We start from the raw sequence: 71,749 nt of genomic DNA on the forward strand, positions 1-71,749 counted from the left end.
CGTCGAGAATAGCGATCAGAAACGTGGGAGCAGTCTGAACAATTGCTCAAAAATATTTGTAAAGATAATTTAGGCATTGACTTGCAGTCAGTGGAAAGAGCGCACCGTATAGGTCGTTATGACGAAATGAAGAAGCGGCCGATACGAAAAATCTAACGTTCTTTCTAATGCTAAGAAGTTCAAAGGTACTTCATACAGCATCGACCAAGATTACTTACCTGAAACGAGAAATATTCGTAAACGGCTTTGGGAGTATGCGAAGGATATAAAGTGGATGGGAAAACTTGAGTCAAACTATATAAGCATTGATAAAGTGGTTGTTAACGGCAAGACGTTTAGGTAGGACAAAGAAAAGGAAGTCGTTGAAATTGTGAAAAATAAATGACCCAAACATGGAAAAAAAGGGCGCGAAAATTTTGATCTGGCCACAGTAACAGTGAATTGCACAAGCGTCGTTAATAAAGTTGACGACCTTGCTGCTCTTATCGACTCAGTGAAGGCAGATATAGTCTTTGGGACTGAATCGTGGCTGGACCCTTCCATTAGCGATAGCGAAGTGTTTCCCGATGACTTCATTGCGTATCTTAAAGGCAGATCCCGTGTGGATGGCGGCGTTTTTCTTCTAGTTCGCCGCTTTTAAACTTAGGTGCACTATATATAGGTCATTACGCTGTGGAATCAGTATGGTGCAAGATTACCTTGCCAGAGAGTTCTTCATTTGCAGCCGGCGCCTTTTATCGGCCACCAAACCCGACCGTCGACATGCTTCAGATTTTGCATAATATCGTTTCCGAGGCCTCTTTTGATACTTTTTTTAGTGGCAGGTGACTTTAACTTGCCTGACCTAAAGTGGCGCGACGGCACCTGTGAGCACAAAGCTGGCGGAAGCTTAAAGCTGGAGATGAAAAGTATTACTGATTCTTTTGGACTAACGCAGTATGTCGTTGATCCAACTCGTGAAACTAACATATTAGATTTGACTTTATGTAACTCGCCAAATTTTGTCACTTTTGTACGTGTCATTCTGGGAATAAGCGACGATGAAGCTGTCGTCGAAGTATTAAAGCAAGAAGTAGTAGGCAAAGGAAAAAAGAAACCAGAAAAATGTACCTATATGAGCGACGGGGCTATGCCAGCATACGACTGAAAACAGCGCGAAAGAAGCAGCCCCAAGGCGAAACGAAGAAGGGACAGGAAAGAGCGCTTCTTCGTTTCGCCTTCGGGCTTCTTCTTTCGCGCTGTCTTCACTCGTATCACAATGAACCAACTAGCCCCAGCAAAAAGTTCTGCTTGACTATGCCAGCATACCAACGGAACTTTCTGTGCATGTGCTAGTTTTTGAATGCCTTTCTGATGACAGTGACGTTCAGGAATTGCGAAATAACTTTAAAGAAAAACTGAAGGAACACAACAATGCCTACAATCTAGCATCGAGCACAGTAAACTTAAAAAGCGTAACAAACCATGGATGAGAGCGCGTATCTCAAAAATAGTTCGGAAAAGAAGGCATATAATTTTAATATGCAAGAAAAGTAAGAGTAATTGTCACTTTGGTAATCTGCGTGCTATACACGCCACTTCAAGCAATATATACAGGAAGCTAAGGGGCGCTATTTTGAAAAACTTGGCAGTAAAATAAAAAATTTGCGGACGATTACGTTACTTCCTAATGCGAAATTTGAGCGCAGCTCATCAGCTGGTTAAGCTTTTCGGTAGATTGAGGCAAACAACTTGAGCAAGACATGTTTGTACAATTAGAGACAACTTGTTATTTTTCACACATATTCCTTGTTCAAGAAACACTCCACCAACAGTTCTCGATATTCATGAAGGAAGCTTTGTGGACGGAGATATAGATGGATATATGCTCGACTCGCTGCACCAATGCCTGGTTCTCAAAGACGGGGTCTGCGCAAGTATTTCGCGAGGTTTTCAAAGCTGTGGGAGCCGTTACGAGCGAGAGGAATGGGATGCTCTCCCGCGCAAGTGGTAACAAATTCCAGCTTGTCTTTTTATCTGCATTAAAGTCCCACCCACCCTGCCACCCTAGCAGGTGGGAGCGTTTCTGGCACAACGTTGTCAATGCCAAAGCATACAGCGCACATGTGTCACTGCCGCCACGTAGCTTAAAACACGATTGAGGTGTCCACTGTTCGAAGAGGGCACTTATGTGCCTTCCCTCTGGTTCAGGTGTCCACTGAGATGTGTGAGACAGATACTGCACATATCCTTTCCTCAAAAACCAATTTACAAATTGTACCCTCTGCTTTCCAAGCACCCGCTCTATAGGTTTCGCAGCGGTGTGCGACAGATACTGGGCATTTCCTTTCCTAAAAAAAATACCGAAGACACTTTGTGAATTCAAAAGTGTGCTTGGCGAAAGCCTTGTGGTCAATCCGCTGCCGCTTCCCCGAACCGCGTGGCGCGGAATCACTGGGTCGCTTCGGAGCCATGCGCCTCATTCACTCGACTGCAACGAGACGCCTGGCGAAGGAGCGGCGGTGTAGCCAAGGCGGATGTGCGATGGGGGCGAAGGCTGGGCCCAAAAATTACGAGCAACTTTAGCGGCTAAAGTGGTGAAAGGCGGAAGCCTGAGTGCTGTATTCTGCTACACGTTTGTTCACTTCACATTTTGTTGGTGCATTAATTAACTGCCAATTAATGACGCTTAAGCTTCGCCTTTAGGAGTGGAACGCGACAGCGTGTTGTAGCGCTGCCAGGGAGTCCACGGAATGCCACCACCCGTTCGGCGCGATGCGTTGCCCTTTTTGAGGAAAGGAAATGGGGCTGTAATTCTCTGTCGTTTCGGTGGACACCTGAGCCGCACGGTACAGGAAGGGAGGAAGTGTGAGTGAAAGAAGAAAGAGGGGCCGTAGTGAAGAAAATGAGAATTGTATTTGAGGAAAGGAAATTACGCATTAACTGTCTCACATGTCTCAGTGGACACTAGTCGAAAATTGTACTTGAGGAAAGGAAGTTGCGCAGTAACTGTCTCACATATTTCGGTGGACACCCGTCAAAATTCGCGCGTGGTGACGTCACGACAATTTGGACCAATCTGAAACGCGGACAAATACGCCTTGCTCGTCGGTAAATTGGTTTTTGAGGAAAGGAAATGTATCTGTCTCTCATATCTCAGTGGACACCTAAACCTCGCCGTAACGGTAAGGGAGGAAGATGGGAGTGAACGAAGACACCGTATTCACTAGACGCACCTTTGTTCATTCCAAACCATCGAGCTGGCATGGCGTAGTGGTAGCGTGCTTGACTCGCACTCCGGACACCGGGGTTCGATTCCCAAGCTCGGCGAATTTCTTACTCGGTTTTATTTATTTATCTGGTCTGACTAGAAAGGTTCATTGGTCTAATTGGTTAAGTAAGCAATTAACTAAACTCAGTCAAACTTAATTGGAGCATCACTATACGATCCCTTTAATTGGTTGCATGGTTAGTAGACTAAGTACAATTGGCCCCGTTCGAAATTTGCGCACTCCGACGTCACGACCGTTTCGACCAACTGAAAAGCGTGACATTTCTGTCGACAACTGCTGCTTACAACGATGAGGCATTAAAGGCTTCCGCCTTAAAAACGGTTTAGTGCGACTGTAGCACAGCCAGATACTGGGGGGCAAAACACCCATATAAACAAATATATAGGTGTAAATTAAAATGTTATGCAAAAAAATAAATATTTTAATGCCGTTTATAAAATAGGTAAATCATTTTAGCAAAACATTATGTCTTGTTTCAAAATTTTTTGAAACGCTCTTGTTGCGTCGCCTGTTTATGAGTGTGTGGTGTGTCTGGAGCGCGATTTGGCAGGCCTTGTTTCGGTTTGCGGCAGCGGCGGAGCTTACGAAGCGATTCTTTATCGCCAGCTGTCTGCAACGGCATGTCTGGGAAAGCATGTAAATGAAGCTCGCCGGTCTCAAAATGGCCCCTTTGAGAAGTCCTTGCTCGTCGCTTCTCTCTCGCTTCACTGCGAGGGTCGGAGCCGAGCATCGCGCGTGCCGCGACCGAATGACGTCACGAAAAGGAAACGACGCCTGTCTCTCATGTTTCGGAGGACACCCGAACCGCGCCGTAAGGGAAGGCAAATGAAATGAAAATTGGTTATTAAGGAAAGGAAATGCCTGTCTCCTATACCTTGGTCCACACCCGAAAGGAATGCACACTACAGTACGTCTCTAAAGCACCCTTTTAAGAAAGAACCGTGTTCACTAGAAGCGCCTTTTTAACCGCGCTGATTTCCGTCTCCTCCTCCGCCTCCGTGCAGGCAGTGTGTGGACAGCCGAACACATCCACCGTTCTCGTGGTGCTCCCAGTGCATTGGGCGCGAACTGCGACAGCCATGACGTCAAACCAAGCGTAATTGAAGCTTTTCGCTTGTATATCCAGGCTTAAACAGAGGTAAGCCACTCCCTATTTTTTTTTGTGCGTTGTATCAGTGAATAGTATCGCCTTTCAGGTCAGTAAGTGTGCTGTGTGAATGAGGTGTTTTTTTTTCGTTGTTGTAACCCCCCTGCTGTAGCGCTTTCGGCATAAGCGGGGTAAAAATTGAATAAAAAAAATATAAAGAACACTTTCTAACAGAAAAGGCCGAATAAAAAGAAAAGATAAAATGTAATACACAGCTAAATAACTTGGACACATGAAAAACAACAGTGATTAACATAACAACAGGGAAGAAGGATGGATAGCTGGGCGAGTTTGTAATAATACATTGTAACAGAGCAACGAGCATTGGTCTAGCGGAATCTTGATTCCGCTAGACCAATGCTCGTTGCTCTGTTTGTTCACGTGATTATGATGTATATATGTTTCACTTTTTTCAATAAAAAATTCAGTTTCGAGTCAGCGCTCGTCTTTGTGTCCTCTTGCTTCGTCTGTCGTCTTGTTCGCGCTGTTCCCTCCCACGACAACAGGGAAATAAGAAAAACACATACGCAGTGAATGTTAAAGCACAACAACAAAATAGTGCGAAATGTTCGTAGCTCATGTTATCAGCGCGTAATCAAACACTAGTAGCACTAGTAACCGCTGTAACCGACACTAATTATGCACGCAGTTGTTCAATGTGATTTCTTTCTGCTGTATTCTCCTTAAAAGTGTATAGTTAGTTCCTTCTAAAGCAGTGCACATGTGTATTGTGCATCCTATATGTTAACAATGCACTTACCAGTAAATTGTATGGCTTCACTGATTTGTTTTTCTTTCCTTTTTTCAAACCTTGTTTATTCTATACATCCCGCAACTCCTGTCTTGGCCCAGGCTGAGAGTATGAATAAGTAAAAAAAGTAAATAGATACAGTGGTATGCCATTGCCTAAACAAGCGAAACATTGATACAAATCGAAACAAAGGGGGCTAGTTGGTTGGACACCAGCGACGCAGCGCCGAGGACCAGACGAGCACACGGACACAGCGCTGTGTCGGTGTGCTCGTCTGGTCCTCGTGTTTCGCGCTGCGCGGATAATTCAAATCCAACTGCGTGTTACAGAAGCATCTAGCGCACATATTGGAAGTCATCGTCTTTACGCCTTTCACTAAAAGATGCCAGTCGCGTCCCCACTTATGCATTGGAGCAGCTCATCTCAAGAGACTTCATTGCAAGGACAGCTTAGTTTTCCATCGCCTTTGTTTAAGCCTGACCTGCTGCACTTTGTTCCTCACAGTGTGACCAGTGTAATTCTTCACGCGCGAAAAACGACCACAGCACAACGGACACTGACACCGCCGCCAACAAGCATGTTATCGGGTTTACTCGAACACAGCAGCTCGAAATTGAGATCTTATTGTCCACACATGCCTAGATAACTGGCGAGCAGTGGCAAAGTTCAACTGGCAGGCTGACAATCTCAACTTGCTGAAATTTGTGGACGATATAGCGATGTATTTTGTCTTCATCATTCGGTAAAAAATGACCACCCATCTAGGATCTTCGCCGCGGACGCTGTGCATCGGAGTGATGCAGTTGTGTGGAGCGACCATAACCTTCTGATGGCGGTCCACCGTGACGCAGTGGCTGCATCCGATAACAGGCCAATATTTTTAACACGGTTTAGCTAATGGAAAGGAAGCAAGTATTTCCCAACCACCGATGGACGCTAACGTTCCTTTGAAATATTCCCCGGGGAAGCAAACCTCGGAAACCAGCACCACAAGCGGCGCCAGGACAGCAGGGAGAATAATGCCGCTTAGCTTTTGAAGAGGTTCTTTCACGGCTAACTAAAGCGGAGCCTTTGTTAAAGTTCGTATATATTGTCACGTTATAGTGACGGCCGTCCAGCGGTCAGGAAGACACCAACAAGTCTTGTAAACGAAGCTCTTTATTTGCGCTGACTTGCGCCCTCAAAATAACTGAATCACTCGGTGGCGGCGTAAGCAACAAACGTGCTCGTCGGTCGTTGATCTACGAATGTCCGCCGCTCGCGGCATCGCTCAATTTAAAGGCGGCAAGGAAACTTCCAGATAACAGGACAAGATCATCTACAGTAATCTAGAAAAACCTAGATGCAGCCCTTCATGGCTGCGATCAATCGAGATTAGCTAGTCTGGTCGCTTCTCGCGCCACGAACAAAAGTGATAACAACCCTTTCCTGCAGCCTTGAGCGTGAACGAACAAACACTACAATGATACGTGGCATTACCCCCCTTCCAAAGAAGCATCGTCTCGATGCTTTAAAATGAAAATAAACACGGAGAATGAAACTTCGAGTCCTTCAGCGTTCATAATATGGCTTCAGGCGTACGACATGTACGACTTCCGGGCGTGGGCGGCGTCGCTGAGATGCTGTCGTGCCGTCGGGGATGACTTCATAGTCGAGGTCACCGATGCGACGGAGAACCCTGTACGGGCCAAAGTAGCGTCGCAGCAACTTTTCGCTCAATCCGCGGCGGCGAACTGGCGTCCATATCCAAACCCGATCACCTGGCTTGTAATGCGTGTCTCGTCGGCGCAGATTGTAGCGTCGGGGGTCGGTGTGCTGCTGGTCTTGAATGCGAAGCCGTGCAAGTCTTCGGGCTTCCTCGGCGCGATGAAGGTAGGCGGCGACGTCGAGGCTGTCTTCGTCGGAAACGTGCGGGAGCATTGCGTCGAGTGTTGTCGTGGGCTTCCTGCCGTATACCAGCTGGAATGGAGTAAACCTGGTTGTCTCCTGGGTGGCAGTATTATAGGCGAAGATCACGTAGGGCAGAATAGAGTCCCATGTCTTGTGTTCGGCGTCGATGTACATGGAGAGCATGTCTGCGATGGTCTTGTTCAGACGCTCTGTGAGTCCGTTGGTTTGCGGATGATAGGCAGTTGTCCTCCGATGGCTTGTCTGGCTGTACTTTAAAATGGCTTGCGTCAGTTCCGCTGTAAATGCTGTTCCTCTGTCTGTGATGAGTACTTCGGGTGCGCCGTGTCGGAGGAGAATTTGTTCGACAAAAAATTTTGCAACTTCTGTTGCGGTACCACTAGGCAACGCTTTTGCTTCGGCGTAGCGGGTCATGTAGTCGGTGGCCACGATGATCCACTTGTTACCTGATGATGAAGTAGGAAAGGGGCCGAGTAGGTCCATCCCGATTTGCTGAAAGGGCTTAGTTGGCGGTGGTATGGGGTTCAGGAGTCCGGCTGGCCTAGTTGGAGGCGTTTTGCGTCGTTGACACTCACGGCACGTTTTCACGCAATGGGAAACGTCGGTAGCTAGCCGCGGCCAATAGTACTTCTCCTGGATGCGGTGCAACGTGCGAGCAATCCCGAGATGCCCTGCAGTCGGCTCATCATGACATGCCTGCATAATTTCTTGCCTGAGATTTTTGGGCACGACAAGAAGATGCACTGTCCTGTTGGGCGCGAAGTTCTTCTTCAGAAGGACATTATTGTGAAGGACGAAGGACGACAGTTGGCGATTGAACCCTCGGGGAGGCGATGCGGTCTTGCCTTGCAGATAATCAACCAGGCTTTGCAACTCAGGATCCGAGCGCTGCTGCTGCGCGAAACTGCTCGCGCTTACCGGTCCTAAGAAAGCGTCGTCGTCTTCCTCTTCCGGTGCTGCGTCGACGGGGGCTCGCGACAAGCAGTCTGCGTCGGAATGCTTGCGGCCAGATTTGTAGACTACAGTTATGTCGAATTCTTGAAGGCGCAGGCTCCAACGAGCAAGGCGGCCGGAGGGATCTTTCAAATTGGCTAGCCAGCACAGAGCATGGTGATCGCTCACAACCTTGAATGGTCGTCCGTACAGGTAGGGGCGAAATTTCGACGTGGCCCAAATAATGGCGAGACATTCTTTCTCGGTGGTCGAGTAGTTGGCCTCGGCTTTCGACAGTGAACGGCTAGCGTACGCGATAACCTTCTCCTGTCTGCCATTTTTCTGAACGAGGACCGCTCCTAAGCCCACACTGCTTGCATCGGTATGAACGTCGGTTTCGGCGTTTTCATCAAAGTGCCCGAGCACAGGAGGGGACTGTAAGCGGCGCTTCAGTTCGTTGAAAGCTTCCTCTTGCGGCCTTTCCCATTTAAAAGGCACGTCAGCCTTGGTAAGTTGGGTCAAAGGTTCAGCGATGCGCGAAAAGGTCTTGACGAATCGCCGGTAATAAGCGCATAATCCAAGGAATCTGCGTATAGCCTTCTTGTCATTAGGCTGTGGAAACTCTGCGATCGCAGCCGTCTTCTTGGGGTCTGGGCGAACTCCATCCTTGCTTACGACGTGACCAAGGAACAGCAGCTCCTCGTAAGCGAAGTGGCACTTCTCTCGTTTCAGTGTCAGGCCTGAAGACTTGATCGTTTCCAGCACTATCAGAAGCCTTCTGAGGTGGTCTTCAAAGCTTGAGGAGAAGACAACAACGTCATCTAAGTAGACTAGGCAAATCTGCCATTTCAAGCCTGCGAGCACCGTATCCATTACTCGCTGGAACGTCGCTGGGGCAGAGCAGAGGCCGAATGGCATCACCTTGAACTCGAAGAGTCCGTCTGGCGTGATGAACGCAGTCTTCTCGCGATCTCTTTCGTCGACTTCAATTTGCCAGTAGCCGCTCTTCAGGTCCATCGATGAGAAGTACTTAGCGTTGCACAGCCGGTCCAGTGTATCGTCGATGCGGGGGAGGGGGTAGACATCCTTCTTCGTAATGTTGTTCAGGCGGCGGTAATCGACGCAAAAGCGAAGGGTGCCGTCTTTCTTTTTCACTAGGACGACCGGTGCTGCCCTGGGGCTCCTCGATGGCTGGATGACGTCGTCACGAAGCATTTCCTCAACTTGCTTGCGGATAGCTTGGCGTTCTAACGGCGATACGCGGTAGGGGCTCTGTCGCAGTGGTCGTGCGTGTTTGTCTGTGACAATACGGTGCTTGGCAAGCCGGGTTCGTCGCACATTCGATGCTGATGAGAAGCAATCGGTGTACCTTTGAAGAAGACTGTGTATTTGGTCTTGTCTGCTCCGGGGTAATGCCGGGTTGATGTCGAACGTGGGTTGATGGCCTTGTTCAGATAGTTCTGCAGGTTGGTCGGGTAGGGCAAATACGTCTCTGATGTCTGCCAGCTCGTCGAGGAAAGCGATCGCCGTACCTTTGTTTAGATGCCGGTATTCTTCGGTGAAGTTGGTTAGCAACACCTGGGCTCGGCCATTTCGGATTTCGGCGACTCCCCTCGCGACGCCCAATCCTCGATCCAGGAGTAACTGGGTGTTCCCCTCGATAACACCTTCGGCATTTTCGATGTCTCCAGTACCTATGCCGACGAGAACACTTGATCGGGGCGGCATGCGCAATGCTTCATCGAGGACGTTTAAGGCAACGTGATGAGTCGCGCTCGTCGCAACAGGTATGGCTTTTTCCGTGGAAAGCTTGATCGACTTAGATCGAAGGTCGATGATCGCCCGATGTTCGTTCAGGAAGTCCATTCCCAAAATCACGTCTCTCGAGCATTTCTGTAGGATCAGGAAGGTTGTCGCATAGGTTCTCCCATTTACAGTAACTCGCGGTGCAGCGTCCTGGCGGCGTAATCAGGTTGCCACCTGCGGTGCGGATCAGCGGGCCATCCCAGGTTGTTGTCACCTTCCTGAGTCGGACAGCGAGTGGCCCACTCTTGACGGAGTAGTCAGCTCCGGTGTCCACCAAGGCAGTAACCGCGTGATCGTCGATCATAACTTCAAGGTCACTTGTTCGCGTTTTCGCATTGCACGTTGTCTTCGGTGTACGATCTCGGCTTCGTCGAGTAGTGAGGCTGCGGTGGGCGTACTGTGACGTTACTTCACTGGGCAACGGTAAAAGCTTCAAGTATGGCCGCGTCGTCGTCGTCGGAGCTGTCGTCGTCGGTGTTGTCGTCGTCGGTGTTGTCGTCGTCGGTGTTGTCGTCGTCGGTGTTGTCGTCGTCTGTGTTGTCGTCGTCGGTGTTGTCGTCGGTGTTGTCGTCGTCGGTGTTGTCGTCATCGGTGTTGTCGTCGTAGTTGAGGCATGGTCTTGAGTACTCGTCGATGGAGGATCTTTATCATTGCGCTTAGAAGCAACCTCACCTCCAGAGGCTGCTTTATTTAGTTTAACCTTCGGGGGCTGGGGGAGCGTCCACGCACGGCGTAACCTCGGCTAGGAGAAACAAAGCGCGGGGACGATGGCGACGGGGAACGTGATAGGCGGCTCGGCGATGAGTATTCTTTCCGACGCAAAAACTCCTCGATTTCGGCTGGTCGCTGGCCGGGTCGGGGACGTGGAGCGTCGTAAGAGAACCCTCGGATGCCCAGTCTTCTGTATGGGCAGTGCCGGAGGACGTGACCGGCTTCGCCACAGTGGAAGCATAGTGGGCGGCGCTGGTCGGGAGTTCTCCACTCGTCGCATTTCCTCGGCTGCGCGCGTCGCTCGTAGGACGGGCGGGTTGGGGCGAGTGGGCGGCGGTCCAACGCAGCTGGCTGAGGGCGATAGGGGCTTGGGTCCCGTCGTCGAGGTGCAGGACGGCGCACAGCTGCGGCGTAAGTCATGGCTGGGGGCTGCATAGGCTGCATGGGTGTCGGTGTCGCACCCAAGGCCTGTTGAACCTCGTCCCGGATGACGTCAGTGAGCGGTGAAGGTTGCGGCTGCGTTCCCGTTGGCAGCAATCGTCGGAGCTCCTCTCGCACAACTTCACGTATAACCTCCCGCAGGTCATTGCTGTTAGCGGTGTCCAGGCAGCTTGCTGAGAAAACGCGCTGCTGGCGGTCATACTGGCGGGCTCGGGCATCAAGAGTTTTTTCCATCGTGGATGCTTCTTCTACAAATTCCGCGACAGTTTTCGGTGGGTTGCGGACGAGGCCGGCAAAGAGCTGTACTTTAACTCCTCGCATGAGCAGCTTTACTTTTTCTTCTTCCTTCATGTTTGCGTCGGTACGCCGGAAGAGACGCTTCATTTCCTTAGTGTACACAGCAAGGGTCTCGTTTGGGTGTTGTATGCGAGACTGTAGCAGCTGCTGGGCTCTCTCCTTTCGCACGACGTTCGTGAAGGTCTTTAGAAGCTGCTCCTTGAAGGTTTCCCAGTTCGTGAGGTTAGCTTCCTCATTCTCTAACCAGACTTTTGCTGGTCCCTCCAAGGCGAAGAACACGTACCTAAGTTTCGTGGCATCGTCCCAGTTGTTGAAGATCGCCACACGGTCGAACTGCTGCAGCCATTCTTCGGGGTCGGCGCCAGGCGAAGCGTCGAAGGTTGGTGGCACCCGGGGCTGCTGAAGAATGATTGGAGTCATCGTCTGGGGCAAGCTCATGGTAGATGTTGCTGCTGGCTTTCGCTTCCGGGTAGGGTCCGGCAGAATCCCGAACTCAGGTTCGTCCCCTTGCAGGCGTCGGCTTGCGCGGTGGACTGGACTCAGGTCCTGCGGTAGATGACTCAAAGGGCTGGCGTCTCGACTTGTAGGGGGTGTCGGAACATGGGAGGCTACCCAGCACCTCCACCAGATGTCACGTTATAGTGACGGCCGTCCAGCGGTCAGGAAGACACCAACAAGTCTTGTAAACGAAGCTCTTTATTTGGGCTGACTTGCGCCCTCAAAATAACTGAATCACTCGGTGGCGGCGTAAGCAACAAACGTGCTCGTCGGTCGTTGATCTACGAATGTCCGCCGCTCGCGGCATCGCTCAATTTAAAGGCGGCAAGGAAACTTCCAGATAACAGGACAAGATCATCTACAGTAATCTAGAAAAATCTAGATGCAGCCCTTCATGGCTGCGATCAATCGAGATTAGTCTGGTCGCTTCTCGCGCCACGAACAAAAGTGATAACAACCCTTTCCTGCAGCCTTGAGCGTGAACGAACAAACACTACAATGATACGTGGCAATATCGATTCATTTCGGCATACAAACCTTGTGCTCTGTACATACACTTATTACGAGCCGACCTATGAAAATAGTTTATATAACGCGCTAATACAAGGGAAGTAAAAATTCTGAGAGTGATAGCCGTGGGCCGGGTGCTAGGTGGCTGGTCAAAGTTGCCCGGATGGGCGCGACGTCGGAGAGCAGCGGATCGACAGCTGCGCTCGGTACGGGGCCCACGCGCTCACCTGCCCAAGCGAGCCGTAGTTGTACGAATGCAGCCCCCGGGAGAAGAACAGCGGGGCCTTGACCAGCTCCGCCGGCACAACGATCGTGTGCACGCTGTCCGAGTGCACTGCGTCGAGCTCCGCGGCGAGCCTCCGGCTGACCGCGAGGCGTGCCCGCTGCACGGCCGTGGAGGCCGCGAGCCAGGCTCGCAGAAAGGAGCCCCCGCTGCCCGCCACAGAGTCCCGAATGGCCGTGTAGGCCAGTGACCGGTTCTCCCTGCTGAAGCCCACCACGACGCGCAGGTCCAAAATGTTCCGGATGGCGGTCTGTAGACGGCGGCCTTCGAACCAGCCACTCCGCTGGACTTCTCTCGCCAGGGCTGCTCTCACGCGATCTGCCACGGCCACAGCGGCGCCCATGTCGGTCGCTGCACAGGTAGGTTGGGAATCGAGTAAAAAAAAAAGTGGCCAGACTCAATGGAGGAGCCAGTACAGTCGAGCCCACCAATAACAGGCGCAGTCAGCGAGGCAAGCTGGTGCATAGCTTCCAGAATTCAAGCGCGACAAATACAGCACACAGAAAGAAGAACGACGGGACATGCTCTACTTAAGCTACTTAAGAAACAGCTGCTGAAATTGCCTCGGAAGGAGGGTGAAAACAACAGATGGTTGCTCATGCGCGTTATGTCGAAGGCGGCACAAAGGGGACATAGAGGTGGGTCAGCGGAAACTGAAACATGGTTGGTTGGTTTATGGGGTTTAACGTCCCAAAGCGACTGAGGCTATGAGAGACGCCGTAGTGGAGGGCTCCGGAAATTTCGACCACCTGGGGTTCTTTAACGTGCACTGACATCGCACAGTGCACGGGCCTCGAATTTCTCCTCCAAAGAAATTCAGCCGCCGCGGACGGGATCGAACCCGCGTCTTTCGGGCCAGCAGCCGAGCACCATAGCCACTGAGCCACCGCGGTGGCCGAAACTGAAACTGAAGGATGAATAAAAGCACAATCTCGCGTTAATTGACAGAGGCGCACCAAATTAGAAAGAGTGGGAGTGCATGTACCCCTTGCATCATGGAGCATAAGTTTTACTGAAACATGCCTAACTAAAACTTATGCTTCATGATCCAAGGGATACATGCTCTCCCACTCTTTCTAATTTGGTGCGCCTCTGTCAATTAACTCGAGATTGTGCGTTTACTCTTCCTGACAATCCTGTCTTCTTGAAGCCTTAGTTCACGTCTTTTTTTCTTATTTCCCCCATTACTTGCAGTGAAGCGTCAGGTTCGAACCTGTTCCGTTCTTCAGTGAGAGTTTGCGCTGTCTGAAACGACCATTGGTACAACAGCCCGTTTGACCGATGTAAATATTTCCACTCGTCAGTGGCATGTTGTACTCAACATCGACCACACACTACACAAATGGGTTAACATGCTTTGTTCCACATACTTTTTTTCTCATCAATTCCCGAGCTAACCATGAGGATCGGATCTGCTGAAGAACGGAGGAGAGATTGTGTTAGAGAAGCTGGTCACACTGTATACACAATGGCTTATGACCTCGAGCATACCAGTGCGTAGGAAGAAAGGTAACATTATCTTAATCTATAAGAAAGGAGCCGGCATCAATCTGAAAAATGGCTGACTGGTCAGCTTACTGTCCGTTGCCTACAAGGTATTTAATAAGGCAATCACTAACAGAGTCAGGACTTCAGCTTTACTTTGTAGCCCTATAGCTGCGCTCAGGTGCGCGTCAATGAGTAATAATTCCCTTATTCCAAATCTACTCCACCTTGGGGGATTCCCCTAAATATTTGATCAACACTGTTACCACTTTGAGTTATTGATCAATTCGCTCTCGCCATACCATAAGCTTGCCGTCCCGGTTAGCTCAGTTGGTAGTGCGACTGATCCTGTGAAGCGGTGGTCTCGGATCCGAAACCCGGACCAGGACGAATTTTTCTTTAAATGCGAAGTTTCTGAGAAAGCTTTTTAGCTTTCCTTTGCAGCCGTATGGTCGCGCTCGGGTGGATGCCAATAGTAATTACTCCCTCATTACAAATCTACTCCACCTTGGGGGATTCCCCTAAGCATTTGACCATCACAGTTCCCACTTCGAGCTATTGATCAGTTCGTTCCCGTTCTGCCATAAGCTTGCCGTCCCGGTTAGCTGAACTGGTAGAGCCACTGCTCCTGTGAAGCGGTGGTTCCGGATTCGAAATCCGTACCAAGACGAATTCTTCTTTAACTACGGAGTTTTTGAGAAAGCTGTATAGCTTTCCTTTGTAGCCGTATGGCGGCGCTCGAGTGGTTATCCACGAGTAATTGCTGCCTTATCACAGAGTCAAGACAACAATAGGCTTCAATAAACCAAATCATCGGGCAAAATTTCGTAAAGGATAGTCGAAAACAGGCCATATCCACACTATCAATCAGGTCATAGAGAATTGCGCGCAATATAACCGAACCACATATGTAGCTTTCATAGACTATGAAAAAGCACATGACTCAGTGGTAACCTGAGCAGTCATGCAGCCATTGCGGAACCAGGGTGTAGAAGAGCGTTATACGAAAATACTGGAAGATATCTATAACGACCATAGGTGGGCATCCTCACGAGGCCGGGCCCTCATTACGGCATCCTCTCCGTCACCTGGCGAGCATTTCACTCGGATGAGGGAGGGTCGACGGATTCGTAAGGACGAAATGAACGGTCTGAGGGCGAGGGTGGGGGCCCCAACTGTATACTCGGGGCTAACGTTTCTTTTCTGTGCAACCCGTTGTGGATTCCCGCTTCTGCAGTCAGGAGGTAGACGAGGCGAACAAGGAGAGGCGGGGATCGCCTGCTCCGTGGCCGTGTCGTAAATAAAACAAACAGAAGCGTACACGAGCAGCTACAGCTGAGCTTCGAAGGGAAAGTTAAGAACGCAAGAAACGGCGAAGAAGCGGGAGCGAAAGCCATGAAACAGACGGAGCACTTGGGGTACGAAGGCTTACGGCGTCAGGAATAACCCAGCGAACGGACTGTGCTACATTGAGCGAAGGTGCTCCCGCTGATAAGGAAATGTGTACCGACGCGCACAGATCCCTGCAACGTCATGATAAGAAATTTGGCCATGTCTGCTCGAACCGACGCGCTTCAGGTGAAAGTGGATCACTGTACGGCTGTCCCGAGGTCCACCCTTGGCGGTGCGGATGAAGCATGTCGCGTTGTTACCATGTTTGCACCACGGCGGAGCCGCCGATGGTTATGCAGTACTTCTCGCCATTCGGTCATTCGAATGGGAGCTGTGTGTGCTGCTAGTACAAAACCTCGCATCAGTGTTACTGGAAGCAGATCTTATTCAAAGAAAATCGCCGTAACAACACTGCGAAAAAGCTTCGTGAAATTAGAGGCATCTTAGAGGAAATTTTCTGTTCTCGGAGAGAGAATATCTGTTATACGCTGTTGACAGAAACACGTTCATGAGGAAAAAATTGGCTGTGGTTTAGCTCTGGTTAAAACTGGAAGATTGCGAAAGCAGCGAAGAGAGAGAGAGGCGATGGAGAGCGCGCGGCAGCGGCGGCGGCCCCGGAACGCTAGCTATGCGCCGCTACTGCGCATGCGCAACTGGCGAGTGCGGCGGCGGCACCTCTGAGTCACCCGCGCAGCGACGGCGGCGACGCGCCAGCTGTGCACCGTGTGACGTCACTGCTCCTCGCGCATGCGCAGTATGGCTAGAGTGTCTAAAAGGGGTGTGAAGAACGCGGCGCGCTGCCCATATACTCCGTCTCACAAGATGTTTGCAGCACTACGAAAGGTAGAGCTCTCTCGTCCAAATCAGGATGGCGTGCACTGTATTAGTGTGTTCCTACGCGCCTGTGGCTCCATCCACCTGATGTCCAGGTCGCTCGATCCATGTGAATGGTTAGCTTCTTTCTACCTCTAGCAGGTGGCGCCTGATGTCTTTTTATTCTTTGTTTGTTTTTGGACAGGCAGACACGCCCATTCCAGACGCACTGGCCCCACTTTTTCTTTCTTTTTTTTTTGTCGCCACCTGTTTGTATCAGTTGCCCTGTTGTCACGTCACAGTTATTTTCTATGTTCCTGTCATGTGTATATGACTGGTGACTACACCTTTAAGCTGGTTCGTATGCATGCCGGGGCAGCCGAATGTCGATGTCGGCGAAATGCAAAACCACCCCATGCGCTGCGCAGAAGAAAGTCAACGCACAAGCGGTCAAAATTAATCCGGAGCCGTCCGCTACGGCGTCTGCCATACCTCATGACAGACGCTGCGACAGTACACCGACTTTCACGCGTACGTTAGCACTCTAATGGGGCTCATGTCATCGTCCCCATCACAACTCCGTTCAGCTCGGTTGATTGTGTCGTCCTCCAGGACGACAACAATAGGCGGTCCTTGGTCAGGAACATCGTCGATGACATGGTCCAGTTTCCTCATCCCATCTTCCTCACTAATAACATGCTGCACGTTATTCTTCCATTTCTCAGCACTGACTTGCATGATGCCTTGCCAAACCAGATGCTCCACGTCCTATAGCTTAAACGTCTTGTTTTGACTGGCGACGAAGCCCTTGACATCGCTCCAAGCAAGCTCTATCGGGTTCAGTGGGCAGTGGCAGGGTGGCAAGCGCACAATGAGACGGCCAGCAGCTTCGGCGATGCAGTCCACACGGTATCGGTCCCCTGGGTTCACGTTGTTGACGAGCTTCATGAGCTCAGCCTTCACCATGTTGCTACTCCACGCGACACCTTTTCGAGACAGCCAAGTCTGTATGTCCTTTTTTGAGGCTACTCATCCGCCGCACTTTATCCTACTTCATAGAATGATATGGTGCGTTGTCCATCACTGTAACGCTGCTGGCTTCTTCGGGGACAACATTTGGCCCGCCTTCAACGTCTGCGTTGTCCACTCGTAAAGCGTTCGCTAGCTCACCTGAGTGAGTTTTGCCGTCCTCTTGATGAGCGCATTCGTACTTGAACTGCCCCGTAATCGCCGCGAAGCACTTCAAGAAGCCAACTGCGATGGCCTGCTTGGAAAAAGAGCACACTGTCGGTGTAGGGCACACTGGCTACACAACCGACTCGGATGGCGCCATGTTGAAAAATGGAGACGCATCACTACCTCGCAGCAAGCCTCCGCAGAGCTTTGTTCTTACGGCCTTTGTCTGTTAATTTCACCAGTGATTGAAGCACTCTATGCCATCTAAATCTACCAGTCCAAATTGCTGTGCTTATTGTTTGATTAACAGTCCTACACTGCTCAAATATTCGAGGGACTATTTTTGGTGTTCCTGCAGCCCTGATTGGACAAGAGGGCTCTGCCTTCCGTAGTGCTGCAAACATCTTGTGAGATGGCTTGGCCCTGCCGCCAGGGCCAAACCGAGCGCTGCGGTAGGGGACACCGTCAGCATTCCGGAATTCCGGAGGATGGTGGTGGTGGTGGTGGAAAACATTTATTTACCCATACACTGCTGGAGGTTATGCATGAGCTGACCCAGAGGGGGCCAGCCCTTACAAGTACTAGGTTGAGGTCCCTAGTTCGGGACCCCAGTGGCGTCGGCCGCCGCCCGGGCTCGCGCGACCAAGGCCCGTTGGGCCTGCAGGTCGGAGCAGCCGAGCAGGGTCGCCTCCCAGTCCTCCCGGGTTGGGTCTCCTAGTCCCTCCTGTGCGCACGTCATCCCGTTTATTCAACTCCATGAGCATCCAATGTTTACACGGATCAAATAATGCCTTTAACAAATCTTTTTTGCCAGCCGCTATTCAAGGCTGGAATCGGCTTCCAGAATCGGTTGTCATTGAATGCGATCCAGTAAAGTTTAAAGAACGTCTGATGTGTTATCTTGCTGTATAAATTGTTTCATTTCCCTTTCGTGACTTTATTTCTCTTTATGCTTTTGTTGTGTGTGTGTTTTCTTGTTTGTTCTTTTTTTTTCTCCCCACCAATGTGAGTCATGATGAATGTACTACTCCCCCCCCCCCTTATGTAATACCCCCTCCCAGGGGCCTTTAAAGGTGCACTGAAGAGGATTCTGAACTTGTCTTTTTGCCGCGGGAACTCGATCTACACGTTCCTAGCATTCTTAGAAACTGCAACTTATTGCCCTGTATGGCGGATTTCCCTAATTAAATCGAATTAACGTCCGGCTCCCGCCCTTTTTTTGAATTCTGCCTCGTACGATGGGCGGAGTCGACCAACGCGTGAAGTTCCTTTCAGCCAGCTCCGTGGAGGCTTTGCTTTCGCTTTATTTTGTTTTTTAGGTTTCCATGAATAAATAGTTTCATTCGCAGATAATATAGCCGCAAAATAAGCCCGCAGAAATAAAAACACGCGCGGACTATTTGCTACTACGGACTATTACGTATTACTCCGCCGATGGCAGAGCGGCAAGCCGCCACGGGACTGGGTGAAAGGCACTCCACGCGTTGGTCGACTCCGCCCACCGTACGAGGCAGAATTAAAAAAAAAGGGTGGGAGCCGGACGTTAATTCGATTTAATTAGGGAAATTGGCCACACAGGGCAATAAGTCGCAGTTTCTAAGAATGCTAGGAACGTGTAGATCGAGTTCCCGCGGCAAAAAGACAAGTTCAGATTCCTCCTCAGTGCACCTTTAAGGGTCAAATAAATGATGGTTGGGGAGAGGGGGGATAGCAAGGTTGGAGGGGCAGGCCCACACCATGTGGTAGATGTCCGAGGACTTCTCCGCACAGTGCGGACAGCTGCCCGAGAATGAAGGGTCAAAGTGTTTGAGAGCTGCCAGGCACAACAAAGTATTATTATACAGGCGAAGCAGAAGCCGCTCCTCCGCCTTTGAGAGACCTTTACACGGGCGGGGATAAAGACCGTGGCCAGATTGATAAAGTAAAACAATGTCTTTGAAGGAGCAAGCGGGAGGGAATTCGAGTTCCTGATAGTCGTGGTCGGAGGGGAATGCCCGGTGAGAGAGCACGCGGGCGGCGGCGTCAGCTGTCTTATTTCCCTCAAGGCCCATGTGAGCAGGAGCCCAAACGATACGCCGGTGCGCCGGGTCCCCGGTGTAGACGCTGTTTGGGAGAATGCGGGAGGCTAGATACGGTACCCAGCCCTGCTCGACGTTCTGACATGTTTCTCGCGAGGCGGAAATAATTGTTTCTGAATTGGAATCAGATGCACCCAACGCAATGACGACCTCCTCCGCGTGTGTTATGTCACGGGCTCGGAAAGTAAGACCGTTCACAGTTTTGGATTGGTGGACGACTGCGACCGTATACCATCGCCCATGGTGGGGGCCGGAGGCATCAACGTAGAATACGCCGGGTGTCGATCGATAGTGGCGGGCCAGGGCTTCCGCCCGCGCCAGGCGCCGGCCATTATGGTCTTCACGGTTCATGTTTGCGGCATAGGGCGCACGTGGAGAGCGCATCTCCACTGGGATGGAATACGTACGCGCTCTTCCACAAGAGTGGTGTGTTGGATGTGCAGTCGGGCAAGGAGGCGGCGACCCGACGATGTCTTCGAGAGACGTGTGTATTGGTTGGTCAAGTGGGCTTCGCGGAGCTCCCGAAATGTGTTCACCCTGCCCAGCCCCAGGAGTCGCTTGTTGGAGGTGTTCACGGGGAGGCCCAGAGCCCGCTTAATAATTTTCCGGAGGATGACTTCGAGGGAATCCTCGTCTTGCTTCCGCGGGGGGGGGGGGGGGGGGGGTACGGAGTCGAATATAGAATTCGACTGGTTACAAATGCATGCGACAGCTGCAAGGAACCCCCCCCCCCGATTGTTAGAAACCCGGCGGACCAAGCGGCCCACCTGGTCGCTCACCTGACGGAGTTTGGCCAATGTTGTTTCTGACCATCTGTCTTGATGTATGAAGAGCTCCAGTACCTGGACTTCGATATTTTCAGGAATTGGACTTGTCACAAGAGACAATGAAGTTTTGGCTGTGCACATTGGTGAGGGGCGTATGCGCACAAATTCAGGCTTTTGGGTGGAGCATTGGAGGCCGCAGCGGCGAGCATAATGGTCCACTATGGTCGCCGCCTCCTGCAGGTTGGCCTCAGTGTCTCCAAGGGAACCCTGCGTGGCCCACAGGGTGATGTCATCGGCATACAGCGCATGCTGCACACCGGCGACAGCGCCCAGCTGGGCCGGTGGGCGCATCATAGCCGAATTGAATAAAAGAGGAGAGAGAGCACCGGGGTGTACCCCTGGTTTCTAAATGAAAAGGGCCGTGTTCCTTATCCTGGATTCCAATGTAAGATTGTCTGTCGGTTAAAAATTGCCGAATGTATTGAAAGGCATTTCTTCCGCAGTTAGTTTGAGAGAGGTGGGTGAGAATGATCTCGTGGGTAACGTTGTCGAATGCACCCTTCAAATCCAAGGCGAGTATGACCTTCTCATTGTGAGGGCATTCAACGGGGTCGAGGACATCCCGATTGAGTTGTAGCAGAACATCTTGTGAAATATCTGTGTGGGCGAAACCCGAAAATGGTGTCTGCGAAAAGGTGTTTGGATTCCATGAACTCGGACAACCTGTCACGTACCATCGTCTCCATGAGTTTTCCCACACAGGAAGTCAGAGAGATGGGGCGGAGGTTGTCCGTGCTGATGGCCTTGCCAGCTTTAGGAATGAAGGTGACCAGGGCGGTCTTCCAGTCGATGGGAAGTGGCACTTCCCCAAGCCAGATTGAGTTAATGTAATTCAATAAAGACAGGTATGCCGGGTCGGGGAGGTTGGCTAACAATTTGACTGTAATTTCGTCTACACCGGCACCGCTCCCGACCCCGAGCGGTGCCGCGTTTCATTTTTCCAGGGCCGCCCTCAGGTCGTGGAGCTGGAATGGTTGATCCAGATCAACGTTCTCAGAACCTGCATAAAGAGTACGCCGGCCTGCGGGGGTCCTTGGTGGTGGACAAGTACTGGTCCCGGAGCTTGTGCGCTAATTGAGTTGTGTTGCCCTGAAAGCTGTGTATTGCTCCTTGGAGGTGTTTTTGAGTTTACGTGCGTGTTTGCGTTGGGTCAATTAGGGCGCGAAAGAGCCGCCACGTGTTCCGCATACTCAGCCGCTCGTTGAGTGAGCTCGGCGATGCGAGTTTTATGTTTTCGGTTGTGCTTTTGCCGGTGCCACCGACGGATGAGGCAATGCCGGGCCTCCCAGAGGTGGAGCAGGTGGTTGTCCACATCCGAGACCGCCTCTGAGAGCTGAATTTGAGTTTCGGAGGAGCGAATGCCAACGCCCAAATGTTGTGACCAAGACTGGTAGCCTTGCTCATGTATTTGTGTGGTAGTGTTATAATTTTGCCTGAACTTGGTCCAATCTGTGAGTCGGGCTTGCGTTGTTGGTCGCGCAAAAGAATGGGTCCTAATCACAGTGTTCAGGAGGCAGTGGTCGCTGCCGAGGGTTTCCTCGGTGTTGACCCAGTCTGCATACTAAATGTTGCGGGTGGAGGCCAAGTCCGGACAGGTATCCCTAGTCACGGAGTTGCCGATACGAGTTGGGTGGGGTCGGTCAGTGTGAAGAGTGAGGCCCAGCGTTGACGCAAGCTCCGCCAGCTTGCGTCCTCGCTTCTCTTCACGGCAGTAACCCCACATCCGAGAGGGAGCGTTGAAATCGCCCACAATCAGGAAGGGGTCCCGACCCGCAACTCTCAGCGCGCGGCTAGAGGTCCGCGAATGATACATTCGGCAATTTCGGATTGCAGTATACATTGAGTATGTTTAGCGCTGGGTCCTGCTTGCGGAGTGGGAGGAGGGTCGCCATTACATAGGAGTATTCAAGTTGCATGTCTAAGTCGACCTGGTTGGCTGTATAATTTCTATAGACTAATAGACAAGACGAGGGGTCCTGCTGGAACGTCGTAGGTCAAACGATGACCGAAACTTATCTCGCAGGGCCGCAAGCTGGGTCTTATGCGGTGGCGAAAGATTCGCGTCGATTGGGCTCGCGAAGACGGCTTCGGGAGCGGGATCAGGAGACGGTGGCGAAGAAGCAAGTGAAGACACTTGCATGCGGCAGGGGTCATCCTCATGAGGGTCCCAGGCGACGACGGAGGCGAAAGGCTGGACACGTCCCAGGCGTTCACCGCGAAGAAGAGTCGAGGGGCACAGGAATGGATTCGTCAGGGGCAAGGCGCTGCAGCCGGCTGAGACGGTAAGGACGGCGAATGGCAGGTTTAGATAGTGCCGAGAAGTGATGGAGTCGGACGGGATGAAGATGAAAGGGCCGTTGGATGCACAGTCGCAATGAACAGAGACGAGCACAGCAGAGCACGGCGGGATCACGACGTCATCAGCCACAGTGAACTTGGAGCACGGGTTAGTGGAAGCGTTCACCGAGGCGTCGCCGAAGGGAAGAAGGGCGACTTCGGAACGAGTGCAGTCGATGACAGCTTCATGTTGGGAGAGGAAATCTCAGCCTAAGAGGACGTCGTGTGACGGCGATGCGAAGACGATGAATTCAACAACGTACAGAACGTCCTGAATAGTAACTCGAGCTTTACAGGCCCCAAAAGGCGCGATAATTTGCGAATTAGCGGCGCTAAGTACAAAACCAGATAGCGGAGTCATCACTTTTCGTAACTGGCGGCACAATTTTGCACTGAGTACAGATACAGCAGCACCGGTGTCAACAAGCGCGAAAGCATCGGCGCCCTCCACAGAAACGGTGATCAAATTGGCCGTAGAAAGTCGAGGTCTTGAGCTTGGCGACGAGCACGCAGTTCTTGCCTCCGGAACTGCGGGCACTAGTTTTCCGAAGGAGAAGAGTGACTACGGCACATCGGGGGAAACCGAGCGGCGACGCGGAGATGGAGAACGGCGGCGAATGGGGCTGTAATCAGAGGAACCAGTGGTCTCAGAAGGCGAAGTGCGGTGAAAAGGCTGGGGAGGGGCGTAGGCGTAACCTCGAGGGTCGGAATCGGCAGCAGGGGACAAAACTTGGCGGCGGCAGTGACGCATCACGTGGCCAGGAATGCCGCAGGCATAAAAAATGGGTAGGTTGTCCGGTGTCCGCCATGGACGGAAACGTTGCGGTGGTGGCCGGGCAGGACGAAATGGGCTCGACTGCGGTGGACGTTGGTACGAAACGAACGTGTCTGGGCGGGCACGCCTGACTGCTTCGGCGTAGGTAAGTGGCGCAGCGACGGGAGGCTGGGAGGAAACCGGTGGCAGGGCCTAGGACTCTTGCTCCCGGATCACGTGCTGACGAGTGGGAGTGAGGGTGGATGGACTCGAAACAGTAGGAAGAAGCGAAAGCTGCCGCGAAACCTCCTCACGGACAAACTGCTTGATCTGGAACAGTAGCGAGCTGTCCTCTGTCGCCACGCTGAGGCTAGTTACAGTGTCTGTCTGTGCAGAGGGCTGCCGAGTGAAAACGCGCTGTCGGCGGAGCTCGTCGTAGCTTTGGCAGTGGTCGAATATATCGGTGACAGATGTGACGTTCTTGCCCACAAGCATATTGAAAGCGTCGTCTTCGATTCCTTTCAGGACGTGTTTAGCTTTATCGGCCTCCGCCATGGACGCATTGACGCGCTTGCAGAGATTGACGACATCTTCTATGTAGCTGGTGTATGATTCACCACTCTGCTGTGCGCGAACGCGAAGACGCTTCTCGGCGCTAAGTTTGCGTACTGCCAGACGGCCGAAGATGTCGGAGAAGCTGGTTTTAAATTCGGTCCAGGCGGTGAAGTCCAATTCGTGGTTTTGGTACGAAAGTTTACAAGAACGTCAATTTGGGCTACATGGTGCATTATTTGAGACAGAAATGGTAATAGCGCTGCAATAAGACCTACACAAGAAAGACTGACACAGGATATGGGCTAACTTCATCTGATTTTATTTACTGCAATGCCAGCAAATATATAGAAAATTCAAGGCATGCGCAAGAAAATTCAAGGAAATTATAGAAAATTCAAGGCATGTTTTCTGCTCCACGAAAGCTTGGCCAGCTCTGTGCGCGCATTGGGAGCGATAAGAAGAGCTCCTGCACCAATAAAGCATGGCAAGCAGTACGTGAAGTGCTGCACAGGTGTGGTGTATGAAAAAAATCCAAGGGGCACTTGGCTCTCTAAATTGCTGCAAGGCGAAAGCGTTTCCTGGCGCACTGTTTGGTCTTATTTATTTTTATTTTTCACATTTCGTTTTCTTTTCTTTTTATTTTTGTTCCTCTTCTTATCTTTATTGTTTTTTATTTTTATTTTGTTTTTATTTTTACTTTCTTATTTTTATTTTTTATTTTTCCTTTCATTAACTTTCTTCCTTTTACTTTATTTATGAAACCCATGCATTCACTAGATGCGCCTTTATTCATGCTCGAACCTTGAGCCTTCGTGGCGGAGTGGCAGCGTTTCCGCTTCACAAAGGATGTGGTTCGATTCCCACCCTCGGCGCAGTTTCTTTTTAAGCAGTGACGCCCAAAGGCGGACAAATCTGCCGACGCGTCTGTCGACATCGCTGCCGACGCGTCTGTCGACACGGCTGCCGACGCGTCTGTCGACATGGCTGCCGACGCGTCTGTCGACACGGCTGCCGACGCGTCTGTCGACACCGCTGCCGACGCGTCTGTCGACACGGCTGCCGACAGCGTCTGCTAACGACAGTATGAGGCATTAAAGGCTTTCGCCTTAACCCTTTCAGTGCCAGGTTTTTTTACTCACATCTGCACACCCCCTGCCGGGTTTTTTTCGCATGTTAGTTTCCTGGAAATATTTTGCTAGTAACGGACTAAAATGCTCTGCAGGACATGTAGATATGTTTATTCAGGATAATCTTATAGATATTAGTTGTAATGAATCAAATCTTCCAGCACCAATCTGGCCAGTCGAATTTACTCCACTTACGCGGATTTTTCGCTGGCAGGGGGACTTCATCGCTGTCATCACTCGACAAGGCACTTTGGTGGGCTCCTTCCTCGTTCTCATTATCATTGGACTCCGAATTCACAAGCAATTTTGAATTTCTTCGTCCGTCAAAGCGCGGACGGGTGTGGCACATAGCCTCATGGCTGCTGTGCGCAGACCAAAACGAAGTGACTCGGATGTGAAAACATGCGCGCCATCTGTTGTTTAAAATTTATCCTACAAAATCTATGAATTTACAGAGTCTCTCCATAGATGGCGCTACATGTTTGCTTAGTTTTTTTTTACACAAGTATTATCGGGAGCGGCAGGGGGTGAGTTGAAAGGCCAAAACGAGTTAACTCGGGAGAGGCAGGGGGTGTGCATATGTGGTAGCCCGAGTTATCTCGGGAGTGGCAGATTAAGGGTTAATACCACTGACCTGCGGAAAAGCCTATGTGGGCCAAACGAGGAGGCGGCTGAGCACGCACGATCGCTAACCTAGGAGGCGCACACCTTTCGCAGCACTTAGGGTGCCTCGATGCGCGCGCCCTCTCCTCCGCTCTGTGCAGGGTGGGGACAACCGCATCGTCTGCTGTAGTGTCCGCCATATTTGAGCCCACTCGTTTCAAAACACTGGAGGTAAGCTTCTCTGCGCAGTGAAAGCCCCTTCACCATCGCGGCGAAACAGGTTCTGGAGGCAGAGATAGGGTGCAGCGCTGGGGACATCTATTGCAACCCCTTTCCTACAGGCTCCTGCCCTGTGTTGCTTTCACAATAAAGGGATTAGGGGCCGCACCCCCAAGCCATTACCGCAGGTTCAATGTACCCTCCCCGGGCTGCATTCCTGAAGGAAATTTGAAAAGCAGCTGCGCCAAGGTGCTCGCCTGGGCGTGCACACCATAACACATTGTTATAAAAGTCGTTCGCGCTGCACCCAACTCTTCTCCCTCGGACAGTTCGCGTCATCATCGTGAAGGTGTTTTTGTTATGCAGGAAAGCTGAATTACGGAGTTTTGTAAATTGTCTGGGGTTCAGTGCGCTGACTCGCAAAAACAGTGTTTACCTCGTTCGACGCAACGTATTTGTCAATATTAAACGCTGAGAATGATAAGGCTTAATAATGAGATATATTACCCCTACAGAATTAAGTGGACGCAATCTGTAGGCTCTTGGACAATCGTAGTCGTTAGGTCCTTGGCATCGCTTGTTTTAGGACACTTAATTTGCGCAGGTAAAAAAAAGAAGCAATGCTGTGGTACAGGAGTTTGCACTGTACCTGTAAATCCAATGCAGCTGCAGAATTCGTGAAGCCTTTTTCATGTAAGGTGGCCACTTTAACAAATCATGGAATAATTTCGGCACCTTCATACCTACACCGAAAACATTAAGTGAATGCGAACTTGAGTGTGAAAAATACTGTCATGAAAAGGCAAAAAAAAAACATATCTATCAACAGAGCATAAGTCGGCAAAATGCGCGTGTCTTATCGACTGAGGAAGTTGTTCTTATATAGTGTGAAGAATAAATGAGAAACGTAAATGAATAAATTTCACATACATAGGAGTTGTAATAATGCAGTGTATTTATGTTAGAAATTATTAAAGCTACTGTCAAAAAATAGGAGACAAGAGAACTATGGTGAATTTGGCATATATGCACAATATTTACAAATCCCTTCACGGCAGGCTGACGCCAGCACATGTTTTGCTTGCATGTCCATTGACTTTTTTTTTCTTCCAGTTGTCGCAGGTGTATTCGCAGCATGGGCGTCCGGAGGGGGGGGCAAGGGGGGGCGGCTGCACCCCCCTGGAAAATCACTCACTCGAACCGTGAGTGATGGCCGCACGTCAGGGGCGGCGGTGCGCTCAGCCAAAAGAGTAAAAGCGGCCCTGCTTCCACGCTTTGGGTCACATCTGCAAAGTGCCGCGTCCGGGGACGCGTCGTTGCAGACATACAGCGGCACCGGCGAGCATGTGTTTCGAGCCGTCTTGAGATGTGTGCCTGTTTCTTTGATCTCTGGAGAGATAGCGACACGGAGGCAGACAGTGCACACCCCGGCCACCGATGAATTCTTCAGGAGGGAGGGACAAATCAGCCGTGTCCATCCCCGCTTTGTCGGACTGCTCAGGGGCAAGCGGGCGATGAGTTGGCGCCGCCGCCGCTCGCTGTCTCCTCCGATCCACGGGAGAGCGCAGTTCGGTACAAGCGCCGCTTTCAGAATTTTCGGCAAAGGGGATTAGCTGCTTTTGTTCACGGCGACGCAGTCTCCAGAGGCGCCCCCACACCAGCGTTCCTTGCGTCTTCTCCGGAAACAGCGCCTTTGGTCAAGGCAGCCCGATGGCGCCTGCCTGGCTCGCCTGTCACCTCTGGCTGGGCCTCAAATCCCAACAGCGCCCATGTACTGTGCGATGTCAGTGCATGGTAAAGAGACCGTCCGTCCCTCATAGCCTGAGTCGTTTTGGGGCTCTGAACCTCATAAAAACACACAAAACAAATTTTCCGACCGGAGTGGCGAGTGTCCCTTCCCCTCGGAAGTCGCGCGGCGTTCCTTGCGTGTGCGCGCCTCTTTGTTTGTGCTTCGGTGTTTTTAGTGGCCGGTTGTCAACGAAGCTGAGAACAACCAAGACAGCGGACGAGAAAACGACGAGCGGCGGGTAGTGTGTGTGCAAATACTCGACTGTGCGGTTGCGCGAGCAAGATGGAGCGAGGTGTATGAAGCTGCGAGCGTGCATTTATCTTGTAAATAAGTTTTCGCTGCATACATAGTCATTTTTTGTTTTCAACGTACGCATTCAACCGTTTTTCCAATCAATGTGTATATATTTTTAACACTGCCAACCCCGAGGAACTCCATAGCCAGCTTTGTCTCGCGCGGTCCCGAATGATGGATATTCGACGCTTCTTCAAGCGTCAGCGGTTGTCTGACGAAGCATTATCCAAATGCGCCCCTGCAGATTCTGGTGTGACATGTGACAACGGTGTAGCATTTGAACAGAGTGATGCAAGCTTTTATCACCGGACAGTAGCTGATGTCGTCGACTCCATGGAAGGGACTCTGTCAACAGTGAGTTCAGGTGATGCAGCAGGCCGAGATGATTCCATTTCTCCTTTCTTGGGATTCAAGTCCGGATTTGACCAGAGCGATGCAACCTTTCATCACCGGACAGTAGCCGGCGTCGTCGTCTCCATGGAAGGAACTCCACCAGCGAGCTCCGGTCACGCAGTAAGCCGAAACGATTCCCTTTGTCCTTGCTTGGGATCGAAGTCCGGAGACAACATCAAGAAAACAAATAACTTGCCTCAAGAATATGACTTAGGAGAGTTTCTAGGCAAAGCTAAACTCACTGGCATACCGGACTTTTTGAAGTTACGTCTTCTTACTAAGCCATGGTCGCCAAATGTCACATATGATTTTAAGAAGGATGTAACACCTGGAAAGAGGCCTTTTCGACATCAGTGGCTGGGAGATTACGCCCCCTGGCTTGCGTACTCAGCGACAGCGAAAGGCGCCTTTTGTCGTTTTTGCGTCATTTTTCCTCCGCGTGTTCACCGGGGTACTCAAGGTAGTTTTATCGTGCGCGCTTTCAGTAACTACAGAAAAATGCACGAGGCGTGCAGGGATCACGTAAAATCCCAATGGCACCAGGAGGCAATGACGGCCTCACAGAACTTTATGGATGTGATGAAAGGCAAGCAGCTACCCGTTGTACAGCAGCTGAACAGAGCACTGCACGCGCAAGTTGAAAGGAACCGTGAGAAACTATTTCCAATAGTTTCCACCATTGTCTTTTGCGCGACGCATGACTTGCCGATTCGCGGCAAGCAGTCCGATAGTGGAGTCTTCAATGATCTGCTTGACTTTCGTGTAGAAGCTGGAGATACTCTACTTCAGGAGCACTTCGCTTCTTCTGCTGGCAATGCCAAGTACACTTCTGTCCGCGTCCAGAACGAGATCATCACAATCTGTGGCGACATCCTGAGAGAGCAGATAGTTACCGAAACTAACAAAGCGTTTGCTTTTTCCGTTCTTGCTGACGAAACTGCAGATATTTCAGGAAAAGAGCAGATGTCTATAGGCGTTCGCTTTATTGACAAGGCGGAAGTCGAAGTGTGCGTTCGAGAGCAGTTTTTGGGATTTGTAGAGCTGGAGCAATTAAACTCCGCTTGCATCGCCGCGGCAATCTTGAAGCTTTTGACGAATGTCGGACTGATTCTTTCGAACCTCGTTGGACAGGGGTACGATGGATGCTCTACAATGGCTGGAAAAGAAGCTGGAGTGAACAAAATTATACAAAAACAGTTCCCGAAGGCACTATTTTTCCACTGTGCAAGTCACAAACTAAATCTCGTCATCAACGATTTGAACGACGTCTCTGAAATTCGAAACACAATTGGGATAATCAAACAAACCATAAACTTCTTCCGCGAGAACGTGCTCCGGAGAAAATTGGTGCCCAACATTCCGATGCTGTGTGAGACAAGATGGTCTGCAAAGTACAAGTCTATTAGGATCTTCTCTCAGCATTACGTGGCCATAGTCGAAGCACTCGAGCAGCTCGCGTCCACGGAATCATGCTCGAACGCTGCAACTAGACAACGAGCTCACATCCTCTACTGCGCAACAACAAGCTCATCTTTCATCGTCTGCTTGCATATTGTAGCGAAGTACAGCGCTCGGCTCGAACCAGCTACGAACATTCTGCAAGGTATATCCATGGACTTCCATTCTGTGCATGGCCACATCACTGAGCTACAACGTATTTTTCGCGGCCACCGGACAAACGCTGTAGAGGAGTTCTCTAACATCATGAATGCAGCAAGGGAGGCAGCCAATCACTTAAATGTGGTGATATCTGTACCAAGACAAGTCTCTCGTCAGGCCCACCGAGACAACTACGGGATTCAGTCGCCAGAGGAATACTACCGTGTGGCAATATATGTGCCGTACTTGGACTCCCTCACTGCTTCTTTAGCTCGGCGCTTTTCTGAAAGCAATGAGAGGAGCTTCAAACTTCTCCAGCTGCATCCATCAAAAATGAAGCACTTGAGCCGTGTTGAGTTCGCTGTTCTCGCCGAAGAACTCCAGTGCTTTTACGGCATCGACAACTTCAAGGAAGAGGCCATCTCTTGGTACGAGATGTGGTGCAACAAAACTGGGGACCCATCAGAAATAACTTACTGCGAGCTTCTACATCAGGCCAAGACATTCTTCCCTGGTGTTGCAAAAGCCATTGAGGTGGCTCTGGCTTTGCCAGTTACTACCTGTACGGTCGAGCGCTCCTTCAGTACAATGAGGAGAGTGAAAACGTGGCTACGCTCAACGATGACAAACGACAGACTGGACGGCCTTTGTATGATGAGTGTGCACCGAGAGCGTGTAATGAAGCACAGAAATTAATTTATCACCAGTGTCATCACGCAATTCGCCCAGAAAAATCCGAGGCGTCTACAGTTTCTGTTCAAGGAAGACTGACTGAGTGACTGTCGTTGCGTGTTTGTGAACATATTGTGCTGTGTGCTGGTCATCAATCCGGGTGTGTCGAGAACCCGTATGCAGCAAGACTGAGCACTCTTCTCCACGAAGTGATAGTATCTTTTTGCATTTTTATTAATTTTAATTGTTTCTTCGTTGATAAACTCCAATGTATCTCTCCTAGCCTCGCTTTAATTTGCTGTTTGTAATTTTTATTTCATGCGTGTATTTTACTTATTTATTTTATTTGTATATAAATAAATAAATTTACTCCGCAAATAGTGCCTTTTTGCTACGAACATACCCCCCCCCCTCCGGCGCCAACAACCAATGGGGCCCCCCCTGCAAAAAATTCTGCGGACGCCCTTGATTCGCAGCCTAGTTCATCATCATCATTTATTTGACCCTTAAAGGCCCCTGGGGGGGTATTACATTAGGGGGGGGGGAGTAGTACATTCAACATGACTCACATTGGTGGGGAGAAAAAAAAGAACTAAAAAAGAACAAAAAAACACACAACAAAAGCATGAAGAGAAATAAAGTCACGAAAGGGAAATGAAACAATTTATACAGCAAGATAACACATCAGACGTTCTTTAAACCTTACTGGATCGCGTTCAATGACAACCGATTCTGGAAGCCGATTCCAGTCTCGAATAGCCGCTGGCAAAAAAGAGTTGTTAAAGGCATTAGTTGATCCGAGTAAACATTGGATGCTCATGGAGTTGAATAAACGGGATGACGTGCGCACAGGAGGGACTAGAAGGTACTCGCGTAGGTTAGGAAAATTGTGATATAATTTGTGCAATAAACATAAGCGAGAAACTTTGCGTCTAAGGGCTAGTGGGCTGATAGCTATGGATGACTTGATAGCGGTAATGCTGTAGTGAATATCGTAATCTGAAGTATTAAAGCGCGCCGCACGATTCTGAATGGATTCAATGGTGCTAATTAAGTAAGCCTGGTGAGGAGACCAAATTGCTGATGCGTACTCAAGCTTAGTGCGAATGAAAGTCTCGTATGCTAGTTTACGGATTGATTGCGGAGACAGTGAAAGTGACCTTCTAAAAAAAAAAAACCCAGCGATTTCGAGCATAGGTCGAGTATAACAACTTTTGAATGATTTCGTTGTGAACCTGGCATGTTTCAACATTAAACTGCACCATTTGTCTTAGGTATGTTATCACAGCCTGCAAAGGAGATTTCATAGTTAGAATGCTTTCCGCCCATTCTGTGAGGCCTTTAAAATGCTCTTCGCACGATTTCAGCACTTCCATAACTTCAGCACTGGGGTAATGCAGGTTGTCGCCATTCTCGATGTACTCCTTCAGCCTTGCGAGATATGCATATTCAGCGTCACTAGAACCAAGCAGAGCAGCTTTGCACTGCTCGCAATTATTTATGGCTTTCAGAACACCTTTAACGAGGAATCCGGCAATATGGAACAGGATGCTGCATTCAGTCGATGTTCAGGTTCAGTGAAAAGAATCTCCGAGTCATCGATTTCCTGTGTCTCGGCTTCAGCGAGCTCACGTTTTCCGTTTGACAGAAGGTCAACCAGATACTCGGAATCGTCAACAGTGTAGCTGGTGGTAGTCGGCGTGTGAAAAAATTGGCTTATGCACACAAGTTTCAGAGCGCATTTCATATCATAGGCGTCTAGGACAGGCTTCCTGAGACGAACCACAAAGAAAAGATTCTCAAGGCAATCTTGCAGCAGCCTGCTGGTGAGAAAGAAGCCGCACCCCTCCGAGTTCAGCAGAATGTCTCGCAGGCGAAGCACGACCGTTGTGGAGGCCCGCCTGCGATGGCTTCCACTGAGACGTGCTGCCCATGCTCATCCCTTGAAAGGTGTTTAGAGTTTCCAGAGCTCTATGATGCTTCGCCACATCTTGCACACTTAGGGCAACAGATAGATGACGCGACGACATTAATGTGTACCATTTTGATACGAGCTCTAAAAACCAAGCCGTTGTTTCTGCCTCTATGTCCAGCACTTTTTAAGGCGAAAGCCTTTAATGTCTCAGCGTTGTAAGCAGCAGTTGTCGACAGAAATGTCACGCTTTTCAGTTGGTCGAAATGGTCGTGACGTCACAGTGCGCCAAATTCAAACGGGGCCAATTGTACTTTGGCTAGTAACCATGCAACCAATTGAAGGGATCATACAGTGATGCTCCAAGTAAGTGGGACTGAGCTTAGTTAATTACTTAATTACCCAATTAGCCTAATTAACTTTTCTAGTCAGGCCATATACATAAATAAAACCGAGTAAGAAATTGGTCGAGCTCGGGAATCGAACCCCGGTCTTCGGAGTGCGAGACGAGCATGCTATCCACTCCGCCATGCCAGCTCGATCGTTTGGAATGAACAAAGGCGCGTCTAGTGAATACGGTGTCTTCGCTCACTGCCATCCTCCTCCCTTCCCTTCCGGCGAGGTTTAGCTGTCCACCGAGATATGAGAGAGAAATACATTTCCTTTCCTCAAAAACCAACTTTACCGACGAGCGAGGCGTAGAACCGAATGGGCGATGGCGTTCTATGGACTCCCTGGCAGCGTTGCAAGACGCTCTCCCGTTCCACTCTTAGAGGCGAAGCTTAACATCTTAGCCACACATCAGTGACCGCACTTTAGGTCAAAAAAAATTAGGAGTCACTTTGGCGACTAAAGTGGTGCAAGGCGAAAGCCTGAGTACAGCATTCTGCCACGAATGTGGTTGTGAATGATGATTCAAGTGCTACCAGCGAATGACGCGTCCATTGGCTGTCTGCGTGTGTTACTGATGTGTGGTTAACATGTTAAGCTTCGCCTGTAAGAGTGGAACGCGACAGCGTCTTGCAACGCTGCCAGGGAGTCCACAGAACGCCATCGCCAATTCGGCTGTACGCCTTGCTGGACGGTAAATTTATTTTTTGAGGAAAGGAAATGTATCTCTCTCGCATATCTGGGTGGACACCTGCACCTCGCCGTAAGGGAAAGGGGGAAGATGGGAGTGAACGAAGACGCCGTATTAGCTAGACGCGCCTTTGTTCATTCCAAACCATTCAGCTGGCATTACGGAGTGGCTAGCGTGCACGTATCGCACTCCGGAGACCCTGGTTCGATTCCCCAACTCGACCAATTTCGTTGTCGGTTTTATTGATTTATGCGGTCTAACTAGAAAGGTTAATTAGGCTATTTCATATTTATATCATTGTATTTCTATCCATCGTGTTCTGTCATTCACCTGTCAAATGTTGGAACTGTCTAGGATGTTCGACACAACGTATATGAAACGAGCAACGTCAAAACTGACTGGGGAAGTGCGTGGTGGTGGAGCGAACGCGGCTTCGTACTTATCTGTTTTTTCAGCAGCGTCTCCTTCCGCGGACGCTGTTGTCGCTGCGACCCGCATCTTTCTTTTCTTTTCCTCTGTGTTCTGACCACGACCTACTGTATAATGGGCGACCTGCGCATCGCGCCACCCTCTACGGGAGCGCGCGGCCGAAGAAATACCACGTGACCTCTGAGTAGGGACCAAGCCAGCCGGTAGGTGCCGCTAAAACTCACCCCCTCAGCAGCGTTGCACGCGCTTCGGCTGTGCCTGCAAGCGACCGGCGCCGGCGGCGCGGAGTTCCGCGGAATAGTTTGCGAAGCCATTATTTGGCATGAGAGATGGTTGCGGCAAGGTAAAGCCGCAGGCCAGTGAAATGAGAGTGGCAGTGTTGAGGGAAAGAGCTCCGGGGCTGGGGGGCGGCGGCGACGGCGGGAGGTCAGCCGCCGTCGTTCTTTCGACGGACGCGATTGCGACGACCAGTGGCGACGGCACTCGCCTTTTCTTGACATGTTTACGCAAAAGGCGTACTGGCGCTAAAAAACGAAGACAACACACACAACAGGACAGGACTGGCGCCAGTCCTGTCCTGTTGTGTGTGTTGTCTTCGTTTTTTTGGCGCCAGTCCTGTCCTGTTGTGTGTGTTGTCTTCGTTTTTTAGCGCCAGTACGCCTTTTGCGTAAACATGTCAAGCTACAACCAACTAGCTCAAATCAAAGTATTGCTGGATCGCCTTTTCTGCTCTTTAACCGCGTTTTCACTGTTTTTAGTTGGCGGGCGATAGCAGCACAGTTAGAGTAGATTGGCAGTCTCCCTTCTCGACTCCCGTGCACGTTCATTCCTCGGTGTTACGTATTTGGCGGGCAGGCTGTCGAGTGCAATACGTGAGCTCGGCCTCTTCCCCCTTGTTTTTTGTCGTGCGCTTAAGCTTTTGAACACAAACTTTAGTGATGAGTCTTTTGAAAGGGCGAGATTGTCAACTTTAATGCATGCAATATTTGTGGAAATTTTCAGGGTGAGCTGAGCTGCGAGTGTTCTGTTCATGCAGATTTAACAAATGATTCCAAAAGCATGTGCTCAAAAATAAGTGCCAGTGGTGCTTTATTGCGCCATCACAGAAATAAGTGCTATACTTTCAGTACTTTTCGAGGTTTCTTGTTCAATAATTTTCTTTTTGCATTGCGCTCAGTCAGCTGGCCAGTGAAGTTAGTGAGAAAGGGCCTCATGAATTTGTGACACACGAGCTTCACAAGCCTCATTCTATGGCCCACACTGTCATCCATGGAGCACTGAAACAGTGGATTTTTTTGCAGCTGACGGTAGCACCGCAGCTGCGGACCGTTTTAGTGGCTGCTGTCCTTCCACGGAAGGAAATCCCTGTTGACGTCCGCCCGCTCGACTTGCAGAGCGGCACGCAACAGTAGACCATACCGCGGGAAGATGTCGCAAACGCGGAGGCATTCGCCGCCACCCAAAGGCACACGGCACACCAAAGCTTCCTCCGGTTAAGTGACAACCTGCCTACTTAAAAAGAACTCTTCGGCACCCAGCTTAGCGGCCGCTCAGCACGTAAATCGAGGGTCCACGCGTGGTAGGTCGCAGTGCTCCGCAGCCGGTCGCCGTCTCGTCGGTTTCGTTAGTTTCGTCGTGGGGGTAGGGTGCCGTGGGGGTGAGTTACAGCGCCACTCTCGGCGGTGGCGGCTTAGAGAACTAAAAAATACAGCACAAGCAAAAGCAAAACTTCGGCGCTGGGGCGGCGGCGGACGCGCAGGTCGCCCATTATACAGTAGGTCGTGGTTCTGACCTCTTCATTCTCCTCTATCTTAATTAGGCTAATTGATTAATTAAGCAATTAACTAAACTCAATCCCACTTAGTTGGAGCATCACTATACGATCCCTTTGATTGGTTGCATGGTTACTAGCCAAAGTACAATTGGCCCCATTTGAAATTCGCGCACTGTGACGTCACGAGCATTTCGACCAATCGAAAAGCGTGACATTTTCTGTCGACAACTCCTGCTTACAACGATGAGGCATTAAAGGCTTCCGCCTTAAAAGTGCACCACCCACTCCCTGAATTTTGACGGGTGTCCACCGAGATATGTGAGACAGTTACTGCGTAATTTTCTTTCCTCAAATACAATTTTCATTTTCTTCATTACGGGCCATCTTTGTCTTTCTTCTTTCACTCCCACTTCCTCCCTTCCTCTACGGTGCGGTTCAGGTGTCCACCGAGATGACAGAGAATTACTGCGCCATTTCCTTTCCTCAAAAACCGTTCAAACGGCAAGGCATCGCGCCGAACGGGTGGTGGCGTTCCGTGGACTCCCTGGCAGCGCTACAACACGCTGTCGCGTTCCACTCCTAAAGGCGAAGCGAAGCTTAAGCGTCATTAAGTAGCAGTTAATTAGTGCTCAGGCATTAATAAGTAATTAACCATTAATTAGCGATTTGTCATCACTTAATAATTAGTACCCAATTACATGTGACGCCACCAGTGCCACAGAAGCAGTGAAAGTGGTGCTTAAAACGCTTCCGCCTCTACGCACTTTAGACAGTCAAAGTGCCCCCTGAATTTTTCCTTGATGAGGTATCGGATTGCACTGGGAGCTTCTCTGAAAAATTGTACGGCAAGTCCGACTGATTTTCGCAAAATACCCAGATGAGACATGTGCTTCAGAGAGCTTCGGTGCGAGCTTCAGCTCCCTTTCCTTGTCAAACTGCAGCACAGCATGTACATGATCAAGTTTCACTTCACGTGAGGGAAGATCGCACTGGCTGGTTGTTGCTTCACTTAATGTGAATACATGAGAGGTTATCAACTGACCTTTAATATTCTTCAAAACATGAGCAGCGTCTGCGTTAAAGAACAATTCCATTTCAGTAAGTGGTATTGAGCAGGTTGTCTTCGAATTTCGGTGGCTAGAAAAGCCGAGCTCACGCCACATCGCTCGATGTGAGGCGCCCATGTCGGACGTTACAACCCGAACTCTGAGGGAAATATCGGCGCAGAGTTGGACAACTTGCAGAACAATGTCCTTGAGCGTGCGGCCGTCCACATGGCTTCCAGTGAAGTGATAAGCATTAACCTGCTTCCATCGCTGGTTGAGACCTCAAACCATAAACACAAGAGCGTGATTAGCAGGCTCATCTGGCTTTTGTGGCAATGTCACTCCCCCATACACAATGTCTTCAGCGCGGTCAAGCTGAAACCCTCGGACAATCTCCATCTCATCGAGAAAGAGGACACAGTCTCTCTCTACATCTTCCATGCCTTGTGCCTTCGCTTGGATTGGAGAAGTTCAACAACGTCTGTTAGAATTCCTGGTGAGAACTTGAGCCATTGGAGGCGACGAGCCAGAGTTCTTTCTGCCGGAAGTGGGTAGCCGAGCTGTCTGAGAGTTCTGTAGCCCGACTTCCCGCAAGAAAACTTCAATTGAAGCCCCTGTTTAATAGTCTGCGGCGACCACATGCTTCCCTTGTTGCTTTCTCGGGAAAGTGCCCGAACTTGATCATTATTTAAAAATTTTATCCTTTTTTCAAAGTGCTCTACAGCGCTTTTTAGCTTTCGCACCTTCTTTCTAAGAGTTAATAGTCAAGTTGGCTTTTTTATGCAAGTTGTATATAGCTCTTTCTCACATCTTCCAGTTGTTTTCTCAGTTGAGCGAAACACCTGCTCGAGGAATGTACATCGCAGCTTTCATTTTGCTCTGTTTGTCCATCGCTAGGCTGATAGACAGCCTCTTCACTTAAGTTCGTTCCCTCAGGCGCTTTTCCGGAGCTACTTGGCTGTGAAGGATGACCTGATGCCGAAGGCTCATCGCAATCCGCAAAAACGCCAGGTCCTTGTTCCTGCACTGTTGAGTTTGATGTTGTTGATAGAGCGGGTGTGCCTCTCTTCTTTGGAGCTTTTATTTGGTGGTGAACCATAGCTGCGCAACCAACAGGAAATGTAAGAGTAAAAATGAGTGAAGTTTGTCAGAATTGCTCATTGTCGGCACTTATTTCATAGCTGTGCAAACGATAATCTTGAAGCGAACAGTTTAAGCTAGAAATGTTTGCACTTAGAAGTCCAGTTTTTTAGCGCTATTATTCTAACTCATGAGTCACAACAGTGATGCACATCATATTTGCCATCAATAATGAAAATATAGTGCAGCTTACGTCTGAACGAAAAGATGGCTGGAACAGCGTTTGCCTTTAGCAGGTTCCTTCCATCCGCGCGGTGATTCGCGTAGCAGTTGTCTTCGAAATGGGCCTGCATAAAAAAAATTAATTCAGTCGTCCAGTATGTAGTACAAACAGAAAGAAATCCCCCCTTTCAAAGATACACAAGCTCTGGCACTGCTTCAGCGATGTTAAGCAGTCGCGCACACTCGGCAGCTGCACTTATCAAATCCTAAAAGTCAGGCTTATAATGGCTGTGCATAGGAGAAATAGCCGGCACTGCACAATAACTGCGCCAACGTTAGAAATGCCAGATAGCTAGAAGCAACAAGCTTGAAGTCTAGCGAAGCTATATACGGAAGATCACATTGACGGGAGTTTTACCGAAAGTAACTAATTCCCGGCTTCGCCACACACCCTTGGAACGAATAAAAACTCTAAAAAACTACTGTCAACGTTTCTGACTCGTGTCTCTTGATGCGCGAGCTTTTAGGACCATTTGAAAAATTAATAAAGAACCTCCCGGCTCTAAGCTAGCCGATTACAAGCAAGCACTCTGTTATTGCATAAATGCCGGGCGCGACTGTGTATAACTAATGTTACTGTCAGTGGTGGTTATTAGCCTTTGCACAGAAATACAAAATGCATGTCCGCACCTGCGAGTCATGAAAATGATTCTCCGCCACTCATCTGCTGTACCATTTCGCCTTATATCATAAAAGATGCAGTCACGCAGCGTGCGTAGCTACAGCCTTTCCAGGAACACTATAGCACAACTTCTAGCACACATATTAAATGCAAACCTGCAGCGACAAGCATAACTACAAAAACTCTCAAGCGTTCAAATAATCACTGTACTTACACTGCATATGCGCGAAGAGTTTGCAGGCTGTCATTTGTCCCGCTTTATCTTCACCGTCCAGAGGAGCCTTCTTTCAGGGTCTCTTGGGAATGAAAGCGTCCTCCAGCCATTTCTTGAGTGGTCTGAGCACAGTGGCACGCAACAGCCAGGCATCTTGCCAGTTTTGCAGCCGAAGAAATCTGCGACCGGGCGGACGCGGGACCGACCCGTGGGGAAGCGAGGAGTGGGCTAAGAGGGCTTTCCTAAGAGGATGCAAATCACCCGCGTTGTTCCCGTCTTCAAGCAAGGTGATAAAACTGCACTGAATAATTATCGGCCTATATTGATACAGCTCAGAAGTGGACGAAGAAGAAGTGCTTCGCCATCTCGCTGGTGACGAGGAAGAAGAAGTGGTTCGTCTTCTTGCTGGTGACCGCTCGGCAGACTGGAGCAGTTCTTGTGTCTCTGTGTGCTGTGTAATATTCGTGACAAATCTGGTGGAGGTGCTGGGTACGCTTCCAGACCCGCGTAGGCTACCGACCAATACGGATCTCACCCCAGTTCACCAGCGCCGCGGCCGCCGCCTCCGTGGAGCGTCCCCTGAATTTGGACTCCTTCCGGCTGCAACCAGGGCGACGCAACCCCGGCCTTCGGAGGCACCAGCTGCCATGGCAACTGAGACCACGCTCCCGGCGCACATCCTCTGTCATCAGCCACGAACACCCCCGTCGTTTCATGGCGACGTGTTCGAGGACGCCGAGGATTGGCTCGAGATATTCGAACGGGTTGCCCGTTACAACGGCTGGAGTGACAACCGTAAGCTCCACAATGTCTATTTTGCACTTGAAGAGTCGGCTCGGACATGGTTCGAAAACCATGAAGCTTCGTTTACGTCCTGGGAAGCTTTCTGCCGCAATCTTAAAGCCACTTTTCCGAATGCAGACCGTCGAGAGCGAGCAGAAGCTGCGTTACACTCGCGCAACCAGCGCCACAACGAGAGTGTACGCATGTACTACGAGGACAAGACTCGCCTTTTTAAGCGCGCGGATCCCAACATGATAGAAGACAAGAAGCTTCGCCACCTCATGCGGGGTGTCAAGCAAGAGCTCTTCGCAGGACTCGTGCGCAGCCCACCAAGCACTGTGGCAGAGTTCCTCACCGAGGCGGCAACTATGGAGAAGACGCTGGAACAGCGAGCCCGCCAGTACAATCGCGACGTCAACACCTTCGGGCCTGATCCCATCTCCATGCCTCCCGGTATCGACGCGGCCTTTCTACGCGAGCTGGTCCGATCCGTCGTCAGAGAGGAACTGCAGGCCTTCCGTACGCCGTCCGAGACGCCATCTTTCACGCCACTGAGCGAAGTGATCCGGGACGAGGTGCGCCTGGCAGCACAACAGCACCAGATTTCCGAGGTTCCTCGCCAGCCTGATGCAAGGCCCACGTATGCGTCCGTCCTGCGCCAGGCCCCTGGGTACGACGTCACTGCCGCGACTCCAGCAGTGCTCTCGTCGAGCTCCCCTCGTGGTGACGCTCCGCCAGCCTATCAGCGGCCGCGAAAGAGTGAAGTGTGGCGTGCCCCGGATCGTCGGCCCCTCTGCTATCACTGTGGCGAGGCGGGTCACCTCTACAGGGCGTGCCCATACCGTCGCGTGGGCCTGCGTGGTTTCGCACCGGACGACCCGTGCCCTCAGAACGGGGAACGACCGCAGGAGATAGCATTCCATCTGTCGTCGCGCCAGAACCGCATCACGTCAGGCCACCAGGATGCTCGATCACCGTCGCCGCGACGCTACCGTTCTCCAAGCCCCCGTCAAGCCGCAGGCTACTCCGGACGCCGTTCTCCCAGTCCACGCCGGGAAAACTGATTCCAGCGGCCTCTGGAGGCAAGGCCGCTGATGCCGGGACTTGTGAAGATCCTCCTGCGCCACTACCACGCGACGATGTTTCTCCGGGAGCGAGTAGCGACAGCATCCGACGCGCTACCTCCGATTTGTGCGTCAAAATTGACGGAATCGACGTGACCGCTTTGCTGGATACTGGTGCCGACTATTCTGTCATGTGCCTGGCCCTTGCCGTACAACTGAAGAAAGTATTGACGGGGTGGTCGGGGCCTAGCATTCGCACTGCTGGGGGTCACCTGATTATCCCTGCCGGCAGGTGCACAGCCCGTGTCGATATCCGTGGTTTTGTGTACGTCGGCGAGTTTGTAGTCCTCCGTGAGTGTTCGAGGGACTTGATCCTCGGTCTTGACTTTCTCCACACGAACGGTGCTGTCATTGACCTCCACGAATCACGGGTCACGTTCTCGACGAAACGGGCCGTGGCACGCACTGACACAGACGATTCACGGTTCACTGCTCTGCGACTTGTTGACGACGACGTAATGGTGCCACCCCGGTCCAGTGTGCTAGTTCTCGTGAGGAATGATTTATTCCACGACTACGAAGGTGTCGCTGATAGCCACGTACCCCTGCTGCTCGAGAAAGGAGTAGCCATCGCTCGCGGGCTCGTCCAACTACAAGACGGTTGTGCTAGTGTGCTCCTTACAAATTTTGCCAACGAGTTGCAGCACCTCGCCAAGGGCACGGCTGTCGCCTTCCTGCATGACTTCGCTGTGGTGCCTCAAGTGTGCGCCCTGGAGACAAGCCCTGAAGACCAGGCCCCACCATGCTCTGTCCTTCCGTCCGTCAGAATCAATCCCGATTTGGCGCCTGAGCAGAAGGCTCTTCTCTCGGCGCTTCTAACCGACTTCGCGGGTTGTTTTGCCACAAGCTCCAGGGTCGGTCGTACGCCTGTCGCAAAGCATCGCATTATCACCGACGAGACTACACCACCCGTATGCCAGCGCCCATACCGCGTTTCTTCGACGGAACGCGAAGCCATTAAAAGGCAAGTGGACGAAATGCTCGCCGACGATGTCATTCAACCGTCGACAAGTCCATGGGCGTCACCGGTAGTCCTCGTGAAAAAGAAAGACAGCACCCTGAGATTTTGTGTCGATTACCGCAAACTGAACAACGTGACGAAAAAGGACGTTTACCCCGCACCTCCACCAGATTTGTCACGAATATTACACAGCACACAGAGACACAAGAACTGCTCCAGTCTGCCGAGCGGTCACCAGCAAGAAGACGAACCACTTCTTCTTCCTCGTCACCAGCGAGATGGCGAAGCACTTCTTCTTCGTCCACTTCTGAGCTGTATCAATATCACTAGTTCCAGTATTTTCTGAGGGCATTGAGAAGATAATGCATGAGCGATTACTCTCATTCTTCAACCGCCACCATTTGATTGCAGACTTTCAACATGGTTTTAGAAAGCATCGCTCTACGGAAACAGCCCTCCGGAGCCAAAAAGAAATAATTTTAGACGCGTTCAGGTGTAAGCATATGACATTAGGCATATATATAGACTTCTTAAGGCTAGACTTCTCTATATAGACTTCTCTAGACTTCTCTAAGATTTAATTAATCATTCCATCCTTCTGAACAAATTAGAAATGTATGGTGTGCGTGGAATCGCCCACTCGCTTTTGTCATCTTATCTGTCCCACAGGTCACAGTTTGTAGATGCCAATAACGCAATATCTTCACGGAAGGCAGTTACCACTGGTGTGCCGCAAGGAAGCATTTTGGGCCCACTTTTATTCTTAATTTACATAAATGACATTGCAAGCTGCACAGATAATGCTACAGTCGTTTCGTATGCCGATGACAGAACCATTTTTATTACAGGCAACGTGGAAACAGATTTAGAAATAAAGGCTAATAAGACGCTGTCTGACTTAGAACGCTGGTCCGCGATAAACTACTTAAAAATCAACCCGAAGAAAACAAAAGTAATCTTGCACACGCCTAGAGGTAAGATGTTGACAACTAATATGAATTTGTGTCTGGGCAGTGAGCAGTTAGGGATAGTGGACTCCGTTAACATCCTTGGGGTGCATTTTTCAAAGCACCTTACCTGGAATGAGCATGTTGATCACCTACAATCAAAATTGTCATCTGCCATTGGTGTCATTGCTCGTCTGCGTCGCATTCTCCCGACCAAGGTAAAATTAATGTTGTACAATGCACTTGTGGTATCTGTCATGCCGTATTGCATCGTGGTGTGGGGCAGAACTGGCGTGACAAACTTGCAGAAACTACATTTGCTACAAAAAAGAGCTGTACGTTACATAGCTGATGTCCATTATACATACTCCACAAAACCACTTTTTCCAAAATATGAAATTCTTCCTGTGTTTTGTTTTTATAATTATAAGTTGATGTGCTACAACGATTTTGTAAAGTTTGGCATTGATTACATAATTCATCTGGTAAAACTTCAAGAAAACACAAATATTCGTCATACCCGACATAAAGAAATGTGGTTTGTACACACCCCGAGAACCTCATATGATGAACAATCTCTGTCTTATACATTACCTTCGCTGTTAAACTTACTAGACCGACAAAATTTTGATCCCTCCAGAAACCGAAACTGTCGCATTAAACGTTTTTGTCAACTTCTTCATTTGCAAGACTAAACCATGCCTTCCTATTCGCCTAATTTTGTTCACCACTGTTGCTTATGTGTGTTGATTTATCTGTATTACCTTTTGTTGCTTCTCTGATTGATTGCCGTCTTGTTTCATTCTGTATTACCCGTTGCTTTGTGATATTTTTTCATTTTTGTGTAAGACTGGCCGTCATCCTGCTGTCATGCCAACTAACAAGGGGTCGGGACCTCGTCAAGCTGTTCGAGCTTTTAGTCCCGTACTCCTCCTTTTCTAAGGAAATAAAATGATTGATTGATTGATTGAAAAAAAAAATATGGCTGCCCTCCTCCGCGGCGGCGGCACTGACCCTTTCAAAGGAAGTCTCCACCCTGCACGGAGCGGCGGAGAGGGCGCGCGCATCGAGGCACCCTAGCAGCACTGCGCTGAGTGCTTCGTGTGTAATCGTGCGGCAGAACATGGGCCGGGGCAAAAAAGATGCCAGCAATGCAAGAAGTGTGAGCCACGGCTTCGGGAGATAAAGATTCTGGGCAGAAGTGGAGATATGAAGGCGCGGGAGCTTTGCAAGCAGTCCACATTAGGAAGAAGGGATTAGATTGCGTGAGTGATACCTCGGTCCGCCTTTTCTGAGATATCTTGAACGGTTTTGTTGATGCCTGTTGTACCGTTGTTTTTTGCGCATGCCTTGAATTTTCTATATATTTGCTGGCTTTGCAGTAAATAAAATCAGATGAAGTTAGCGCATGTCCTGTGTCAGTCTTTCTTGTGTACGTCTTATTGCAGCGCTATTGCCATTTCTGTCTCAAATTGGTACCAAAGGTGGGCGACGCCGGTTGGGTAGAAGATGACGTTGGTGGGTTTCGTAGTATCGTCCCAACGGTTATTATCGCTCACCCTGTCGTAAGAGGACAACCAATCCTCCACGTCGTGATCGTCCGTGCCGGTGAAGACGGCAGGGTCTCGCTGGCGGAGCGCACCATGGCAAACAACGGGTGCCGGCGAGGAGCCGGCTGGCTGGTTGGCGTTGGCAGGCATACGGGTAGTGATGGTACGGCTATGTAGTTCCAGGACGGAATCGCGCACCTCCACCAAGATGTAACGGCCTTTATTGGCAAGAGATGACTGGTTGTGAAGGCCGGTTAGAGCGGGCAAGGGCAGGTCCGGTCCCAGAACAGTTGATGCTCTCGCCTCGCGTCGCGCGTCGGCTCTGCTATGTTGGGTATGGGGGGAGTTCGGGGTCGTTGCTAGCTCGCTGCTGCTGCTGCTCCATACGCTCCTGGTGCTGTGCCTCTCGTTCCTCTCTTTCCGCTTCCTCAGCTCTTTTACACTCCTGTTCTTATGCCCACCTGTGCATATTATCCCAAGCAATTTCAAAATCATCTTCTTCTTCCGTTTCAAAACTTTTGATTGCCTGGATAATATCCGAATCTTTCGCTCTTTCCTCCACATCCACACTTAACTCATCGCACAAGAACAACAGTTCTGTCCTCAACAACCTCGTCAGGTCCACGGTCGCTGCTTTTAAATATTGGCTTTGCTCGCTCATGGTGATTCTGAGCAACTACCCCTGTGCTACAGACAAACACCCGATCAACCAGCAGTTCAAATTATTAACCCAGAATTTGAAGCCTGGAGGATCCAAAGCAATAACCAAACACTCACCCGAAGATGCAGCACCATGTCACCCGGTTCATCACACCGCTGCCAACCAGTTGTTGGCAGCGCCAACAGCTGCTTCAGCTGCCGATCGTCTGCTTCTCGCCTCGCGCCGCGCATCGGTTCTGTTGCTCCGACTGCTAAGCATCTTCCTCTTTACACGTATAATTTGTTAGTACGGCGCCTTTCCCTGGCTCTTGGAGGGCAACCACGGCTGGCAAATGCTCAAGGTTGAAAGGAAAAGTCGGAGGTCGGCCCGCTTGGAACGGGACCGGAGCCTCCGACAGTTTGTTTGTTTATTGGTTTCTTTCCAATACAAGGAAAAAGCGAAGGGAGAGCTAAAGGCTACTAGCTTGACGAGGCCCTCCCTCCGCATACAGTTTCGACAACATTCGAAAAAAAAATTAAGAAAACAGCACACACATTTGTAGTTGCTCTCTATACAGTTCTATGCCATGGAGGATCCAGTACATATGTGTATACCCTGAGGAAGGACGGTCCTCCGTTCGAAACTGTCGGTACTAAATGAAGATAATTGCAATGTTGTGACCCCTTCTTCTACAAGTATTCCTGGCCCATTGAACGACAAGACCTGCTGCAACTACTTCACTGCACACAAATATATACAACAGATTTCTTCCCGTAGATGTGAAAAAAAGGGGAAAAAAAACATATGAACACAAATGCAAAGGTCAGTCATCGTGGCGAACATATGTTCATATGAAAAGGAGGAAAAACACAGAAAAAGGCGACATCCAACACACAATAAAAGAGCACTGTTTTACAAACAAACGCTACAAATGGCTTTAAGAGAGAAGTCACTGGTAGCGAATTTCTTTCTCTATAACCATTCCTTTGACCGTTTTTTTCTTAATCGATTTGTTGAGGTCGACATCATCTGGAAGTTTATTTAGAAGCACCGGAATTTGGTAATTTAAATGCTGTTTTCCATAATTCGTGCGTGTTCGAGGCTTTCTGCGCTCTCGCCTTCGGAGGGCGAGCGTGTGTGTTCCAGCGGGGTTGCTAAATGCGTGTAGTTTATGTTTTTGTACATACTGTAATAACTTGAAGCAATAAATTTCATCAGCTCTTAGCAGAGAATACTTTACAAACAGTGGACCTGTTGGTAAGTCTTGTGGGTGTCCTGCATATCTTTCAAGTAACCGAAGTACACGCTTCTGTAACTTTAGTATTCGGAGGTAGTTTCTGTTACAGGTTGTACCCCAAACCAAAATGCAGTAGGAAAGTCTGGAATAAAAGAAAGTATAATAAAGAGAAATTTTAAGCCACAAAGGTATAAGTGAACTTATTCTACACAAGCAGCCGAGCGATCTACTGAGCTCCAGAGCAAGATTATCAATGTGGGTGTTCCAAGACAAGTTGTTTTGGAACCATACTCCCAGAAATTTTTGCTTCCCCTCTTGTTTTAACTGAGTGCCCCGAAAGGTAATATGAATATCATTCTTCATGGGCTTGTTAATTGGAGCGAATATAATATATTTGATTTTATTAGTATTCAACTGCAACCTGTTGGCATGTAACCAGTCAGAAAGTGACTCCATATATTTATTAACAATCTCCTGAAGCTCTGTAAGGGTACGTGCAGTGAAGAAAATATTCGTGTGATCTGCGTACATTATTAGTTTAGGAGAATTATAGATGCTACAGAGATCACTAATATAGACTAAGAATAATAGCCGTCCAAGAATAGAGCCTTGAGGGACACCTTGTTTAATTACTATTTTTGTAGTCGTTCCTTGGTGGACACTTACATATTGAAGCCTGTTGCTTAAGTAACTCTCTATCAGTTGAAGGACGACGCCGCGAACACCGTACCTTTTTAGTTTAATTAATAGCACATCGTGACACACTGAGTCAAAAGCTTTCCGTAGATCTACGAACAGTCCTAGCGTGTAAAGCCTGTGCTCAAAGTTATGTATAATATCATGCTTGATACTGAGAAGCGCGTCCTCGGTAGATTTGCCTTTTTGAAATCCGAACTGCATGCCACTTATTACCCCATATTTCGCAAAGAATTTTTCTAGTCTGATATTTATGACCCCTTCAAATACTTTCGATAGAACAGGCAGGACCGAGATTGGCCTATAGTTGCTTATGTCTCCTACAGCGCCACCCTTGTGAATAGAACAGATGCGAGCTATCTTGAGCGAGTCAGGGAAGATTCCAGTCTCAAACATTTTATTTATTATTTCTGCTAGGATGGGGGATAAGATTTCAGACTCATGTTTAATTGGCATTGCTTTAATTTCATCAAAACCAGAAGCAACGTCATTTCTAATCCCATTGATAAGTTTGTTGATTTCGTGAGGAGTCACTGGTGCGAGAACCATGGAGTTCGCTATCCTCACGCTGTTATCAACCACGTTTTGCTCTTCTTCATCATTTTCCTGCTCGTACACTGCGCTCGTAGCAAAATAGGCATTGAGGGCGGTGGCTGCTTCAAGACCGGTTAGCGCGCCTGTGGGTGTGACTATTTTAAGTATGGTACATTGTTCTTTCTTCCCAGTTAGATTTTTTACTTCATTCCATATTTTCCTGGGATCCTTTCCTATTTTGGCAAAAACCTGTTCATAACATTCTGCCTTAGCATTTTTAATTTCACTGCTCAGTTTATTTCTATACTGTTTGAAAGTGATGAGAGCATCTTCTTCTCGCGTTTTTAAAAACATATGAAACAAACGGTTCTTTTTTGTTATTTTCTTTAATAAGGAGTTGTTAATCTAGGGCTTCCGTGTTCTCTTACATCTTGGCCTACTCAGTTGCGTTGGAAACGCCTGATTGTAGCATGCAATAAGTTTATCAAGAAAAATATTGTACGCCTTACTAGGGTCGTCTTCTTGTAATACGCATGCCCACTGAGTAATCGTAATGGGGGAAGCCGATTTGGAAAGGGGGGAGCGCCTACACCGGGGGTGTCCCGCCATGCTCAGATTTAGAGGTGAGAGGTGGAAGTGAGGCTGCCCCGAGCCAGATACCAGGGGCTGAAGCTCAGCACCTAGAGGGGGGCAGCTGTCTTCGTCATCGTCAAGGTCATTTACTCGACGGGACAATCTGGAGGGCCGAGAGGACCGGTTCTGCGAGAAAGGCGGGTGTTAGTCGCGACGTGTTGAGCTATCATAGAGCGGATGGCCTCCATGACTCTAGCGATGAGGCGTTCCATCGCTGTCTCCAACAGGGTGTCAAATTTGGCATTAAGACGGGCTTCGAGTTCGGCAAGGGAAGGTTCCAGAGCCGGCGTCGGCACCATCTCGCTCTCCATAGCGTCCGTGTCGGAGTTACTAGGGGGAGGGGGAATTGTGTTAGCCTCTAAGGCTTCAATTTTTGCAAGTAGCATCTCGTTTTGTGCCCGGAGAGAAGCTACAAAGTTGTGGACCTCAGCGTCAGCCGCCGAGCGAGGGGCAGGGGGGAGGGGGGGGGGGGGGAGGAGGAGGCAACCCTGCCTGAACCGCTCACCTGTTTGCCATTTTTGACGGCGTTGGCGGCCCAGGAACCGGTCGCGCCATTGCTGCCTTGGGAGCGGGCTTGCTTCTCCTGGCCGCCGTGTGGCGGCGGTGGTGGCACCTGACAGCTCTTGGCGTCCTTCCCGCTGGTAGGCGTCTGCCGTTTTGAAGCATCGCTGCCGATGCTGCTTGGGTGACGCGGCTGCCTGCCCGTCCCGCTGGATCTCCCGCCCTTAGGGGCGGCTGGCTTGATATGGCGGTATTTTGCAGTGCAGTCCCGCGAGTTCGTGGCATGGCCACCAACACACACCGCACATTTTGGCATACACTCGTGAGGGGCCCGCACCCCCTCTTTTATGGGTGCCTGCTGTCCACACAGGCCACACTTGTGATGGGTTGGGTTGGGGCATGAGTCCGCCCGATGGCCTACAGTTCCGCACAAGCTGCAGGCCGGAATAGTGCGCAAATATGGCTGCACTGTGACAATCTCTGGGTTGTAGTGCACGTGTCGAGGCCTCACCGTGCCGGCAAAGGTGAGCCTGGCCTTGTTTGAGGAGCCGAATTTGCGGATATCTAGTAAAGTGCCGCTCCCCCACTGCACGCAAGGTTGGAGAGACTCAGACGTCTCTTGGTTGGCCACCGTAATGACCGCATAGCAGACGTCCTCTTCATGTTCTTTCAGATGGCCGGCGAGAGGCACATCTCCTTTGGCCGATTTGATGCAAATCTCGCCTAGCAGACGGTCTGCGACGTGAGCGTTCCGGGTGGTAGCTAGGATCAAATTTTGCGCCTTCCTTTGAAGAAAATAGCGCCAGAGCATGCAAACCACGAAAAGACAAGGACGTCCTTGTCTTTTCGTGGTTTGCATGCCCTGGCACTATTTTCTTCAAATCAAGTATGCACCAACTCGCCCGAGAAGAAGTGTTAATTGCGCCTTGCATAGGAGGAGGCTCAACTCGGCCGCGTTAGCCGCGCCGAGGAAAGCGCCGAACGCTGCACCGAGTTCGCCGTATTGTAAGGCGTCCCGGATGGCCAATGATTGCCGGGGCTTGATGACGATGACAAAGTCGTCTTCGTTGAATTTTGGCAGGGGCTTGGGCCTCCACTTGGTCACGGGTTTGCGACCAGCTTGGCGGGTAGCAGCAGCCTTATCGGTGGTTGGCGTGGCGTTCGCCGCTATCTTGGGCTCTCGTCTGGAGCGGCGCTCAAGCAGACGCAGATTTTCATTCCGGATCGGGTCAGCGGGTGCCGATTTGGGTTCCGCAGTGACGGGAACGGTCGACCAAGACATGGCGTCCGGGTCATAGCCGCGTTGCAGAAGCGTTTCTGCCGTCTTGCCGAAAGCGGCTCCTTTGCAGCCGAACGCCGGCGCAGCTGTTAGGCTTAGCGTCGGCGCGGGAGCCGGGAAGGAAAACCCGCTCTGAAATTTGTAAAATTGGGCCCACCTGGAAGAAATTTTTGTCCACGGATGCAGATGAACTTGCCAAATCCAAAGGGAGCAAAATGGATGGGGTCCGATGACTTGAGCCGTGGCTCCTGCCAAAAAAATCTCTGCCTCTCCCGTAACCGAGAGTAGAGTAAGCATGAAATGTTTACGGGCATAATGCGAAGCGCACGCGGACACGACGATACGCAGGCCTGACAAGAATGTGTATGTAGCGCGTTCAAAACTGTCCGAAGTGCGTAGAGGCGAAAGCGTTTTCAGCACCACTTTGCGTATGTGACACTGGTGATGTTACCACTGGATTACGTCACGCATAATTCATGACGAAGTAATGACAAATTACTTATTAGTGTGTAATGACTGATTAATGACTAAATACTAATAAACTGCTCATTAATGACGCTTAAGCTTCGCCTTTAGGAGTGGAACGCGACAGCGTGTTGTAGCGCTGCCAGGCAGTCCGCGGAACGCCACCACCCGTTCGGCGTGATGCTTCGTCTTTTGAACGCGACGCTTTTTGAGGAAAGGAAATTACGCAGTAATTCTCTGCCATCTCGGTGGACACCCGAGCCGCACCTTACAGGGAGGTAGGAACGCCACCACCCGTCCGGCGCGATGCGTTGCCCTTTGAACGAAACGCTTTTTGAGGAAAGGAAATGGCGCAGTAATTCTCTGTCATCTCGGTGGACACCCGAATCGCACCATACAGGAAGGGAGGAACGCCACCACCCGTTCGGCGCGAAGCTACCGGCGCTTGTATGCCGGTCGTGTAGGAGGGCTCAGAGAGTCTCGTTAAATCTCGTACGGTGCCCGGATGTGGCATGTATGTGCTTTTTGAACGCGTTATTAGAAATCGGAAATTATAATTCCGTGCATTATAAAACGCCAGCTCGACTGATATCTTGATAAAGATTGAGAAGGCACTCGGAGCAGTTATTTTTTGTGACTCGTTTGGAGACCAACCGGCGCTTGCATGCCGGTCGCGTAGGAGGGCTTAGAGAGTCTCGTTAAATCTCGTTAAGTCTCGTACGGTGCCCGGATGTTCTCGTTTCAGAGCCCGGATGTTGGCTCTCGGTCTCGGCGTGACGTCACCACACTGCCGACAACGGGAGCTAAAAGCATTTCATGCTTAAAATGACGGAGCCGAAGCGCCGCACGTCTGGCAAACGCCGGCTGCGGCGTCGCCGAACCATTCCGGAGGAGGCAGCAGGGTGAAGGTTGTCACCGCGTGGTTTTTCATGTTCTCAAATTTTGTGACTTGTGCTGGGTGTGATACTGAACTTGCCTGTAGATAAATCGTGACTATGTTATTTTCCTGTTGTCTTGTTCGGCATATGATAATATACTGGCGTATAAAAGAAGCTGTTTACCGCAATAAACTCCGTTGGTAGCTGGGTGTGATACTGAACTTGCCTGTAGATAAATCGTGACTATGTTATTTTCCTGTTGTCTTGTTCGGCATATGATAATATACTGGCGTATAAAAGAAGCTGTTTACCGCAATAAACTCTGTTGGTAGTTGGAGCTTTTACTGTCTGTTTCTTTCTCTCTTTTCCTGTGTGTGTGCCTTTTTGCGCCGTTAAAAATATTGTAATATTAAGAAACTTGAAAGAATTAAAAAAAAGCGGTAAGATTTATTATTGCGAAAGCAACACTACGATAGTCGCTGAGCCATTTCACGGAGCTCTGAAAAGGCCAAGCTGCGCATGCGCAAGGAGCGGGTGACGTCACACGGCGCACAGCTGGCTCGCCGGGACCATGGCCAGAGCCGCCGCCGCGAGGCCATCGCCTCGCTACAGTCTCTCTCTCTCTCTTGCTCTCTGATGCGTAGTATTGAAAGCGCATCGCCATCTGCGTGGTTTGTGGTGTATATGAAATTGGCAGTGGCTTAGCTCTGCTATACGTAGCGTGAGGTGACGGTGAGCTGTCCCCATCTCGGTGGACACTTGAACCAGAGGGAAGGCGCATAACTGCCCTCTTGGGACAGTCGACACCTCAACCATGCTTTAAGCGAAGTGGCGGTAGTGAGTGTGCGCTGCATGCGTTGGCATTGACAAAGTTGTGCCAGAAACGCGGCGCTGAAGCCATAGGTCGTCGGCGTTCGTTATGTTCGTTGGCGTTGAACGCTTTACAACTCCGATCATTTTAAGAAAAGGAAGTGGGCGTAATAGCCGCCTGATTCGGTGGCCGTCTGAATCGTGCTTATAGGTACGCGGGGAGATGAGAGAGGAATGTGAGCTGCAGGCATTGACAAAGTTGTGCCAGAAACGCGGCGCTGAAGCCATAGGCCGTCGGCGTTCGTTATGTTCGTTGGCGTTGAACGCTTTACAACTCCGATCATTTTAAGGAAAGGAAGTGGGCATAATGGCCGCGCTGATTCGGTGGCCGTCTGAATCGTGCTTATAGGTACGCGGGGCGATGAGAGAGGGATGTGAGCTGCAGGCATTGACAAAGTTGTGCCAGAAACGCGGCGCTGAAGCCATAGGCCGTCGGCGTTCATTGTGTTCTTTGGCGTTGAACGCTTTACAACTCCGATCATTTTAAGGAAAGGAAGTGGGCATAATGGCCGCCTGATTCGGTGGCCGTCTGAATCGTGCTTATAGGTACGCGGGGCGATGAGAGAGGGATGTGAGCTGCAGGCATTGACAAATTTGTGCCAGAAACGCGGCGCTGAAGCCATAGGCCGTCGGCGTTCGTTATGTTCGTTGGCGTTGAACGCTTTACAACTCCGATCATTTTAAGGAAAGGAAGTGGGCATAATGGCCGCGCTGATTCGGTGGCCGTCTGAATCGTGCTTATAGGTACGCGGGGCGATGAGAGAGGGATGTGAGCTGCAGGCATTGACAAAGTTGTGCCAGAAACGCGGCGCTGAAGCCATAGGCCGTCGGCGTTCATTGTGTTCTTTGGCGTTGAACGCTTTACAACTCCGATCATTTTAAGGAAAGGAAGTGGGCATAATGGCCGCCTGATTCGGTGGCCGTCTGAATCGTGCTTATAGGTACGCGGGGCGATGAGAGAGGGATGTGAGCTGCAGGCATTGACAAATTTGTGCCAGAAACGCGGCGCTGAAGCCATAGGCCGTCGGCGTTCATTGTGTTCTTTGGCGTTGAACGCTTTACAACTCCGATCATTTTAAGGAAAGGAAGTGGGCATAATGGCCGCCTGATTCGGTGGCCGTCTGAATCGTGCTTATAGGTACGCGGGGTGATGGGAGAGGGATGTGAGCTGCAGGCATTGACAAAGTTGTGCCAGAAACGCGGCGCTGAAGCCATAGGCCGTCGGCGTTCATTGTGTTCTTTGGCGTTGAACGCTTTACAACTCCGATCATTTTAAGGAAAGGAAGTGGGCATAATGGCCGCGCTGATTCGGTGGCCGTCTGAATCGTGCTTATAGGTACGCGGGGAGATGAGAGAGGAATGTGAGCTGCAGGCATTGACAAAGTTGTGCCAGAAACGCGGCGCTGAAGCCATAGGCCGTCGGCGTTCATTGTGTTCTTTGGCGTTGAACGCTTTACAACTCCGATCATTTTAAGGAAAGGAAGTGGGCATAATGGCCGCCTGATTCGGTGGCCGTCTGAATCGTGCTTATAGGTACGCGGGGTGATGGGAGAGGGATGTGAGCTGCAGGCATTGACAAAGTTGTGCCAGAAACGCGGCGCTGAAGCCATAGGCCGTCGGCGTTCATTGTGTTCTTTGGCGTTGAACGCTTTACAACTCCGATCATTTTAAGGAAAGGAAGTGGGCATAATGGCCGCCTGATTCGGTGGCCGTCTGAATCGTGCTTATAGGTACGCGGGGTGATGGGAGAGGGATGTGAGCTGCAGGCATTGACAAAGTTGTGCCAGAAACGCGGCGCTGAAGCCATAGGCCGTCGGCGTTCATTGTGTTCTTTGGCGTTGAACGCTTTACAACTCCGATCATTTTAAGGAAAGGAAGTGGGCATAATGGCCGCCTGATTCGGTGGCCGTCTGAATCGTGCTTATAGGTACGCGGGGAGATGAGAGAGGAATGTGAGCTGCAGGCATTGACAAAGTTGTGCCAGAAACGCGGCGCTGAAGCCATAGGCCGTCGGCGTTCGTTATGTTCGTTGGCGTTGAACGCTTTACAACTCCGATCATTTTAAGGAAAGGAAGTGGGCATAATGGCCGCGCTGATTCGGTGGCCGTCTGAATCGTGCTTATAGGTACGCGTGGTGATGGGAGAGGGATGTGAGCTGCAGGCATTGACAAAGTTGTGCCAGAAACGCGGCGCTGAAGCCATAGGCCGTCGGCGTTCATTGTGTTCTTTGGCGTTGAACGCTTTACAACTCCGATCATTTTAAGGAAAGGAAGTGGGCATAATGGCCGCGCTGATTCGGTGGCCGTCTGAATCGTGCTTATAGGTACGCGGGGCGATGAGAGAGGGATGTGAGCTGCAGGCATTGACAAAGTTGTGCCAGAAACGCGGCGCTGAAGCCATAGGCCGTCGGCGTTCATTGTGTTCTTTGGCGTTGAACGCTTTACAACTCCGATCATTTTAAGGAAAGGAAGTGGGCATAATGGCCGCCTGATTCGGTGGCCGTCTGAATCGTGCTTATAGGTACGCGGGGCGATGAGAGAGGGATGTGAGCTGCAGGCATTGACAAAGTTGTGCCAGAAACGCGGCGCTGAAGCCATAGGCCGTCGGCGTTCATTGTGTTCTTTGGCGTTGAACGCTTTACAACTCCGATCATTTTAAGGAAAGGAAGTGGGCATAATGGCCGCCTGATTCTGTGGCCGTCTGAATCGCGCTTATAGGTACGCGGGGCGATGAGAGAGGAATGTGAGCTGCAGGCATTGACAAAGTTGTGCCAGAAACGCCGTGCTGAAGCCATAGGCCGTCGGCGTTCGTTGTGTTCGTTGGCGTTGAACGCTTTACAACTCCGATCATTTTAAGGAAAGGAAGTGGGCATAATGGCCTCCTGATTCGGTGGCCGTCTGAATCGTGCTTATAGGTACGCGGGGTGATGGGAGAGGGATGTGAGCTGCAGGCATTGACAAAGTTGTGCCAGAAACGCGGCGCTGAAGCCATAGGCCGTCGGCGTTCGTTGTGTTCGTTGGCGTTGAACGCTTTACAACTCCGATCATTTTAAGGAAAGGAAGTGGGCATAATGGCCGCCTGATTCGGTGGCCGTCTGAATCGTGCTTATAGGTACGCGGGGCGATGAGAGAGGTATGTGAGCTGCAGGCATTGACAAAGTTGTGCCAGAAACGCGGCGCTGAAGCCATAGGCCGTCGGCGTTCATTGTGTTCTTTGGCGTTGAACGCTTTACAACTCCGATCATTTTAAGGAAAGGAAGTGGGCATAATGGCCGCCTGATTCGGTGGCCGTCTGAATCGTGCTTATAGGTACGCGGGGTGATGGGAGAGGGATGTGAGCTGCAGGCATTGACAAAGTTGTGCCAGAAACGCGGCGCTGAAGCCATAGGCCGTCGGCGTTCATTGTGTTCTTTGGCGTTGAACGCTTTACAACTCCGATCATTTTAAGGAAAGGAAGTGGGCATATTGGCCGCCTGAGTCGGTGGCCGTCTGAATCGTGCTTATAGGTACGCGGGGTGATGGGATAGGGATGTGAGCTGCAGGCATTGACAAAGTTGTGCCAGAAACGCGGCGCTGAAGCCATAGGCCGTCGGCGTTCATTGTGTTCTTTGGCGTTGAACGCTTTACAACTCCGATCATTTTAAGGAAAGGAAGTGGGCATAATGGCCGCCTGATTCGGTGGCCGTCTGAATCGTGCTTATAGGTACGCGGGGCGATGAGAGAGGTATGTGAGCTGCAGGCATTGACAAAGTTGTGCCAGAAACGCGGCGCTGAAGCCATAGGCCGTCGGCGTTCAGTGTTCTTTGGCGTTGAACGCTTTACAACTCCGATCATTTTAAGGAAAGGAAGTGGGCATAATGGCCGCCTGATTCGGTGGCCGTCTGAATCGTGCTTATAGGTACGCGGGGTGATGGGAGAGGGATGTGAGCTGCAGGCATTGACAAAGTTGTGCCAGAAACGCGGCGCTGAAGCCATAGGCCGTCGGCGTTCATTGTGTTCTTTGGCGTTGAACGCTTTACAACTCCGATCATTTTAAGGAAAGGAAGTGGGCATAATGGCCGCCTGATTCGGTGGCCGTCTGAATCGTGCTTATAGGTACGCGGGGCGATGAGAGAGGTATGTGAGCTGCAGGCATTGACAAAGTTGTGCCAGAAACGCGGCGCTGAAGCCATAGGCCGTCGGCGTTCATTGTGTTCTTTGGCGTTGAACGCTTTACAACTCCGATCATTTTAAGGAAAGGAAGTGGGCATAATGGCCGCCTGATTCGGTGGCCGTCTGAATCGTGCTTATAGGTACGCGGGGTGATGGGAGAGGGATGTGAGCTGCAGGCATTGACAAAGTTGTGCCAGAAACGCGGCGCTGAAGCCATAGGCCGTCGGGGTTCATTGTGTTCTTTGGCGTTGAACGCTTTACAACTCCGATCATTTTAAGGAAAGGAAGTGGGCATAATGGCCGCCTGATTCGGTGGCCGTCTGAATCGTGCTTATAGGTACGCGGGGTGATGGGAGAGGGATGTGAGCTGCAGGCATTGACAAAGTTGTGCCAGAAACGCGGCGCTGAAGCCATAGGCCGTCGGCGTTCATTGTGTTCTTTGGCGTTGAACGCTTTACAACTCCGATCATTTTAAGGAAAGGAAGTGGGCATAATGGCCGCGCTGATTCGGTGGCCGTCTGAATCGTGCTTATAGGTACGCGGGGCGATGAGAGAGGTATGTGAGCTGCAGGCATTGACAAAGTTGTGCCAGAAACGCGGCGCTGAAGCCATAGGCCGTCGGCGTTCGTTGTGTTCGTTGGCGTTGAACGCTTTACAACTCCGATCATTTTAAGGAAAGGAAGTGGGCATAATGGCCGCCTGATTCGGTGGCCGTCTGAATCGTGCTTATAGGTACGCGGGGTGATGGGAGAGGGATGTGAGCTTCAGGCATTGACAAAGTTGTGCCAGAAACGCGGCGCTGAAGCCATAGGCCGTCGGCGTTCATTGTGTTCTTTGGCGTTGAACGCTTTACAACTCCGATCATTTTAAGGAAAGGAAGTGGGCATAATGGCCGCCTGATTCGGTGGCCGTCTGAATCGTGCTTATAGGTACGCGGGGTGATGGGAGAGGGATGTGAGCTGCAGGCATTGACAAAGTTGTGCCAGAAACGCGGCGCTGAAGCCATAGGCCGTCGGCGTTCATTGTGTTCGTTGGCGTTGAACGCTTTACAACTCCGATCATTTTAAGGAAAGGAAGTGGGCATAATGGCCGCGCTGATTCGGTGGCCGTCTGAATCGTGCTTATAGGTACGCGGGGTGATGGGAGAGGGATGTGAGCTGCAGGCATTGACAAAGTTGTGCCAGAAACGCGGCGCTGAAGCCATAGGCCGTCGGCGTTCATTGTGTTCTTTGGCGTTGAACGCTTTACAACTCCGATCATTTTAAGGAAAGGAAGTGGGCATAATGGCCGCCTGATTCGGTGGCCGTCTGAATCGTGCTTATAGGTACGCGGGGCGATGAGAGAGGTATGTGAGCTGCAGGCATTGACAAAGTTGTGCCAGAAACGCGGCGCTGAAGCCATAGGCCGTCGGCGTTCATTGTGTTCTTTGGCGTTGAACGCTTTACAACTCCGACCATTTTAAGGAAAGGAAGTGGGCATAATGGCCGCCTGATTCGGTGGCCGTCTGAATCGTGCTTATAGGTACGAGGGGTGATGGGAGAGGGATGTGAGCTGCAGGCATTGACAAAGTTGTGCCAGAAACGCGGCGCTGAAGCCATAGGCCGTCGGCGTTCATTGTGTTCTTTGGCGTTGAACGCTTTACAACTCCGATCATTTTAAGGAAAGGAAGTGGGCATAATGGCCGCCTGATTCGGTGGCCGTCTGAATCGTGCTTATAGGTACGCGGGGTGATGGGAGAGGGATGTGAGCTGCAGGCATTGACAAAGTTGTGCCAGAAACGCGGCGCTGAAGCCATAGGCCGTCGGCGTTCATTGTGTTCTTTGGCGTTGAACGCTTTACAACTCCGATCATTTTAAGGAAAGGAAGTGGGCATAATGGCCGCGCTGATTCGGTGGCCGTCTGAATCGTGCTTATAGGTACGCGGGGCGATGAGAGAGGTATGTGAGCTGCAGGCATTGACAAAGTTGTGCCAGAAACGCGGCGCTGAAGCCATAGGCCGTCGGCGTTCGTTGTGTTCGTTGGCGTTGAACGCTTTACAACTCCGATCATTTTAAGGAAAGGAAGTGGGCATAATGGCCGCCTGATTCGGTGGCCGTCTGAATCGTGCTTATAGGTACGCGGGGTGATGGGAGAGGGATGTGAGCTGCAGGCATTGACAAAGTTGTGCCAGAAACGCGGCGCTGAAGCCATAGGCCGTCGGCGTTCATTGTGTTCTTTGGCGTTGAACGCTTTACAACTCCGATCATTTTAAGGAAAGGAAGTGGGCATAATGGCCGCCTGATTCGGTGGCCGTCTGAATCGTGCTTATAGGTACGCGGGGTGATGGGAGAGGGATGTGAGCTGCAGGCATTGACAAAGTTGTGCCAGAAACGCGGCGCTGAAGCCATAGGCCGTCGGCGTTCATTGTGTTCTTTGGCGTTGAACGCTTTACAACTCCGATCATTTTAAGGAAAGGAAGTGGGCATAATGGCCGCCTGATTCGGTGGCCGTCTGAATCGTGCTTATAGGTACGCGGGGCGATGAGAGAGGTATGTGAGCTGCAGGCATTGACAAAGTTGTGCCAGAAACGCGGCGCTGAAGCCATAGGCCGTCGGCGTTCATTGTGTTCTTTGGCGTTGAACGCTTTACAACTCCGATCATTTTAAGGAAAGGAAGTGGGCATAATGGCCGCCTGATTCGGTGGCCGTCTGAATCGTGCTTATAGGTACGCGGGGTGATGGGAGAGGGATGTGAGCTGCAGGCATTGACAAAGTTGTGCCAGAAACGCGGCGCTGAAGCCATAGGCCGTCGGCGTTCATTGTGTTCTTTGGCGTTGAACGCTTTACAACTCCGATCATTTTAAGGAAAGGAAGTGGGCATAATGGCCGCCTGATTCGGTGGCCGTCTGAATCGTGCTTATAGGTACGCGGGGTGATGGGAGAGGGATGTGAGCTGCAGGCATTGACAAAGTTGTGCCAGAAACGCGGCGCTAAAGCCATAGGCCGTCGGCGTTCATTGTGTTCTTTGGCGTTGTCGTTCTCAACGTTTTACCCTCCTATCATTTTAAGGAAAGGAAGGTGAGCGCGCCCGGCGAGACACGCCAACTGTGCGTAGTGACGTCATCTGCTCCTCGCGCATGCGCAGTGAGGTTGTGCAAGAGCACGAGAAATGGCGGTACTGTGGGCAATGTAGCTCACGCATTAAAGTTGGAGCTCTCGAAGCCCGATGCCGCTTACGACGCTTTCTTTTCATGCTTTGTATCTGCCTATAACAGATGTTTTCCCGTCAAGCCCCGAAAAAAGAACAAAAAAGTACGAAAGCCCTGGATTTCTCGTGAACTGTTTCAAAGAATCAAACAGAAAAAACAGACTTTTCAAACATTCTTGCAAACAAAAGATGAAAGTGACTTTCACGCATTCAAGAAAGTAAGAAATCTGCTAAATTCAGACATAGAAAAAGCAAATCTCGAATACTATACACATAAATTTACACAGCTGAACGGTAATACACGACTGATATGTCAAACTATGAGAGAGTTAATCTATAAGAATGCAGAAACAAAAAACCGAACTTTCGGAATGGCGATCTATCTGAAGCAGAGGTTGCAAACCTGTTTAATGACCATTTTCTTGCTGCTGGTGCTCCTTTAGCTGACGCAACAAATGCACCTTCTTCTACACCTTGGGAAAATTATGTCAATGCAAGCAATTCGAATACAATATTTTTGTCCCGCACTGATTTTAGCGAGGTGCAAGATGTAATTATGTCTCTAAGAGACGGTTGTGCATCTCGCACTGATGAGATGAGACCAAAACCACAGAAGGCTGTGAGTGAAATAGTTAGTACTCCTATTGCACTCATCTGCAATCTTATAATGGAAAAGGGAGTTTTCCCAGCCAAAATGAAGCTTGCTCGTGTTACGGCTGTACATAAGGGAGGCTCTTACGATGACGCGAACAATTACAGGATCTCTGTGCTTTCGGTATTTTCCAAAATAGCTGAGCATATTGTAAACATAAGACTTGGATTTTTAACCTCGCTAAATATTATCGTAAAGCCACAGTTCGGCTTCCAGAAAAACAAATCGCCAGAAACAGCACTACTTGGAATAAAAGATGAAATTCTGCACAATATCGAAAACAAGGGATTAACTCTGGGCATATTCCTCGATTTTAGAAAAGCGTTCGATAGTGTGCAACATGATATACCATTAAAAAAGCTTGAGCCTTAAGGTGTCAGGGGTATAGCTGGGACTCTCCTCATGAGTTATTTAACTTCACATGAACAGCATACTGTTATCAATTGTCTATGTTCAGAGACAAACACTGTTGTATGGTGTACCATAGGGGTGCATCCTAGGGCAGTCTTATTTCTCATCTATATTAATGATATTGTAAATATACCGGGTGCCTCGAATTTGGTTTTTATATGGGGACGACACCAATGTGTTTTTTTCGGGTAGGGATTTAGATGCGCTGTTCAGGGAGGCAAACAATTGGATGTTGGGCTTCACCTCATGGCTGGGAAGTAACGGGCTCGCATTAAACATAAACAAAACAAAGTATGTCTTTCGCTCCAAAGGTACGGAAATGCACACAATTCCATGTTTAAAATTTAATGGCCTGGACATACAATAGTCTTCTACGACCAGATTCCTAGGTGTCAGATTCCACGAAAATCTCTCCTGGAATGCTCACATCCACACACTTAGAACTGATCTCTCTCGTGCCTTAGGCATCTTAAACAGACTGAGGTGTTACCTGACAGCTTCTATCACACGACTGGTGTACTACTCTCTTATACATTCACGTTTTAGCTATTGCTCTGTTGTGTGGCAAACCACGAAGAAAACAAATTTAGATTGCCTACTATCAATACAAAAAAGAGCAATACCCGCTATCGGTAACTTGGAGCTGTCCTCTAGTTGTGCGCCCTACTATAAATCGTGTGGAATACTCCAAATGCCTCAGTTCTACAAATACAGTTTAAGCCTGGAAGTTTACCGCCAATACCGGTTGGTTAAATCTACCTTTAAAACAAAATACCAGGAAAAAAGAAGTGTGTACTATTTAAGGAAGAACATCATAGTCAAGCCCCGAGCTCATAGTCAAGCCCCAAGATGGACTTCAAAGATTAAGCTGTCAAATAGCAGATTTATTAAACAGCTATCCCGTCATTCATGACCTACTAACCGAAAATCTTTCATTAAACAAGTTTAAGAAAACATTGATGGGATTATCCTTAAAGGAAGACTAGTGTTTCATGTTTTCAAGTTTTTCTTCTTGTTTTCAATTTTATGTTTCATGTGCTTCAAGTTCGATAGTTTACATGTACTTTATGTTTGAAAGTGTTTTGTTAACATGCATTGCTAGTAAGTTGCTGCCCTTATTCTTGTACTCCGTTCCTGTACATATTCTTGCACTGTAAAAAAAATATAATACGGGGGTTGGGGGATACAGTTTCATCTAAGACATTTCTCTGCATGTAAACTCTGTTGTAAACTCTGCATGAGTGTCAAACCGCTGCTTGCCACAGGGTGGCGTGACCTCGTCAGGCACTTTTCCGCCTTTTGTCACGTCCCCAAGACAATAGGCTAGTATTATTGTATTGAATAAAAATAATTGATTGATTGATTGATTAATTGATATATATGGCTACGCGAAGATGTTGCTTTTCCAATCCTCTAGGTTTAACCAGAGCTAAACCACAGCCAATTTTTTATTCTAAATTCTGACTGATTCTCCATCAGAGCTAATGAAATCTTTCTGTATCCAACCTCTAGAGGCAAGAAGAAAAAATATTCGACGTCAATTTCGTTCTTTGCTCATAAATAACTTGGCGTTTGATCCTGCACCCTAGTTATCATTTTTAGCTGCACGCATCACATTTCCCCATCATCGAGGCTCACTTACCTCGTACTTTGCTAGAACTGACACATTCAAATTCTCCTTTTTCCAGCGTACCATAAGCGAGTGGAATTCACCGACACAATGACTGTCAGCGCACAGTCATTGTGCGTGCTTTTTTTTTCGTTGTATTTTCTAATTGTTGTCTTCGATCTGTAATATCCACATCTGTATTCGTTCTCCTTAGATACGTAACATGATCTGCAGTATGAAAAAAAAAACAAAAATTATAAGCCTGGCAGGAAAGTATTACAGGAGTTGCCGGGAAGTCGCCGACAAGATCGACTTGCCTATGCAGATGAGATGAGCTAGACGCACCTCCAAGCGTTGGGATGGAAGCATGGGCTCGATCGACGTCGACCCGGCTGATACCGTCAACGGGGTCGCGGCGACTGCAGCAGTTTCACCCCGAAGGCATATAACCGGACGCCGCCTTATCAAAGCGGTCGATACCGCACCGGCTGAAGAAGCAGGTATCGCACTATCGATATCCAAGAAAAGCGAGGCAACGGTTATGTGCGACTGAATAGCAGCGGTACGCAATTACCTGAGGGGCCGCTCGGGCGCTCCGTGTTGGAAAATTTTGGAAACGTCCAACCCCTCGAATGTCCAGATCTTCTGGGCGTCAGGGCACCTCTCAGGCAGCCAACGGAGCTGCTCGAGCTCTCCTCTCTCTCTGACAGCATTAACAACCCTTACTAAGCTTTGCAGAAACTGCGGAGTGCTGAAGCAACATAAGAAGAAAATATCCACTTCCTCACAAAACCCTTAGTAAATTTGAAGAGCACTTAATCAGGAGACTGCCAACTAACACCGTGCCCAGTCTCTACTTACTAGACAGTTTTAGCTGTGCGTCCCCCAAAGCCGTGCATACGCTACGGGCGCACCTTACGCGCACTGCCCCCAGTCCTGGCAGCGACAATTTTAGTTGGGAGTGGCGAAATACAATGTATTTCGTCTGCACTAACGAAGTCCTGTCACCACGCTATGCTCGCTGGCTTCTTGTCCCAGGTCTCAAGGCTGGAAAAGGCAGGCTTCCCTGATTCCCTCATTCTTGCGGTGACGCAGTCCTTGTTCAAAAAATTGAAGGGCAGCAAGCGGAGCAATGCGAAAGACCCAACGAAGTGTTCAAGGCCGGAGGTAGTGCCATACATGCAGAGAACTTCCCACAACGTTAAGAAAGTGGCCAAGAAGTACGGAGTAGAAGTAGTTTTTTCTCCTCCGCGAAAGCTGTCCGGCCTGCGTGCACGCATAAGAAGAAAAGAAAAACGGCAAGAGTGTGGCGTAAAACACCGTAAGCCCCACGTAACCTGCAAAAAAGGAGTTGTATATGAGTTCCCGCTCACTTGCGGGGAGATTTACGTTGGGCAAAGTGGACGTTTCCTCAACCAGCGCCTTCCGGAGCACAAGAACTCTTTAAAGAAGAGAGGCCGCCGTGGTGGCTCAGTGGCTATGGTGCTCGGCTGCTGGCCCGAAAGACGCGGGTTCGATCCCGGTCGCGGCGGCTGAATTTCTTTGGAGGAGAAATTCGAGGCCCGTGTACTGTGCGATGTCAGTGCACGTTAAAGAACCCCAGGTGGTCGAAATTTCCGCAGCCCTCCACTACGGCGTCTCTCATAGCCTTAGTCGCTTTGGGACGTTAAACCCCATAAACCAAACCAAACCATCTTTAAAGAAGACGGGCTCCAATCTCCTGGACCATTGCCAAATATGCACTAAGAAGAATAAGGTCGCCTGTTATCCCCGCTTATCGGACTGTAAAGTATTGTTGAGAAGCTGCGATCAGATTGAACGGGGACTGGTGGAAGCCTATTACGTTCGAAAAAAAAAGGAGATAACTGCATCAGTGATTCATCTGTGATACTTCGCCGATCTGAAATGGTTTTCTTAGATAGATTTCTGTAATCGCCTGCCTTTGGATTTCTTTTGGTGTTCTCTGGTACCACGTGCTTGTGATTCCCACGGTGGCGCTTGGGTAAAGCGAAGGTATATTAACGGTCTACGTCGATAGTAAGCGCTCGTCCCTGTCTACTTCCATGTCCGTGTCTTTTATTGCGCCCCTGTGTCGTCCTGAAAAGGCTTGCGTAGCGCCCGGGAACATAACATACTGTTGCGCCATCTAGCGACAACAAGTCGAAGCCCCTGAACTGTGTGCTGAAGAAACTTTTTCCTCTTTTATGGCAGTGGCGTTTGCATTCGAAGGCTTTGTTTTTTGTAAATTTAAATCATTGAATCAAATGAAAACAAATTCTAGTGCAAAGTTGGAGAAGTACTTTACCGGAGGGGGGGGGGGGGGAGGGGATTGTTGCCATGACGACCGTGTACGCCATAGATAGTTAGGCTTAACATCAAGGAATTTTTGAATTTATCTAAAAACGATGACTATTTGTCACCTATACCATTACAGAGGGGTGAGAATGCGCAAAATAAAAGTGAATACAACCGTTCAGAGCGAGCTATCGCGTCGAAAAATGCAGCGGCGATGCAGTATTTCGTCCGAAGCGGGAAAGCAGGGCGCCGCCATGTTGCCAACGCAAGCGACGCAAAGTCCGCGTACGTTAAGCCCTTGCGGACGCACAGCTTAAACTGTCTAATGAGTAAATGGTACCCAGGCACACAGGTTTCGTCCTGTGGAGTAGTTGGCACATTCTTTCGCACAGTTTGCGAATGTCACGACCCATACTTGGGCTGCAATCCCGATCCGGCGTGTGAGCGCGGGAGGCAACCCTTCATAGCCACAGTCCCATCAACCAGAAATCGTCGGTCGAGAGGGGCCGGTTATGGTGGCGACCAATAGGTTCTCCCGTTGACCCACCCAGTATTTATGCTCTTGGTAAATGTTTGTTCCTCCTCCCCTTGGACGAGATAGTGACGCGCTTTTTACGTCAATCGGGCTAGTGGTCGCGGTGGTGGGGTATGCATCTTGATCAAAAGTAGTTTCACATGCGAGTTGCTAGAAACTTTCTGTGTAAGCACAAGTGACTATGAATTCCTCTTGAAGCAGCGCGAAACACAGGACGTAGTGGAAGAACGAGAGACGACAGGAGCGCTATCTGCTTTAAGATGAATCCGTTCCAACTTGCCCAGTTTTCTGTTCTCGTTATGAATTCCTGTCGTTGAAATTACAAAATACTCTACTTGCAATTTGTTATCGACCTTCGAATGGAATGATGACCCCATATTTAGTATACTTCTTTTCATTTGAAAATAATTATCACTTAGACGTTACATTTGGTGGTGACGTAAATATAAACATGTTAAGCAGTGATTCCGCAAAAGTTAAACTGGATGTTCTGTTGAGGGCGAATGGCCTTGGAAATGCCATTAATCTTTCAACAAGAGTTACTCTGAATACGTCGACATTAATTGATGTTTTTGTTACAAATATAACACTGGAGAGGACCAAAGCAGGTGTTCTAACGGCTCAGTTGAGTGACCACAGGCCTATTTTTTTGTGCTGTAGCAAAACGTTCCCCACAAAGAAAAATTCGCCCGCATATTTAATACGAAGGGTTACACCGCAGAATCTTTCCTAACTTCTATAAAAGATTTCAACAACATAATGGGATAACGTGTATAAGAAAACAGATGCATGCGCAGCTTATGAGGAACTGTGTAATATTTTTAAACCCATATATGCATGCTGTTTCTCTTTTGTACAGCCGAAGAAAAACACAAAAATACGTAGACCATTGATAACCCCTGACCTGGCAGCGAAAATACAGGAGAAAAATGCATTGTTTAGCAGGTTTATTAAGAGCAAAGACCCAGAAGATTTGAAGAAATTTAGAACTTACCGCAATCGTTTAGATAAAGACGTGAAACGAGCACGGAAACAGCATTTTAATAACTTATTCACCTCACTTTCTGGACGGTCTAATGCGCTATGGAGTAACCTACACTCACTGTTAAACTACAACGTTAGGAATGAGTCACTTCGCGAAATTAAAAACAATGGCACCAAGTTGTGAGGCAAAGCGTTAGCTGATGCTTTTGATAATCATATCGTGAACACTGCTGGCAAAATTACAGTGCATAATAATCTAGAAAATGTTTATTGCAATAGCAGCTCAGTTTTTCTTGATCCTGTTAGCGACGCCGAGGTAACAGAAGTAATAGGTAGCTTAAATAATAGCCGCGCTATTGATACTGATGGGTTGCAAGTAAAGCCCTTGAAACATGTCATCTCTTTTCTTGCACCACGCATAAGTTATGTCTTCAATTTATACCTTGCACAAGCGGTATTTCCACACCAAATGCAGGTTGCTCGTGTGAAGGTACTGTATAAGAAAGGTGACAAGAATAATATGGGAAATTACCGACCAGTTTCCATATTACCTGTCCCATCAAGGGAAGAAATCATTCTCAAGCGATTTTCAAAATTTGAACAGAAACATAATATAATAGTTGATTGCCAGTATGGTTTCCGTAAAGGCCTTAGCACTGAATCGGCACTTCTTGCACATCGCACCCTATATTCTTCCACCCGCACGCATATCTCACCGCACCAGCCATCGCCTACAAGTTGCCCGTCCACGATCACGCACCGTCACTTTTTCTAATTCCTTCTTTCCTCGTGCAGCCGCAGACTGGGACGGCCTTCCGAACAACGTTGCCATCATCACTTGCCCAAGTCTTTTCACCGATAACGTGAACTGATAACGTTTTACTCTTGCCGCCCCTTATGTAACACCCCTTTTAAGCGGCCTTTAAGGTAATAAAATTAAATGAAAAAGAGTACATTTTAGACCATATTGAAAAAGGAAACGCCACACTAGGCATATCTATAGACTTTTCAAGGGCCTTTGACCTTATCAATCATGATTTGCTGCTTAAGAAGCTAGAAAGGTATGGGTTTCGGGGCGCAGCTTCCTCGCTAATCCAGTCATACTTAAAAAACAGAAAGCAAATAGTAGACATAGAAGGGTTTTACTCAAATTCTCTAGCAGTTCCTTGTGGCGTGCCGCAAGGCAGCATTTTGGGGGCTTTCCGTTTTAATCCCTACATAAATGACATTGTCAGTACAGCTCCAGCAGTGAAATTTGTCACCTACGCAGATGATACAAGTGTATTTTTGTCATCAAGGAAACCCACCAAGTGATTCTGCATGCTAACGAGACTCTCGCTAAGCTAGAAAAATGGACAGAAGAAAACCTTTTAAAGATAAATGTAAAGAAAACAAGGACCATTTTATTTCACGCCAGACAGAGAAGCATAGCAATAAATGAAAGTGTCTTACTAAATTCAACCCCCAGCTGAAATAGTACCTTGTATTAAATCATTAGGTATGGTTTTTCACGAGACCTTGTCTTGGGATGAGCATATCAATTATTTAGCAAAGAAACTCTCGCAAGTAGTTGGACTGATATACCGAAACAAAAGTATTCTACCCTATAATATAATGATGTTACTGTATAATGCCTTATTTTGTTCAAGACTTAACTACTGCCACTTAGTTTCGGGCTCTACAACACAAGGAAATCTTCATAAAATTCGTATTCTGCATAAACGGTTCCTACCTGCCATTGCAGACGTTCCTATGTGCTATCCCTCTGAACCCTTATTTGCAGCATATAATGTATTACCTGTTACTAAGACATATGACTATCGCCTCAGCAAACAATATAAAAAGGAGGTGAAGAATAATACCTGTCTTTTTAAGCCACCTAGCAAACGTAAACACTCACTCCACTACATATAACACGCGAAAGTTTGAGCGGTGGCAAGTTGACACGTGCAGGACTACGTATGGTTTGCAAATGCTGAAAAACCGGCTTCCAAGATTGTTAAACGCACTGCATAAGGACAATATAGAAACCGAGAGCATTACTCTCAAGAAATTTACTCTCACTTTAGTAATTAAAAAAAAACTTAATACCGCTAGTTCTGGTTGTAGTTTCATTTCCGGCGATAAACATTGTCGGAATTTTATGCTCTCTTTCCTACTGATGCTTTGTATAGGTTATCTGTTTCACTGTAATAAATTTTGTTTTGTTGATTGTGAATGCTGACTTTTATTTGTTTTTTCCGATGTATGGTGGAATCTCTATGCATGTAACTTGTAGTTCTTGACCTATAACGCGGTTTTCTGAAACGTTGAATGCCGTCGTTTTATGTTTCTCCCCTCTATGCGCTCAAAATAACTAGTGCGAATTTTTGTGTTTAGTTATATATTTTGCTGACCACTGTGTGATGTTGCCAGAGCGGGGGCCGGTGGTCTTGTCAAGCTGATATTGTGACAGCTTTTTCCGCAGGCCTCCGGCATCATGTATGCATGATGTGAATAAATAAATAAATCAATAAAAATAAATAAGTAAATAAATCAAAATTAAAATAAAGTTATTATTATTATCTTGACCTTTCGCTGGTGTGATAAGGTTTTCATAAGCGCACAGGTTTGTTGGACCCCGTTACATCCAATGAACCCCAGTTACTATTTGCCGCCAGTCCTGTCTACTTTTCTTCCTCGTCGTGTTCCAGGCGCGGTTCTTTTTACCCTTTAACATGCCTTAATTCAGCTATTCGCCAGTGGATGAACGTGGAAATACTTTCCATATTCCAATCAAAAGAGCTTAGTATAATAGGGTGATGAAAAATCCAATTATTACAAGAAGAAAACAATATTATACGCAATATGTCGCTCTCTGCGATACAGAGGAGAAAAAAAAATAGTGTTGTAAAAACCTAGTTTAAAAAGCACGAGGCAACTCGAAACAAATACGGCGGATAATCACTTCCATTACTGAATGGCGTCACCGCTACGTTGACACGGCTACAAATACGGCATCAATGCAGCGCTTCGCTTCACATGACAGCAGAGGTGTGAGTAGCACGTACGGCACAGCGCTGCGCTGCCTTTCTGTATTTGCTACAGGTTGGTGGTGATACTGCCATGTCTTTGTAACTGTCTGTACTTCAAGTCTGCCACACCGCCGCTGCCTATAGCTGAGTGTTAGCCTTGTGTTTTTTTTTATTTCCTTGATCACACAAGGAATACCGAAAATGAGGAGAAAAGTGGCTACTGCCCTAGACGACCTAAAAAAGAAATTAAAGCAGAATTTAAGGCTTTTAAGGATTCTTTGGAGTGCGATATTCGCAGTTAAATCCGTAAAATAAAGTCCAGTCTTACTTTCACCAATCACAGCTATGAGGTGATGAAGGCTGATCGGAAGAGCTTTAGATGAGGACAAATCACTCAAAACGGAACGTGGCAGTCTGGAACAACAATGTGAGTCGTTTGCTGCCGAGGCAAAAATTCATGAACAGCGGATAGTGCAATCAGAGCAGTAATCGCGGAACGAAAATCTTGAAATCAAAGGCATACCCATGAATGCTACCAAAAGACTGAAGGAAGTCATCGTAAATGTTGGCGAAAACGTTTGGTTTGGTTTATGAGGGCTTAACGTCCCAAAGCGACTCCGGCTATGAGGGACGCCGTTGTAAAGGGCTCCAAAAATTTTGGCCGCCTAGGGTTCTTTAACGTGCACTGACATGGCACATTGCACGGGCCTCTAGAATTTCGCCTGCTTTGAAATTTGACCGCCATGGCCGGGATCGAACCCGCGTCTTTCGGGTCAGCATGCGAACGCTATAACGATTGAGCCAGAAATATTTTCATAACTGATGTTTGGAGTGGCGAACGGCGGTGGCCATGTGTTTCGGCTTGGGCGTGCGGTCCCAGCGCTGCCCCGGCTACGGGGCTGGTTACGATGGACAACGGCGACGCCGCGAAACGCGGCGACGGGCGCCGAAAAGCGGCGCAACTGTCGCTCAGTTCACCTCTCGAAGGGGGCGAGATGTGGTTCTCGAGAAAAACGGACAGCGCGGTTCTCTTCCAGAGATGGCTTTCAGGCATCTAGCTCAGTTTTTATCAATGAGCATTAGTGGATCAAACGACTACTTGGCAAAGCCATCGGCAAAAAAAAAAAGAGAGCAGGCCAATTGGAAGTTCGTTTGGTTGCTCAATCGCCATATCTATGCGCACGTGTGTGAAAGAGGCTTGTTGATTTCCGAAATAGGCAACGAATTGCATGAAAAGTTTTAAACTTAACATCCGCTCTGTAAACAACAAAAGTGAATAAGTACAATCGATGTTTGAAGATTTCATGTTTTCCTTCGATGCCATTATGGTCACGGAAACGTGGTATCATGATGAATCCAGAAGTTACCTACATCTCGAGGATTACGATCACTTTGTCTTTAATACGTCCGGTCGAAGGGGGGCTCAATACAAGTTTTGAAGACGCGAAACTTAGCAGTAAACCAACAAAATCCACTCCAGACTGCGAGATACTAACAGTTGAGGGCGCAATATGTATGTTTAGCGTGTTTCATCGCCTACTCACTGGGAATTGCGATGAACCGCTGCCTATTTTGGAAAGTATTTTAGACCATGCGTCAGTGGATGAAAACACTTTCTTTCTGGTGGCGTCAATGTTGATATGATCAGTGCATCTACTGCAAGAGAATAAATTTTGACAATACCAGACATTTACGATTTTTGAAGCCTTGTTCAGGTATCAAGGCGTATAACCTGCTCGACTGCCACACCAATTGACCTGATCATCAGCAACGATGACACACGCGACTCAAGTGCTGGAAAAACTTTTTGCAATGTGGGCGGCCACCTTCCCTTGTTTGCGTTCGTTCCTGCGCACAATCCTTATCATATCGCAGAAGGGACGCGGGCATGTTACAGGCGAATTTACAGCACTGCTCTTGACCGTTTCCACACCGCAATAAGTGAAATAACGTGGAATGATGTTCTTTCATTAAACAATCTTTACGGGGAATAGACACCTTAATAACGAAAACCAAAACAGTTTATGACAACTGCTTCCCACTGGTATTTTCACGTTAACGCAAAGCTATGAAAGCCTGGATCTCAAGGGAATTACTGCTCAAAATAAAGAGAAAACAAGAGCTCTATGGACAGTTTTTTGAAATCCCGGTATCTCGCTGAACTGGAAGAGTATAAAAAATTTTGCAATCAACGAAGTCATGAACTACGCACCAGAAAGCTGCAATATTTCATTAATATTTTTTCCTACGCGGCAAATGCTAGTGAGAGCAACTCGTGGTACCAACTGAAAAAAGTTTTTGAATTAAGGCACGAATACTAACAATGAAAGCATAATGGAGGATGGTAAAGTCATCACTATTCTCGAATCACTTTACCGACCTTTAATCAACATTACAAGCGCCCTTTGTTGTTCTTTCTCTAGTCATGTATCATAATTATCAATCGCCGTGTGTTTCGGAGTCATAATTTTTGTAGCCTGTAAGAGAGCATGAAATAACTCTTTTTGCAAACCAGAATACAAGTAATACAGAGCGCAAAAAGGGTTTTCAAATCACTAATCAAGTCTTTATTGATATACTGAAGCGACTAGTGACATACATCAACAACCTCACCCTTTCTTCCGGCATCTTTCCCAAGCAAATGCAAATAGCCAACGTTGTTTCTGTTCACAAGGGTGGTGCGACAGCAGATTTAGCGAATTAT

General features: G+C 49.2%; 1 protein-coding gene and 1 pseudogene across 1 annotated transcript; both read right to left on the reverse strand.

Moving 5' to 3' along the window:
- Window positions 1–12,366: 12,366 nt before the first annotated feature.
- Window positions 12,367–49,488, reverse strand: LOC149327713 (uncharacterized). The gene is made up of 4 exons (XM_089565071.1): window positions 48,721–49,488; window positions 39,111–39,289; window positions 38,246–38,339; window positions 12,367–12,908 (listed from the first exon to the last, which is right to left on the reverse strand). Exon 4 carries the CDS (start codon window positions 12,898–12,900, stop codon window positions 12,424–12,426), a length of 477 nt encoding a protein of 158 aa, XP_089421197.1. The 5' UTR covers window positions 12,901–12,908; window positions 38,246–38,339; window positions 39,111–39,289; window positions 48,721–49,488; the 3' UTR covers window positions 12,367–12,423.
- LOC149327714 (uncharacterized) lies at window positions 26,973–36,752 on the reverse strand (annotated as a pseudogene).
- Window positions 49,489–71,749: the final 22,261 nt, after the last annotated feature.

This window comes from Amblyomma mixtum, chromosome 10 (assembly GCF_055824585.1).
Source record: "Amblyomma mixtum isolate Tamu chromosome 10, ASM5582458v1, whole genome shotgun sequence".
Taxonomy (NCBI): Eukaryota; Metazoa; Arthropoda; class Arachnida; order Ixodida; family Ixodidae; genus Amblyomma; species Amblyomma mixtum.

What these genes read in the sequence shown, in the direction of transcription:
- LOC149327713 (XM_089565071.1), bottom strand. Translation starts at nt 12,900, where the DNA reads ATGGGCGCCGCTGTGGCCGTGGCAGATCGCGTGAGAGCAGCCCTGGCG.